Here is a 60948-nt window from a genome sequence, read left to right as displayed (position 1 = left end):
TCCTCCTCCCACTCTACAACTCAGTAGAAGCTGACACTCCTTCTCCACCCCCATTAAAGCTGACACTCTTCCCACGCCACTCCCAAAGCACTGCTCCTGAATTCTAGCCAAGCCAAATCTGCGGCCCCTGCCAGGGGCAGCAAGCCATGTGAAATAGGCAGCTTGCCTATTACAAGCCAAAGAGCTCAGCCTCCCCTTCCCCGTCCAACTGGAACAAGGAGCTGCCCGTCAATGCCTCCAAGTCCCAGTGGCGGAGAGCAGAGGCTCAGCTTGGGGCAGGTTCTAATGGTGGTGGAGAGGGGAGGGAAATGTTCTTGGTGCCCAGGGCCCCCAGAAATCTTAATTCTCTTCTGTTCAGTAGAGAGGGCAGAACCACTTCCAAAAAATGCTGATGAGCCAAAGGAGATAGAAGATGGTGGGGGGTGGTGACCAAAACATTGATCAAAGGCAAAGGTGAAGGTACAGGTGGAGGGGGTTTACGGAGTGTGGCTACTGACATCTAGACCTCTTCCCTCACAAGCATGCTGGATGATTATTTAATTTGAAACCTCTCCCAGCCCCCAGCCTATAGTCTATGGGGTTGGCAGTGTCATCTGTGGCACACTCGCCTCCGAGTCAGAAGGTTGTGGGTTCAAGTCCCACTCCAGGGACTTGAGCACATAAAGCTAGGCTGACACTCCAGTGCAGTGCTGAGTGAGTGCTGCACTGTCAGAGGTGCCGTCTTTTGGATGAGACGTTAAACTGAGGCCCCGTCTGCTCTCTCAGGTGAACGTAAAAGATCCCGCGGCATTATTTTGAAGAGCAGGGGAGTTATCCCCGATGTCCTGGCCAATATTTATCCCTCAACCAACATCACTAAAACAGATTATCTGGTCATTATCAAATTGCTGTTTGTGGGAGCTTGCTGTGCGCAAATTGGCTGCCGCATTTCCCACATTACAACAGTAACTACACTTCAAAAGTACTTCATTGGCTATGAAGCGCTTTGAGACATCCTGAGGTCGTGAAAGGCGCTATAGAAATGCAAGTCTTTCTTTCACAAATACAGGCCTGCGCCACAAGCGGCGCCCGATCCTGTTGGTCGACCATGAGGCGGGGTTGCCATAGCAGCGGGCCTGCCAGCGCTGCGCATGCTCGGTGCAGCGCCTTGCGAGCGGGCTGAAGGATGACAAGATGGCGACCGCGATGTACCTGGAGCATTACCTGGACAGTGAGTGCGGCGGGCCGCCGGGCCCAGCACCGGGCCATCGCAGCAGTCACCGAGGCTCAGCCAGCCGGTTGGCTCGGTCCCCGGGGAGCGGGCCTTGGCAAGCTGCGTGCTGCGGCGGCCTTACTCGAGCGAGGGAGGGGTGGTGGCAGGCAAGCGACAGTGCCGCGGCTCCGCTGGGCGAGCGTGCGGACCGGCGCTCAGCACCGGCACCTCGGGACTGGCTCCTCTGTGCTTCCTGCACAAACCGGCGCTTCTGCCTGGCCAAGTGGCAAGGCTTTACTTTTAAGTTTCGAGAAGGTTCAGGAGATTCCGGCCGCCCTAGGCCCGCACTACGCATGCGCAAAAGATTGCCCTGCTCCCGCCTCTCTTTCCCCCCCGCAAAAAGAGGCTGCAAGTATGTAAACACCTGGGAGTCTGCAACAGTGCTGGCTGGGTGGGGTAACGGGCAATGATGTGCAACAGGGGGAGGGGGTAACGGGCAATGATGTGTAACGGGGAGGGGGGGGTAACGGGCAATGATGTGTAACGGGGAGGGGGGGGTAACGGGCAATGATGTGTAACGGGCAATGATGTGTAACGGGGAGGGGGGGGTAACGGGCAATGATGTGTAACGGGGAGGGGGGGTAACGGGCAATGATGTGCAACGGGGAGGGGGGGTAACGGACAATGATGTGCAACAGGGGGTGGTGACGGGCAATGATGTGCAGGCGGGGGGGTAACGGGCAATGATGTGCAACAGTGCGGGCAGTGGGGTAACAGGCAATGATGTGCAAGAGTGCGGGCAGGGGGGTAATAGGCGGCAATGATGTGCAAGAGTGCGGGTAGGGGGGTAATAGGCAATGATGTGCAAGAGTGCGGGCAGGGGGTAACAGGCAATGATGGGCAATAGTGCAGGTAGGGGGGTAACAGGCAATGATGGGCAACAGTGCGGGCAGGGGGGTAACAGGCAAGGATGTGCAACAGTGGGGGGGCGACAGGCAATGCTGTGCAACAGTGCAGGCAGGGGGGTTAACAGGCAATGATGTGCAACGGGGTTAACAGGAAATGCTGTGCAACAGTGCGGGCAGGGGTGGTTAACAGGCAATGATGTGCAACAGTGTGGGCAGGGGGGGTAACAGGCAATGATGTGTCGGCAGTGGGGTAACAGGCAATGATGTGCAACGGGGGGTAACAAGCAATGATCTAGAACAGTGCGGGCAGGGGTTATAAGGGGCAAGGATCCGCAATAGTATTACAGGGCGGGATAAGGGGCAAGGATCTGTAGTAGTGCGTGCAGGAGGGCATGTGGGGCAAGGATTCGCAATAGTACGGGCAGGGGTGATAATGGGCAAGGATCCGCAATAGTGCATACAGGTGTTTTAATGGGGAGTGATCCTCAACTATTCCAATGCTCTCCTGACTCCAAACCTCCACCTTCTATAAACTTTAGCTGATCCAACACTCTGCTGGCCATATTCTATCCCGCTCACTCATCACCCTTGTGCTCACTGACATCTTAACTACAGTTGCAGTAAATGGGCACATTTTTAATTGAACTCTTGATTTGCAGATTCTCCACACTGATGATTACATTTTAACTGCTTTTTCATTGAATTGGTCGTTCAGCTCACTGCTGTTTTGTGAAATCTTGCTGTGTGCAACAGGCTGCCACGTATGCTTACATAACAATTCAACACACTTCAAAATAGCTCACTGGACATGAAGTGTTTTGAGAGCTGCACGAAGGTGCTATACAAATGCAAGGTTTTTTATGTTTTGCCCCTGCTTTCAGAACTGTCAACTGGATGTGGTATTTATAACACAAAGAGCAACAGGAATAAAACCCTAAACATATTTTTATAGAGCAAAATAAATCAAAACAGACCAAAAATTAGTAATCAAAGCTAATAAATGTCAATTGGCATGCCGACACCCTGCAGATTTCGACCCATCCATCCTCCAGTGGACTTCCCATTAATACCCCCTTCCTAATAAATTCTCAATTACATTCCCCCTTACACACAAACACTCCTGCTGTATTTCTCCCATACTTTGGCAGGTTCTGTTGGATTTCCCCAGCCTGCACTTTAGTTAATGGCTCCTCCCCATTCATTTCCCCCTTTGCTCATACTTTGGCTTTCCTCCAGCCCACACTATGGCAGATTCCCTGTTGCATCTCCCCTGCCCACACTATTGTGGACTCTCTCTTCATTTTGCTTACATAACTGCACTCCAAAAGTAATTGATTGTGTGAAGCGATTTGAGACATAAGCGCAAGTCTAGTTTCTCATTCCATTCCCTCCTGCCCGCACTCTTGAGGATCCTCCTGTCTGTCAGCCCCAAAATGGACTTTTGCAGATCCTTGCAATTCCCCGACTGCACTTTTGCACATTCTTCTGTTATGTTCCCCACTGCCCACAATTTTTAGATTATGTAATCATCAGTGTGGAGAACCTACAAACCTAGGGTTCAGTTCAAAATGTACCCATTTCCTGCACCAGTCGTTAAGATGCTTAATTTGGAAATGTGCTTGCAGTGAAAATGAAAACTTAAGCCACCTCTGCTCTGACAGGTATTGAAAACCTTCCCTGTGAGCTTCAGCGGATCTTCCATCTGATGCGAGACCTGGACCAGAGAAGTGAAGGTGCGTACAACACGACTAGGGAATATGTGTCAAACCTTTGGGGGTTTGGGGTTTCATTGTGCTGTGCAGTGTAGCAGTGGATCACATCATAGTGAGCTTTCAGAGTTTGGCATGAAGGTGTGAATGTATCTAAGCTTTTAATTGGAGCCCTCAATTGGTGTTTGGTCTCTTACTAACATACATAACTTAATTTTCCAGGCAGTTCTGGAAATTATTTTCCAATATCCTTTTCAATTCAAACAGTAACCGGCAAAGCTTTTTTTTAACTTATTAAAGTAAGAAATTAAGCAGTGGGCGTTGGAGCATTTTCCAACAGAATCGTAGTCGTCCCATTGAGTCTTCTCTGGTGTTCTTCTGTACATGCCACCGAGTCTAATGCCGCTCTCCTTCCTGCTTGCTTCCCGTATCCTTTATTATTCCTCTTTCTCAAGCAACTATGCAATCCCTTTTTAAAAAGTACTCATGGAGTCTACTTAGGTGATTATCTTAAATGTATGTCCTTATTACTGTCTCTCTGACCCAATGGAAACAATCTAAAACTATTTACCCTGTCATAACCCTTAATGATCTTGAAGTCCTCTTAACAGATCTAACTGGTCTTGTACAAGTTCAACTTACCTCCTTGCTTTTGTATTCTATGCCTCTAGATACAATACCAAGGATTGCACTTGCCTTTTTATAGCCTCCTACTGCATTGCCACCTTTAACGGCCTGTGTATCTGCAAAGTGCTTCTGCTGCTGTGTGCTTTTTAACTCACCAATTATCTTATAAGATGTTGGCATTCATGTTTTACCCTTTTTTGATGTTTAATATAAATGGCCTGGTTACTTTCACTGTCCTAAAAATGGTATCCTTGTGGTTTACATTTTCAGTAATTTTCCATTGCTATGCCAGAGTAGATGATGGGCTAGCACTTACAAACAGCAAGTTCTGGCATGCTCTGTGAATACTGGCAATCAAACATTTCTAGATGTTTTAGGTATAGGTGTCTCTTCGGAGTTGTAGCCTGCCAGCTTGAGTCTCTTAGGCTAACAATGATGGGTCTAAGAACTAGCATGAAATCAAGGCTTGGGCTTCTCGTGTAGACACACGCTTCTGACAAGAAACATTGTTACAGGCATTTTCACAAAGGTAAATGGTGTTGCATAGATAAGACTAATCATTCTTGTAAGTTAAGTATTTTGTTCTTATTGTGTTAAAAACCATTTTCCATTATTAAGTACTCAACTTATTGAACAAACCAAATTGGTGACCAAAAGGACTTCCCAAAAATCTTTTGAGTGATTTGATTAGTTTCCCCTATTTTTTTAATTGTTAGGTCTTGCTGACTTCTCATTCTTGGTTTGTTGTTTTAATATACCCTTCATAGTTCCTCATTGGAAGTTTATCCATCTGATTTCCTTGAATTTGACTTGCATAGCCCTTTAGTTGTGATTTTATGCTGTTTTATAACTGAAAGATTTGAGTCGAATCAGCTGCAAGAATTTTGCATATACTAAGGTTTGCTGCACAAGAGTTGATGCACAAAGGTGCGGTGTGGTGGACAAAACATACCAGAAATGTTTTTAATAACATACTAGTGGAACCCCCATAGTGACTTGGGATAATGGTATTATGCCATTTGGTATTGTGGATTTCTAGCAGTCTTTTGAGAAATTCTGGCTGTCTTACCGTGAAAACTATAAATTGGTCTTGATGATTATTTACTATGTATTCAAATTTTATCTCTTTTAAAACCCAACAAGATGGTAGGTAAGATGTACCAAAATGGAAATATTTACCATTTGATTTAGCAGCACTGGGGGAGATGCTGCAGTTTGATACTCTGGGGATTGGTGCTAGGGTTTAACAGCACAAGGGTAGCCCCTGGGGTTTGGGAGGACTCCGCTGTGGTCCCAGGCTTGGTAGCAGTGGGTGTCCTGAGGTATTGTAGCCCTTGGTTTTGCGGCACTATGGGTGGGGGGGGGGGGGGGTGTCGGGTTTGACAGTATTGAGGTGGGGGTCCTGGGGTTTGCGAGCAGTGGTGGTGGGTCCTGCAATTTGGCAGTACTGCTGCAAGGGAACTGGGGTTGGAATCTGATTTCTGGCTTCATGAGGAAGAGGCTGGGTCTGGCTGCCCTGGGAGAGGGGAACTTGGAAATAAATTTGTAAGAGATCTACTCATAGATTGTGAGTTTTGCTTTTTGATTGGATCTTGAAAAATATTTTCAGATATCATTAGTAAATAAGCATATGGCTCTTTCTATGTTTGTGCCATGCCTTTAGTCGTATAGGCCCTATGCTCTAGAATTCCCTCGCTGAACCTCTCTTCCATTAAGGTCATCCTTAAAATCCACCTCTTTTCCAAGCTTTTATTCACCCCCTTCTAATATTTCCTTTGGCTCAGTATTCAGGAATATGTTGGGCAGTGAGGTAGTGAAACTAGTTGTGTATAATAATGCCATTGATGTACAATGATATTTTATGTATTTATGCTTATGGCTGTTGTCAGTGATTCTGTGGACAGAACATAAAGAGAAGAAATGGCAGCCTTATCTGGTCCCTCATTGGAGGGGAATGCAGAGGAAATTCAGCCTTTGGTATATACTGTGGAAGTGGGGTACAAATTGAGAGTTCTGATTTTAATGAATTCATTAATTCTTCATCAAAGGCCATTTTTTCCCCAAGCTCGGAGAAAATGCTCCATTTTATCCATTGAAGGGAACAGGATGTGGAAGCACCTAATTTACAAATGGCAGATACATTGCTGGAAAAGGAGAATTTTGTGGTTATTATCCAATTTATCTTTTAAAGGACTTATGTGGTCTTTGCTCTTTCTGTATCTATGTTGCTTAAAAGAGGAAAGTTACTGCATTTAGCATTCTTGTTCTGTACTTTATTCTGTCTGTTTTCTAGGTCTTGCTTTTTTCGCACTTGTAAGGTTAAATAGTTTGTCCACATACCTTTAAGTAGCTTTTAAAAATTCCATTATGATCTGAGCCAGCATGGTGGAAAGACATTACAGTGGGCCTTGGCATCTGGGGGGTGGGGGTGGAGGTTGCGAATCAACCAGAGTTTCTGCTCCTGGTTGCTATCCCGCAGTGACCACTGGAAGTGCGCAGGTGGAGTTTGGATATGAACAGAACTTGAACTTAGTTGTGATGCCTCACCGTGACCAATTATCCTGCCAGCATTGTCTTACTTGTAAATCATAGTCATGTGTGAGGTACTAAATAATGCCTGCTTCCTGTGGAACTGTAGCCCAGCAGGGAATCAGCATTTCATGAGAGGGGAAATTGGTGAGAAAGAAGAAAGATAATGAAGAATTCCATTGTTGCACCTTATTTTCTGATGGGCAAACGTGTGGATTTGAGAGCAGTAAAGTTACCAATGGGAGGAGAGAGAGGTATGGGGGGGTGGTAAATCGTGTAAAGTAGAGGGTGCTGTTTATGTACTTGTACCTGTCTAATTGCATTGCCCGCTGTTTGCAGATAAAAAAGTAGAGATCGACAAATTGGCAACTGAATATATCTCAAACGTGAAGAACCTGTCTCCAGATCAACGGGTTGATCATCTGAAGAAGATTCAGCTTGCCTACAATAAATGCAGAGAATACAGCGATGATAAAGTGCAGCTAGCAATGGAGACATATGAAATGGTGGGTGGTCTGTTAGTCTGCAGGGGAATCCAAGATTAATTACATTTTGGGGTTGGGGTAAAAGTGCAGCAATTTTCCTCAAGGTGTAATTAGGTGGCTTGTACATGGCCTGTGGAAGAAATGGGCTTGATGAACAATGGCTTTTTATCATTGCATGCGTAACGCTCCAATAATCTATGGAATGTTTCTGAAATACCAATGGTCTATCTATTGCCATTTTCCCAAGTCATGGTAGACATTACATTAAACTGCAAAAAAAAATGCAGCTTTCACGGGTGCAATCCTAATGAACTAAACCACACACACAAATGATGCACTAAGTTGATACAAAATTTGAAAGTATCTCAAACTGACACTATCAAACCGTCTAGTGGGAGAACAGTATCCCAAGAAGACTGGGTTATTGAGGTGGAGGAAATACTGCAAATTATGTCTAGACCGAGAGATGTTTGTACTTTGTTCTGTTGCAAAATAGACCAGCAGGTATTTAACCTTCTCCATCTTTCTGCATTTACTTCATGTGTTGTTCTCCCAGCACCGTTTTGAAATTATATCACCCTTTCAATACAGAAGACATAGTTCAGAGGCAGAAGTGACATGGAAAGATAATAAAAATGATGTTTATTATGTTCTGCATTCTGAAAGGGTGATAAAATTTCAAAACTATGCCATTTTACTCAAGCTGCTAAAGTAGCATTGATACTTTAAAGTGGAACTATATTGCTGTGTGTTCAATGATCCCTAATTTCCATTACTGGCAGTATCTTCTGATGTAGTACATCTGGGGCACATAAGTGTCAGTTGGGCCGGGAGCCTGAGTGGTAGAAAAGTGTGACATTTCTCACCTCCCTGTCCCAGATTCTTTGGACTATGGCTGCTTTTCAGTGCATATTGTCACAGTGATGCAGATCTGAATATGTGAACATTCAAATTGTCTTGCGCTGTGTTAGAAATTATTTGTGTGTTTATGGCAGGTTGATAAACACATCAGGCGGCTGGATGCTGAACTGGCCAGGTTTGAAGCTGATCTGAAGGAAAAGTTGGAATCAAGTGACTATGACAGCTCAGGAGGGAGAGGTAATAAGAGTAAGTAATGGTATTAATTGTTTTGATGCAGAAAATAATTCTGAAATGGAGAACCGTGGTATTCAGTGAAAAATTACCTGCATAGGAACAGGAGGAGGCCATTCAGCCCCTCAAGCCTTTTCCGCCATTCAATTAGATCATGGCTGATCTGTACCTTAACTGCATTGACCCGCCTTGGTTCTGTAACCCTCAAGACCCATGCCTATCAAAAATCTATCGGTCTCAGTTTTGAAATTATCAATTTATCTAGCCTCAACAGCTTTTTGGGGGATTTTTAAATTTTTTAAAAACTGGGTTTGCTAACTAACTCGGTGTTGAAAGGCCACACACTGATTTTTGAGAACGCAGGTTCCAAGCAGATGTCAAAAATATGAAGCTACCAGAGATACGTGTCTCATGCAACATCTGCCTTGTTTGTTTATCTCTTTTTCTTTGATGTTACTCTTCACTACTATATACTACTTTGATGTTACTCTTCACTACCATATATCAGCCTTGAACCATGAACTATATACACTTCACCTGACGAAGGAGCAGCGCTCCGAAAGCTTGTGATTTCAAATACACTTCACCTGACGAAGGAGCAGCGCTCCGAAAGCTTGTGATTTCAAATAAAACTGTTGGACTATAACCTGGTGTTGTGTGACTTCTTACATTTGAACCATGAAGATGAGGCTAGCTGGACTGCAGACCTCAAGTTAAGTAGCACAGAAGCGTATCCATTTATCATCTCTCTCTTAATAGGGTGCGAACTTGCTGCAACTGATTTGATAAAGATTTATTAATTGTTGTGTTATTCAAATTAATTATCCTGATGCAAACTTCTCCCAGATACTCTCTTCTACATCCCCCCTCTCATTCAGTGTTGTGTCTCATGCAATTTATTTGGACGCTTGCTTTAAAAAACAAACTATGTCCAGGGAAGAACCTTCCCTTTGCTATACATGTAAAATGGAAAAAATCCATTCTCTTAAAAGGCTAAAGAGTAAATTCAAAATCATCTCACTGGCAACAGGAGAAATAGATGGGTTGAAGCTCAAAGTGCTAAAACTGAATGACAAATAGAGCTACATATATACCGTACGATAGCAAAATACTGCGGATGTTGGAAATCCGAAATAACAACAGAAAATGCTGGAAAAACTCAGCAGGTCAGGCAACATCCGTGGACAGAATATATATACATATATACCGTACTTACCTGCACATTTCACTTGCTTCTCTCTTCCCCCTTTTTAGAAGGCAGAGGCCAGAAAGACAAGAGGGGGTCTCGGGGTCGTGGCAGACGGGCATCTGATGATGATACACCAAAGAAGAAGCAGAAAGCAGGGTATGGTGGATATTTGACTTGTTCTAAAAAGTGCAGTTGATTTTCATTTTGATATTTCTTCTCTTCCCCTCATTCCATAGCAACACAGTTCCCAGCAGGTACAAGTTCACTGTGATATATGGGGAGTATTTGAATCTAATATACCCCTCCTCCAACATGCTGTAGAAAAGGACTGGCTTGTAAGAGGGGAGAATCATCATTTTATATTCTCCACAATCCTAAGGAGTTAGTCCAGGTGTGGATTTGTTCTGGGAAGCCACGTGCTGGGTGTGTTTGCTTAATGTTTTGATGTAAGACTGGAGTTTACTCATCCTTCAGCCAGCATGTAGGAGGGGGGAAGCCCTAATCAGTATCTGCAGGACCCCCTTCTCAACCTCTCCTAAGTCTCCGCTGCCTGGCTCCCTGATGGTCACACTCTCCCCTTCCTGTACTTTCCTCTGGGGTGTGACTGTGCTCTGAATAAAGCTATCCAGAAATTCCTCCCTCTCCCTTATGTTTTGGAGTGTCTCTAACTCGCACTCCAACTCAATGACTCTGAGCCGGAGTGACTGAAGGCAGAGACATTTCCTGCATATATGGGAATCCGGGTCAGCCTCGCTGTCCACAAACTCCCACATACTGCAGTCCCAACGCATAGCCTACTGCAGTCTCGACACATAAGAACATAAATAGGAGCAGGAGTAGGCCAATCGGCCCCTCGAGTCTGCTCCGCCATTCAATAAGATCATGGCTGATCTGATCCTAACCGCCAATCTACTATCACAGAACCATCTCCTGAATCTAACAGAATTAGACACACGAAATAGGAGCAGGATCAGGCTACACGGCCCCTGGGCCCGCTCCACTACCCACAGGGCCATGTCCGATCCGAACCTAGACTCATGTCCAAATTCCTGCCCGCTCCCCGTAACCCTTAACTCCCTTTACTTCTAGGAAACTGTCTATTTCTGTTTTAAATTTATGTAATGATGTAGCTTCTACAGCTTTTTGGGGCAGCATATTCCACGAACCTACCACCCTCTGAGTGAAGTAGTTCCTCCTCATCTCAGTTTTGAAAGAGCAGCCCCTTATTCTAAGACTATGCCCCCTAGTTCTAGTTTCACCCATCATCGGGAACATCCTCCCCGCATCCACCCGATCCAACCCCTTCACAATCTTATATGTTTCAATAAGATCGCCTCTCATTCTTCTGAACTCCAATGAGTAGAGTCCCAATCTACTCAACCTGTCCTCATATGCCCATCCCCTCATCCCCGGGATTAACCGAGTGAACCTTCTTTGTACTGACTCGAGAGCAAGTATGTCTTAAGTATGGACACCAAAACTGTATGCAGTATTCCAGGTGCGGTTTCACCAATACCTTGTACAACTGAAGCAATACCTCCCTATTTTTATATTCTATCCCCCTAGCAATGAAAGCCAACATTCCATTGGCCTTCTTAATCACTTGCTGCACCTGCATACTAACCTTTTGAGTTTCGTGCACCAGGACCCCCAGATCCCTTTGTACTTCAGTACTTTCCAGTTTCTTGCCATTAAGATAATAACTTGCTCTACGATTTTTCCTGCCAAAGTGCATAACCTCACACTTTCCAGTATTGTAATCCATCTGCCAAATCTCTGCCCACTTACTTAGCCTGTCTATGTCCCCTTGCAGGTTTTTTATGACCTCCTCACTCACTACTTTCCCTCCCATCTTAGTATCATCTGCAAACTTTGATATGTTACACTCGGTCCCCTCCTCCAAATCGTTAATATAGATTGTAAAGAGTTGGGGACCCAGCACTGACCCTTGCGGAACACCACTAGTTACTGATTGCCAGTCTGAGAATGAACCATTTATCCCAACTCTCTGCCTTCTGTTAGATAGCCAATCCTCTATCCATGCCAGAATATTACCCCCAATCCTGTGATTTTTTATCTTAAGCAATAATCTTTTGTGTGGCACCTTGTCAAATGCCTTTTGGAAGTCTAAATACACTACGTCCACTGGTTCCCCTTTATCCACCCTATATGTTACTTCCTCAAAGAACTCCAGCAAATTTGTCAAACATGACTTCCCCTTCATAAAACCATGCTGACTTTGTCCTATTAAATTATGATTATCCAAATGTCCTGTTACTGTCTCCTTAATAATGGACTCCAAAATTTTACATACCACAGATGTTAGTTTCCAGCCTTCTGTCTACTGCCCTTTTTAAATAAGGGTGTTACATTAGCAGTTTTCCAGTCTGCCGGGACCTTTGCTGAGTCCAGGGAGTTTTGGAAAATTATTACCAATGCATCCACAATCCCTACCGCCACTTCCCTCAAGACCCTAGGATGTAAGCCATCAGGTCCAGGTGATTTATCTGCCTTTAGTCCCATTATTTTACCGAGTAGCACTTCCTTAGTGATTTTGATCGTGTTTAGCTCCTCTCCCCCTTTAGCCCCCTGTTTGTCCAGTGTTGGGATATTCTTAGTGTCTTCTACTGTAAAGACTGATACAAAATATTCATTCAGTGTTTTTGCCATCTCCATATTTCCCACCATTAATTTCCCGGTCTCATCCTCTAAGGGACCAACATTTACTTTAGCCACCCTTTTTCTTTTTATGTAACTATAAAAACTCTTACTATCTGTTTTTATATTTTTTGCTAATTTACTTTCATAATCTATCTTCCCTTAATCAATCTTTTTGTTATTTTTTGCTGCCTTTTAAAGTTTTCCCAATCTTCTATCCTCCCACTAGATTTGGCTACCTTATATGCCCTTGTTTTTAGTCGAATACTATCCTTAATTTCTTTACTTAGCCACGGATGGCTGTCTTTTCTTTTATACCCTTTTCTTCTCAGTGGAATATATATTTTTTGGCAGTTGTAAAATAACTCCTTAAATGTACACCACTGATCATTTATCGTCTTACCCTTTAATCTATTTTCCCAATCCACGCCACTCAATTCTGCTCTCATACCTTCATAGTCTCCTTTATTCAAGCTTAGCACGCTTGTTTGAGATCCAACCTTCTCCCCCTCTAATTGAATATGGAATTCAACCATGTTATGGTCACTCATTCCAAGGGGATCCTTTACTAGGACATTTTTAATTAATCCTGTCTCGTTACACAGGACCAGATCTAAGGTTGCTTGCCCCCGGTCGGTTCAGTTACATACTGCTCAAGAAACCCATCCCTAATACACTCAATGAACTCATCCCCAAGGCAGCCCTGCCCAATTTGATTTGTCCAATTAATACGATAGTTAAAATCCCCCATAATTATAGATGTTCCCTTATTACAAGCCTCAACTATTTCCTGATTGATACTCCGTCCAACAGAGTTGCAACTGTTCGGAGGCCTATAGACTACGCCCACTAGTGTTTTTTTCCCCTTATTATTCCTTATCTCCACCCAAACTGTTTCATTATCCTGATCTTTTGACCCAATATCATTTCTCTGTATTACAGTGATTCCTTCCTTTATTAACATAGCCACCCCACCTCCCCTTCCTTCCTGCCCGTTAAATAACCTGGTATGTTTAATTCCCAGGCATTGTCACCCTGCAGCCATGTTTCTGTAATGGCCACAAGATCATACCCATATGTAGTTATTTGTGCCATTAACTCGTCTATTTTGTTACGAATGCTACGTGCATTCAGATAGAGAACTTTCAAATATGTTTTGTGACACTTAGTTCCTGCTTTTGCCCTTTTTATTACTTTACCTTTTACTCCATACCTTCTGCCCCCTCCTGACACGCTCTGGTTTTTAATTTCCCCACTGCTACCTAAGTCTATGACCTTCTCTGTTGTCATTTTTATTATTTGCTCTCTCGGAACCTCCCCCCCACTAGTTAGTTTAAAGCCCTCTCTACAGCCCTAGTTATATGATCACGTAGCCTGCCCTGCTATCTCGAGTCTTTTTTATTTATTTGTTTATCGATAGCCTGAATTAAATTTAGGTAGACTACTTTTGTTAAAAAAACAAATTACTTACTGTTTACTCACCCGATTTACACGCCCTCAGAGCTGCTCCTCCTCCATGCTCGCCGTGACGTCACTGCTGACGTCGCTATCAGAATTCCAAGAATCCTCTGGTGTTTGTGCTAGCCAGCTCCTCCCTCGGTGCTCTGCACTGACTGGCAATTCTCTCTCACTCCTTTTAAAACACGGCCGGCTCCTCCCTCGGTGCTCGATTGGAGCTAACTTCACGTTTGTGTTTCAGTGCCAACGTTTTCCTGTCCCCAAACTGATTTACAATCCTTCAGAATGTAGTATCCCCATATCTTGGAAATGTATTACTTACGGGCCCTCATCTGAACTGGCAGCCATTTTTGGTTCCCCAATGCATGTCTATTCAGTGAGGTCTCTTCAGTTGATCCTGCTTTGGCAATGGTCTCAGTTATCTCAGCCAGTGTGGATCAACCAAGCTGAAGCTCTGGCTTTCAGGTGATGGGCCTAGGAGTGCAGTGTCCTCCTCAGGAGATCCCCTACGCCATCTTCTCCCCAGCTGATAACCAGACACATCCCTCTTGGTGGGGGGCAGATCTTCAGGATGCATGGGCTCGATGTAAGTGAAATACAGCATATCTGCTTGGCATAACTGCTACTACTACAACTTGCATTTATATGGTGCCTTTAACGTAGCAAAACATCCCAAGGCACTTCACGAGCGATATCAATAAAAAATTTTGATAAGCCACAAAAGGAGATATCAGGACAGATGAGCAAAAGCTTGGTCAAAGAGGTAGGTTTTTAATAACAACCAACTGAAGTTATGGGTGTTGCAGCTGGGCCTGGAATATTTCCCGGCACTGATGTAGGGCAAATCTTTGATTATATGATGTGACAGTGGAGCTATACTGTTAGGGAATTAATGTTCTTGCTTATAAGTTTATAAGTTATTCCACATGATAATAGGGTTCAAAAGTACGCATTAGCTTTCATAGGAATTAAGCATACAATGATGACTATTATTAATAATTACACATATACTTAAGATTGCACTTCCGATAATTCACATGTTACAATTCTCGAGCTCTAGGGGATCGGCTGGCCAAGCCTTGTTGAATTCTGAAGTATCTATTCTAATAGCCCTCTTTTTATACCTTTCTTTCACTTTGACTACGTGAGAACCCGCTTGTTATCAAAGGATTACCTCATCCCGTTATTAATGAATTTCAGTTTTAACAAGTAGGCCTAACCCATAAATCTTATGAAGGCTTTATCTTGACTGAGTTGTCAATCAAGTCATTCAACTGGATGAGTTATCACTTGCCTTGCGCAGATGTGTTCTTGAAGGAGTTAATCCCAAGGAGAACAGCTAAGGTTAAGAAAGCTTGTAGCTGAATGCTTGTTAGCTAAAGTCTCTGTCCGGTCAACAAAACTGACTTTTCCAGCCTTCTAACAGAAACTTACTTAACAGGCAAAAGCTAAAAATTAAGAATTAGCTGTGTACAAACAAGGCAGTACCTATTCCCAGTCCCTCTATCAAGAATCAGTCCTGCTTGCTGTTGGTGGCTGAACAATGGGGTGATGCACTCCGCTCAGCTCAAAGCTTGGCTGGGGTAGATAGCACAGTAGCCAAACCTTTCAGCCATTTGACAGTACACCCTCATGAGTGAGGAGTACGAAACCACACGAAAAGGAGTACCTGGAGATGAAAGCTGTTTGTCTCACTGCTGGTCACCAGGTCGCATCAGTCTGCTCAAAGATAAGGGATATATTGACCACCTCTTTGACACAGGTCTCTACATAGGATATACGGCACAGAAACAGGCCATTCAGCCCAACCAGTCCTGTTTCTACTGATCCCAAAAGGTTGGAGGGAAAACAGTTGAAGTGATTTTGGTGGCACCTTACCGTTGCTGCAAGCCTCATTTCCCAGACATCCTAATGTCAAGCACTGCCCACTTTCTCTACCCGTAGATAAGATTTCTTCTCTCAACTGTCAGGCCAATTTCTGGTTGATAGCCTGACTATCGAGCAGATCAGTTGTTGGACCGAGATCCACCTTTTACAGTTGCCACCTTACTTAATTTACACAAGTTCTTTTCAAAGGGGGTATGAAGCCAAATTGAAAAAATTGTCCATTGGGGCTCTACCAAATCTGTGGGCTCCATCTCATGTAGTGTTACTCCCATCTTTGAATATCTCCATCTAGGTTAAACTGTATCTGTATTTGTGCACTTGTTGAAATTACTGTGGTCTTTCATCAAATCCATTAGGGCACACCCCTTGGTACTTTGCTTCCTGCAGGCATAGTTACACAGTAAAATGAAAAGGAAAAACTGCAAACACTGGAAGGCTGAAATAAAAACAGAAAATGCTGGAAATATACAGCAGGCCAGTCAGTAACAAGAAAATATGTTTTTGGTGTGTACTTCATCTGAATCCTTTTTCTTTACAGATACTATGTATTGACAGCATTTTCTGTTTTGGTCACTATTGGCTAACTTGGACCTCAGTTTGGTTTTCACAAGTTAATGTATTCTCTGTTCGAACCATTTTGAATGTGTGACCTTGTGTTTCCATCATGGGAACTGGTGCTGCTAATGGCTCTGATTTCTGTGCACAGGATTAGTGAACTTAAAAACTTGAGAAATTGATCAGCAATGTTTGAGATGCCATTCTGTTGGCGCAGGGAGATAAAAACAGAATTAGATTTCCTATCTTAAATTAAATTGAGAGACCACTTTAGACACAAGTCCAGGGTGCACTGTGGGTTTCTATCTAGAGTCCTCTCTGTTTCACTTAGGATCGGAAATTATAATTTTCCATTTTGATAATCTTGTGTATAAATTGAAGCTAGAGCAATGTTTTCATTATGTGGACATGCTTCGAAGTCTGTGTACTTACATAGATTTGACAAAATCCCATTGAAAGGCTAGGCAGTTGGGACAAGTCAGTGTGCAAGTAGCAGATAGTGAAATGGGTGGAGCACTGCATTCTCTACTGATCATCTCTCTGGGGGGGGGTGGGGGGGGGGAGGTCGGTGGTGGGGGAACCTAGTGGTTCAATCAAAGGCCATTCCGCCTATTCTACAGCCTCTTTCTGGGCATCACTAACTTGAGTTCTGGTCAATAACATCTGTAGTAACCCACATACATTGTCTGGTGATCATCTGGTGAAAGTCCTGTTGGTTGGGGTTTCTTGATGCTGCTTGGTTAGTCGCCTGTGGGGCATGGAGCTTATAGATGATCACCTACCTTGTGGGATTGTCTTCATTCTTTGAATGATATGCATCTTCGACACACCCCACTCTCCCCTGAGCATTCTCTCAGACCTTGAACAAATGCTTGTTTTTGGACTTGAGGATTTGGCTTGGCCTTTCTGTGGGTCAGAATGAATTAGAGCAGCAATGTATGACATGGAATTGTATAAGACACAGTAGCAGAATGCAATGTGCAATACTACCCAAAGTCTCTGCCATCAAAATACCATTGAGTAACTCTTGCAATTGGAGGATGTACATCATTCATATTAAAAAAAACACCCTATGAGGGATGTACTTTATCTTTTGAACATTTAGTTTCTCCCTGTGGGTGTCTCCTTACACAGGAGAGCTGCTTAAGTGAGCAATTCCACTGAGAAATCAGAACATTGGCACTTGGGACCAGCCTGGGTGCTGAGCTCAAGACATCTTTCTTACACTGTTGTAATGTTTGCTGCATTATGTGACTCCACTTCAAAAAGTACTTCACTGTCTGTAAAGCGCTTTGGGACATCTTGAAGTCATGAAAGGTGTTATATAAATGCAAGTCTTTCTTTATCTGAGCCAGAAAAGGTGATTGATAGCTGAGTAGACAACAGCTGAATATCTTCAACAAGGCAGCAGATTTTTATGTAAGTCCTTTCCCCATTGCATTGATGGGAGACTTCTTACATTGAACTTACTCTCCTCACATACACACCTCCCGTTAAGCTGTGTGGGTGAAGAGACAAAAAGGAAGAATTTGTGGTGGGAGTGACCATGAGCTTCAAGGTTGATTTGCTGATTTTATAATTAATCTGTGTGGTACTATTCATAAGCTTCTCAACGACAGTCGTGCATCTAATTTGAACATGCACGGATAGGACAGAATGAGTTATATGGTGAGCTACTTTATCCAACCTCTTAAGATAACCCCATGATGAACACTTTTACGGAACTGTTTCTCGTCCTCATGCATAACTCAAATAGCTGTTTTTTGCCTTATCTGTACACTATCAAGAAATTATTCCTTAGTATAGGGATACTCCATGTGTCTCTGTTGCCAGCCACCAGCCAAATTACTTTAGTGAGTTGTCATCTTGTTCTACCATGTGCCGGGTGAGAGACCTTAGAGATGGCTGTTGAAAGACGTTGAACAAGTGGTAGCCATGTCGTCTTTAAAAACAGCCAGAAATGGAAGTGCAATGCTTGGGGATAACAGGCTGAGTAAAGGTGGACACTGAGTGTCAGTGGGGCACGTAGTTGTCAGCCCTAAGTTTTAAAAAAAAAAGACTTGATCCCATAACCCGTTCCTGCCAGTGAGGACAAATAACTATTAAAAAAAAAACAATCCTGGCAATCTGAAATAAAAGTCACAAATGTGGAAAGTACTCAGCAGGCCCATTGTCCTCTCTAAAGGGAACAGTTGCATTAACAGGTTTTTACTCCTGTCAGCAAGAATTTGAGTCTGGTACCGGTTTGGTAGAGATACCAATACTTTTAATGAGGAATGGGATGAACAGAATAATGAATGGTAGAGAGGTGTGTGTCACGTGAACAGGTGCTGTTTGTGATGGAAGCAACTTGAGGTGACGAATTGAAGTATAATATTGTCTATCACACTGTCACATTTCAAAATCTTTACCTATTTGCCTGAGAGGTTGTTTTGGGCAACTTTATATTAGTGTTGCTATGTGTTTTAATTTGGTTTACAAGGAGTTCACTCCATGAACACATTGTTCAGGATGCCAAGTAGCACCTTTACTGGTGTACTAGATGAAGTAGCTAACAGAATTGTGTATACTCAAAATACCGTATCAGTTTGAGACAATGAGTGGCGTCGTTAACACATTCCAGAGAGGTTTCCTACATTACAACAGTGACTACACTTCAAAAGTACTTGATTGGCTGTAAAGTGCTTTGGGACGTCCTGAGGTTGTGAAAGGCGCTATATAAATACAAGTCTTTCTTTCTTTCTATAATGTTGGATTGATTTAATTCATTGAGAACAGCAGGAAGCTGGGGGTGGAGTTCCTTATTTGAGCTAGTAGTTTTGATTAGCAGCTCAGTAAGCCAATCCACAAGCTGAGGAAGAACCAGACATTAGGCTGTTGGCTTCCCCTCTCTGTAGGAGGACTAAAGCAGTCTGCAGGAGGTTTGTGTCTGGAATAGTTAGAGAGAGGCACAGTGATCCCGCATTCTAAGACAGTGCCTGTTGTTTCAGTATTAATGTGTAAAGTGAGTTAAGCTCACGTCAAGGTTTGCATAATTTATTATTTTTGATATTAGGAGCGATAGGAAATCCATAAATCTTGCTGTTAAAGTGGCATTCTGTTCATTTATGTATTTTGCTTAAAATAAACCAGTTTTTTGGTTTACAATTAGCTTATGAATAAAGTGCTCATCAGTCCACCTGAGAAATGTACGTGGCAACATCTGTAAGATCACAGTATCCAGTACACATAATGAGGGGTCTTATTGTTACAGGTCGTGGGCCATCCGATCATTTAGCTAGATTTTGGGTAGTAACGGTACTAACCAGATTGTAGGGGATGTGGGGTTCGTTACAGGAGTGACCAATGACGCTGAACTTAAGAGACTATTTAGTCAGACCTCAAATTTGTATCAGACATATTAAGAAAAACATCAATTCAAACCAACTTATTTAACTATTTAAGACGTGTGATAATTTTGTTCCTCCTTCTTTAGGTCTGAATATTCTGACTCCATTTTGAAAATGCACCCATCTGATGTGTTGGACATGCCAGTTGACCCCAACGAACCCACCTACTGTCTGTGTCACCAGGTTTCTTACGGAGAAATGATTGGCTGTGATAACCCAGATGTAAGTACTTAGGATTTGGATTGGCCGAATTGTGGGGGAATATTTCTAGTGTTTTAGTTTTATTTTCTGTTGCCAATACTGTTTTAAATACCATTCCTATTAATAATTAGAGCTGGGTAAAGAGTGGTTGGTACTTTGTTCTTTATGCATAGAGGTTTAAATGCAGAGTAACTAACTTGCTGAACTAGAGTTTTTGGAGCATGCATTAGGCTATGAGAAATCCATGTCTGCCTGTGCGTTCAGCAACTACAAGGGTCACATACAAAGTAACTCCATATTCTGAGAACCTTTGGTGTTAGTTTGAAAAATCACTACTTGGTTTGAAAGTTCCATCATCTGCTGTTGGAGACTCTTTCTGTACAAGGTTTGGGTGGAGGGAGTGGCTGGAACCTTTGTAAATTAATGGTGTTACAGCCCAGTTTTTCTTGCAGAAACCCCTCATACCCCTTCTCCTGCCTCCATTTTTAATGCATCTATCTCCAATCAAGTGGGTGAACAAGGGATCTGGTTCTAGAGCCTTGTGCATGTGCTGCTCTCAACAGTAGATATAACCGTGTGCTGCGAGGTGATTTCCAGTCTCTCCTCTACCTGGCTGCCAAGCACCTAACCAGCTGCATCTGGTTGCTATCAATGTGCTTTAAGTAGATGCTGTGATACATTCTCAGTTAAATCCAGGATCTTAACATCTGTAACCAAACTGCAACTCAAAACTGTTACCTGTGGGTTCTGCTGTATGAGCAAGTTGAGACAGAGACTTGAAATAGTTATTCTGGTTTGTGTAGAAATATGCCAGTTGTTCTGATATTTTGTCAATGGGATTAATCTTTTTTCTGCTTTGTTACCGATAGTGCCCAATTGAGTGGTTTCACTTTGCTTGCGTGGACCTCGCAACAAAACCAAAAGGGAAATGGTAAGTACGGCTAGCCAGCACAAGTATTGTACAATTCTACTTGGGAAAAGCAAGGTCTCTGACAAAAGATTAAAATGATCAGTGGACATTGAATTTCTGGCCACAAGGAAGAATGATCCTGGAGGCAGAAGGTGCTTGGTTTGTAGCTGGTATTAGAAGTGGTGGTAGCTGTGGTCCGAGCTCTAAACGTCTACAGGTTAATTTACACTAAAGCAATAGCAAAGTGTAACTGTTCGCACTGATTCAGCTGTTGTACACCTTTAGCCACCCTTTCCTCAGGGCAGGCTTTGTAGATGTGAATGACAATAACTCAATTTAGGGGATGGGGAAGGAAGATGTTGAGGAATTCAAGGAATAACATTGCGAGGCACATGGTGAAGACTGCCTGTTTACTTCTCCGTTCTTGTTTGTGTACAGGTTCTGTCCACGATGTACCCAGGAAAGGAAAAAGAAGTGAAGCTACTCCCTGCTCACTTGCCTCCACATTGCGCTTTTTGTTCTTGTATCTTCACGTTGTTGCAATTTTATTTAACCTTCCGTAATTTGTGGCTGGGGTGGGAGGCTTTGTTTTATTTCACTCCTATGACTGGTTTAATGAAAACCAGTTGAGGATTTTGACATTTCATTTCCAGGTAAATGAACCTCTGTTGGACATTGAAGGCGTCTGCAGCTGACTAAGCTGGGATGTATCGTTCAGTCCACGATAGTTCCTGAGTCAAGAGGTTAGAGATCCATTCCAAGGTCAACTTGGTGAGGCCTGAGCATGCCATTAATAAATGGGAATGATATGTGAAAATGTACATGGGTTCTTGTTGAAGTTAGAGAACAGGGAGCCATTGTGGAAATTATCAAACCTTTTTTGAAGTCACCATATTGAAACTACAGCAATAAACATTGGCTTTAGCAACTTGATTACTCCAAATTCCTGCTCCCTTAGGCCCTAGAGATACCAGTACAGTAAAACTGGGATGCACACAGCTGCCAAAGGGAAAAAAATGTTGTAATTCACTGGATACTAAAGATAGCATTTACCATTGTAACCACTGCTGTCCCTGGTCCCAGGAAGACATCAGATTTGTGTATCAGTTGCAGTTGTGTAGAACGCACGTGGAGCGTAGCAAGTGACCACACGGTGGCAACTGTTGACTGGGATTTGGTGTTACCCGAGACCAAAACTGCTTTAAGAAAGGAAATGACAGTCTCTCTAAGGTTGGTATTAACAGGGATTTGGTGATATTAAGTGGGGTGCACAGTTTTGTGATATGCAAAATAATATATATGAATGTGATAGTAAGAAAAACCTTTATACTTTGACAAAAAATATGTTTTAAGAAAAATGGGAATGTCCATTTTATCGTGCAATATTGTGATTTATAGAAGCATTGTGATACTTTCATAAAGGACTATCCATTGAAAGGATTATAAGGCAGAGTTGTAGACTCTGGAAAATATCTCACTGAAGTTGGAGCTTGTAACTTATAGGGCCACAACTAAAGAATGGGATATTTTATTTTAAACCACTGCTGTTGGTATGTACTCTTTATACCACGTGTCTTTTTTAATATATATACATTTGAATATTTTTAAGACTGCTTCAGCCTGTTCAGTATTGAAGGAAGATTTTAAACCAAAATAAAACCTATACCAGTTTTTTTCTTGAAGAATAATATGAAGTCAGTCTTGCCATGGTGAATAAACAGGGACTCAGTGTGGCTGGCATAACCAATATTCGACCAAACTTCAAGGCTTAAACAATATGTATCTCGAATTCAGAGATCCTGAATTTGCAGGAGCACATGTTTGTAGATGTTCCAGGATTGAGCATTATAGATCCAAGTTCAGGGGTGATGCTTCACATGCCTCCTACAGTTGAATTATAAATTTGTAGGACAATTGGACATGACCTGCCACTTCTAGTGGTTTTGTTTCTGGTCAGCCGAGTGTCTTACACATGTGGAAACCTGGTAAGCTTGTCTAAGAATCTCAGAACTGAGCTCCTGAGAAACCTACACCTGTGCAATTCCTGTTTGCTTCACATGGAGTGCAAATTCTTATCCTATAGGGACACACTCTACTTGCCTAGGTTCAGAGAGCTTTGGTACAGGTTGGCAGACCTGAGGCTGTGGGACTCCCAACTGTGTGCAGGGGTACGGCTAGAATGTAACCAGCGAAAACCATGCAGCTTATCATGTAGAAGCATTGGTAAGCTCCCCACTGCTTATCTGGCTGGGACCACTCTACCCATTAAGCAATTGGTTTAATGAAGCTGAGTGGGCTGAATCTCAGTTGCCAGTGACTGGTCTATCCCTCAGATCCCAGCTGGTCAATCACTAACAGTGCACTGGAGTGCTGCAGACCTAGCCTGGTTCAGGCATCAGATTATCAAGACTGCCACAGAGGGTGGACTTGGTTTTGATCTTCTGCCGTCAGGCAGGTAAACTTGGAGCTACTTTGACTCCAAAGAGACGTGGGTGGAATTCTGAGCACTGCACAGGGTGTTCAATACAGAAAGAGTTTCTCCGAACTGGAGGTGAATGAGAAGTGAACTGGCAGTAAGTCCTGTTTACCTGACCACTTGTGCGATACAAGATCAGAAATGTATTGTGCTAGCACTGACCTGTTTAATACGGAGCCTGCAGGTTATTTGTGTAAATTAGAATGTTTTTATAGTGAATCTGTGTGGCTCAGGTCTGTCAGCTGTTGGTGATGGGCCCCAGAGCCCACTGATATCAGCCTCATGTTGCACCCACTTGCTGATAGCTCCACTCCTCAGTTTGTTTGCAATGCACCAGTCAGATCACACTGTTGTTTTCAGTTTTGGTCACCGTACCGCAAAAGATGATTTGGAACTCTACCGAGAAGAGAAAGACAACTTGATCCCAAGTATGAAGGAGCCTAGCCACAATGAGAAAGAAATAATACTTGAGGGTTAGAAAGAAAGTGGTTAATAATAGACTCTGAAGCATTTAAATACTAAATGATCTACATAAGGTACAGATTATTTAATGTATGACAATACGCCAAAGAAGTAGGAGGCCATAAATGGAAATGAGAAGTAAACAACAGGTATCGAGAAGAACTTCTACTCAAACAATGATAAATGTTTGGAATAATCTACAAGCAGGGTAATGGAAAGAAAAACATTGGAGTTATTTAAAATACAATTCGATTCCATTATGGAGTGCTAATGGCCTAGAGGAATGAGCTTGGATGGGTGAAATAGCTATTTCTCATTCCTGAATTTTTAATGTTTTTACAAGTGCTGTTTAACTGATAAGATCATCAATGCTGTGATTCTCATTTTAGATTGTTAATCGCTGCTGTAAATATTCTTGAACTGATAGACCATGTTTGAAAACTTATCACCGATAAAATCTATACAACATCCTACTTCACCGTTATCTATGGTAGAAAAATGTATGCTGGCCAGTTAAGGAGTGGCAAGACTTGTGGAGCTGAGGTGCTTTCCACGGTGAGGGAGAATGCCACAGTGAACCAATCTGACCTATTGTCTAGGCAAAACCTGGGATCAGGTTCCCTATCTAATGCCTATGGTAGATATTAGTACTGCATGCTAGGAGAGTTGTAAAGGAAAATACAGTAGCCAGCTTCAACATGGACATTAATGGGCAAAAATAGTTCTGGGAGACGGAGATATTGACACATAGTCAGCCAACATCAACCCATCTTTGCATAGAGTGACCACAATCTCAAGAAGTTTGGATGGGAACTGGTTTTGCTATGTAACTCATTGGCCACTATTATTCCAAGATTATTTTAGCCATGTATTTTCTTAGTCCTCTCGCATCTAGTGTTTGTGAATGTTGGGAAGTACGTTCTACCTCCTCATACAGATCTGTTGGTATCGCTAAGGTGTAGCTAAAAGTACAGTTTTTAAAATGAGACGGATTCAGTATCTAGTTCCTCTTGTGATGATTTGTATCCAGTCTTGGTCTAATCCAATTGAATCAAGCAAGGAGTAAGAATCCAGAAGGCACAGTATTAGGAAGACTGAATGTCCTGAGAGAAAAATTCAGAGTTTGGGTGGGGGTTGTATGGTTGTGTTTGGGATGCAGCTTTTTAAAAACATGTTGTTTTTCCCTTTATCTTCCTCCCTGTTTGGAAAGCAACTGAGCTCCCACTTCAGTAATTGCTGTTCTCCCAACCCCTACTTTCCTGCAGCACAGTTAACCTAGTGGCATGTTGAAGCTCCACTGTGTCGTTCCTTCTTTATAAAAAAGAAATATTTATGACGATTACATTTCTCTCAACATGTTTTTTTTTGTTTTCCCACCCATTAATGTAAAGTCACTGTTGGTGTAAACAGCATACCTTTCGGGGAACTGACCACATTTATAGATCCACAAATATGTGGATCTAAGCATCTGCTGTTGGTTTGATGCTGCATGTTCATGTTAAATAAACACAAATTGTACAAATGAGGACAACATACACCACCTTGCCCATTGTCCTCCTGTTTACACTCCATAGTAATTGGGCTTCCACATTACACAACAGAGACCGGCATCTGAGTTAAATTTTATAAAAGGGGGAGCAGCACAGAGAGCCCTCTCCCTAAACAGGAACAATTTTACAGGCAAGTCTAAAAGCACTTTAGTACATAAAATTTCATCTGTGAGCTGTTTATAATCTGAGTTATAGTAAGGGGCCATGTGTAGTCGTTTCAGACCTTGCTATGAAAGATATTCTGTGTGTGACAGGCTTTTAGTTAATCATTTAGTGTACATTTTTCAGAAGAAAATGCTCTGTCACCATGAACATTGGACAGTAAGGAGACAGCGGGCAGGGCGACAGATGCTGCCTGTTGTGTAGGCTTTGTTGGCGATCAGTTTTTTGCCTGGATCACCTTGTTTGAAAGGGATAACTGCAGTAATGAAGGAGCAGCTGTATTTTTGTTTTTTGGGGCTGTATTTGGAAGAAACGCAGCTGAACCAAGCCATGGGTTTATCAGACAGCTCGGACAATCTGATTCCTAACAATGCTGATCTTTCACCTTCTGTTATACAGTTGCTCATAATGCCTTTTAGTTTGGACATTGTGGATGTTCCCTTTGTAAATGAGAAAAATTATTGTGAACTTTTTAAAAAAAAAAAAGAAAATTATAGTATTGTATATCTGTATTTTTAGATGATGTAATAATGGTTATATTGTCAAAATAAAGTATTTTTGGGAACTGTATTGTCTACTAAATAAATATAATTACAGTAGTATCACCTATAAATAGTATGGTTGCACCCTCTGTTAAGCAGATCTCTTGGGTGCTGTGTTCATTCAACATGGGATTGGACACTTATTAGAGTCCTTGTGCCAACACAAGTTGCAGAAGTTCTGCTGAGACATTACAATGGCCTGGTCAAACCACACTTGGAGTACTGTGTTCAATTTTGGATATTGCACAGTGAACGGTACAGAGAATGTCAATATGACTGATCCTAACTGTAAAGGGAATGAATATGATAAAATATTAAAGACAAGCTTCACATTCTGCCGAGCAGGGTTTAAGGGTATAATGCCGTGTTGAGGTGTATAAAATATTGTAGAACAAACTCAGATTATTACAGTACTTCAAATTACACCAGAAAGTAGACGAAAGGACGTAAATTTTCAGGAGAACTTGTTCATTGAAAGTGTGCCAAATCTTTGGAATAATTTCCCAGGTGGAAAGTACAATTGAAATGCTACATTGCAAGAGTTACATAGGAACAGGACTAGGCCATTCAGCCCCTTAATCCTATTCTACCATTCAATTAGATTGTGGCTGATCTGTAGCTCAACTCCAATCGGGGCTGGATTTTCCTCTGGGCAAGTTCGCTGTGGGAGGTGGGGTGGAGTTCATTGAACATACAGGGCAGGCTCCCAGTGGTATCTCTGCTGCATAGAGGGATCCCACCACTGCCAGCAAAGAGAATACAGCAATGCTGCAGTGGGCCACTCAGCTGTGCCCGAAAGGGGAGGAGCCATGATTAAAGGAGGCAGACTGCCCTGAAGACCCACAAATCAGCCCATGCCATTTTTCCTGGCTTGACGACAGAAGAGTGGGAAAGGTGGACATGAGCAGATCCTCCTTCCAGGGTAAGTGGCATTCTTCTCACTGCTGCCACATTATTCACTATCTCCAACAGTTGGTATTTAAAGTAGAGTAGTAGCAGCGGTGATTATAGGGTTAATAGGCAGGCTTCGAGAGCTGTGAATAAAAAGCTAGGAGTATAGAAGAAAGTTCAATTGGGGAACAGGAGAAAAGATGAAGTGGAAGGGCAGATGATTCAGATGAGAGCAAGCAGCGTAATGTGTACAGATGCATTAATAGAGAACAGCCGTAGGTGGGAGGAATGGGAGCAGGTGCTAGCTGAGGTTTGGGGGAAACTTGGAGAGCAAGTCCAGCTTTCACCTGATGGTACAGACTCAGCAGGAGTTTGGACCACTGGGATATCTGTAGTCATTGCCATCCTGAAGGCAGATACCCTCACATCAAAGGAACTCCCTCCACCCTATTGCTTTCCTGGTGGGCTGAATCCAACACTTCCACCGATTCTTTCCACACTCGTCACCTCTATCTCGACCCACCTCTCTCTCCTTTAAGATGCTGCTTAAAACCTAGCACTGACCAAGCATTTGGTGACCTGTCCTGATGTCTTCTCCTTTGGCTTGCTGTCTCATTTTGTTTGATGACACTCCTGTGAAATTCCTTGAGACGTGTTGCTATGTTAAAGGCACTATATAAATGGAAGTTGTTGTTGATAGTTGACCATATTCCCTGACTTACCATGTGCAATTAACACGGGAGATCGGCAAGTAATAAATTAAAATTCTTAAGATTGCCCCTTTATCACGCCTGTTTCTACTTGTCAAAATTTAGTAAATCTTTAGGCATTACCTAATGTTACAAAAGTGTAATGATCACACCTACATGTCAGCCGTGGCTCAGTTGGTAGAACCCTCGCTTCGGAGCCAGAATGGTTGTGGGTTCAAATCCCACTCCAGAGACTTGAGCACAAAAACCTAGGCTGACACTCCAGTACAGCACTGAGGGAGTGCTTTCGGATGAGATGTTAAACAGAGTCTGCTCTGTGGACGTAAAAGATCCCATGACACTATTTTGAAGAAGAGCAGAGGAATTATCTGCAGTGTCCTGTGCAATATTTATCCCTCAATCAACATCACTGAAACAGATTATCTGGTCATTATCACATTGCTGTTTGTGGGACCTTGCTGTTAGCAAATTGGCTGCCCCGTTTCCTGCATTACAACAGTGACTACACTTCAAAAAGTACTTAATTGGCTGTAAAGTGCTTTGGGACGTCCATTTGTTGTGAAAGGCGCTATATGAATGCAAGTCTTTACATATATTACATTCTGTAGATAACGGCAATGGGTAACCCCTGCAATACACACTTCCTCCAGATGTGGTGCTGTGGCACTGCTTCCATCTTCAGTTGAAACCCTGAACTTCTATTTTTCTCAGTAAGAATGTGGAGGCTAAATGTCTTTCTATCGTCACTCCTGCAGAGACTTTATGCTTCATCTTACGTTTTGGATGTAAAATTGATATTCTCCCTGCCATGCTGGAATTGTGAATAGGGCAAGAACATTCCAACAAAAGGATCAAATCAGTAGCCCTTGACTGCTGAGTTAATGCTGCATCTCTAGATTATTTTCCAGCTTAATTACATTCTCCCCACTATCAAACCTCTACAATATGTCCTTTCTAAATCACACCTTGCTCTGTTATATTATCAATCAAATATCTGATTGACCCACGTGAACAAATCAAAAATAGTAAAATGAATCAGTGAAGAATTACTGACCAGAAAAGTGAGCAATTAAATTGTTCAATTTCTTTCAAAGCAACCATCCGCCAGATCACAGGATAATAAAGGTAATTTGACCTTTTTTAGTTTGTTCGAAAGGTCCTAACGTCCTCACTTCAGCATTGTTTTTAAATGATTCCAGGGTTTTGGCCCCCATTCCTTGTGTTAATCGCTCCCTGTGAGAACTTCGTGATATCACTAAAATTACCTTTTATTAGTTTGAACCTGTGTCCCTTTGTCCCACTTAGTTTAATGTACCTTTCTGTATTTACGTTTCCCATACCATTTGCTATCTTGTATACCTCTTGCGCATCCCAGATTTTCATCACTCTCTGGCAAAACCACCAATGATCTTCTGTACAAATGCATAACTGTCTTTAACCCAATGCTACAGCATCTGTGTTTGTTGGCTGAGTGTAAATAAGCTTTCTGCAAAAGCCCTGAAACAACGTGATGATGTCATCACGTTGGTCACGTGATGCCCCGAACGGCGGGAAACGTCATGACGTCAGAGAGTGGGAGGTTGGGAGGTTCTAAGCCCAGACCTCTTGTAACAAGCTGCTGAAAAGACCTGTTTGCTGTTGCTCCTGCATGTTTTTGTTCACTTGTTTGATTAAATTCAGTTGAATTATTGAACTGACTCGACTTCAGTGCTTCAGTTAGGGATAGATCGATTCCTACATTGGTGACCCCGAAGCTTCGCAGACGATTTTCGCGGAGGAAAGTTCGAGAACAAGATGGATGTGAACGCAGCGAGTTTGCAGCTCCCTCAATTTTGGGAACGACAGGCAGCCTCCTGGTTCATGCAAGCGGAGGCTCACTTCCAACTTCCGAACATCGTGCTGGATCAGACCTGTTACCTTTACGTGGTCTCCGCACTGGACAGCTCGATGGCTTCCCGAATCATCAGCCTGCTGGAGAACCCGCCCGTGGATGACAAGTATGAAACGCTTAAGGCGCGCCTTATGCAAATATTCGGTCTCACGAAAGCGGAGTGCGCACGACGTTTGCTCGCACTCCCCTGGTTAGGCGACACTAAGCCTTCCGAGTTGATGAGCCAAATGCTCACACTCCTCGGGTCTGAGCCACAGTGTTTTCTGTTTCGGGAACTGTTCCTGAGCCAGCTTCCTGAGTAGGTACAAGCAGCACTCGCCAGGTCGGAGGCTACGGACGGCGTAGCGCTCGCGGCCAAAGCCGACACCATTCACGCGGTGATGCAACAGTACTGTGCCACTTCGAAGCGTCCCGCCTCGAGGAACCCCGCCTCGGCGCCTCCACAGACCGGCCTCTGTTACTACCACGCCCGGTTCGGACCGAAAGCCAGATACTGCCGACCCCCATGTAATTTCGTGCCACCGGCACCAAGAAAGCAGCAAAACCGTGCGCGAGAACGGAAGAATGACACCGAGGTCGGGTTCACGTCCACAATGACGGTTGGTGATTCCGGGAAATTGTTGTATATCACCGACTCCATTTCGGGCCGGCGGTTCTTGTGCGACACGGGCGCCCAGTGCAGCATCCTCCCTGCTTCGCCCCTCGACGTCGGGTCCGGGAGGCGTGGTACTCCACTACAGGCCACCAATGGCAGCGCTATCCGTACGTTTGGGATGCGGCGAATCCGGTTGTGTCTCGGCGGGCAACTCTTCCACTGGGAGTTTATAACCGCCAAAATACCACGAGCAATCCTCGGCACTGACTTTTTCTGTGCTAATAACCTACTGGTCGACGTATGTAATCGCCGCCTGATTCACGCCGCCTCATGGGCCCCCATCCCCGCGCTCGCCTGCGCCGAGTCAAAACCCGACGACTTCACCCGCCTGCTCAAGGAATTTCCGGAGCTCACTCGACCCACCTTCTCGGCGACGACCGCCAAACATGGTGTTGAGCACCACATCGCGATGACCGGCCTCCCGGTTTATGCCAGCGCTCGACGTTTGGAGGCCAGTAAACTCGAGGCCGCGAAGGCGGAATTCGCTACCATGGAGCGGTTGGGCATCGTTCGCCGGTCCGATAGCCCCTGGTCGTCTCCGCTGCATATCGTGCCAAAGCCAGGCGGTGGGTGGCGATTGTCGGCGCCTCAATGAGGTCACGACTCCGGACCGGTACCGTGCATCCAGGATTTTTCCGCTCATTTAGCAGGCAATTCGTTTTTTTCCAAGATCGACCTCGTCCAGGGGTACCACCAGGTGCCCGTCCACCCCCAGGACGTCCAGAAGACGGCGGTCATTACCCCGTTTGGACTTTTCGAATTCTTACGAATGCCTTTCGGTCTCAAAAATGCAGCGCAGGCGTTCCAACGCCTCATGGATTCGGTGCTACGGGACCTCAAATTCCTTTTCATGTACCTTGATGACATCCTCGTCGCCAGTGCTTCAAAGGAGGAGCATCTACGACACCTGCGCATCCTTTTCCGCCACCTCCAGGAGCATGGCCTTATAATTAATCCACACAAGTGTCAATTCGGACTGAGGCAGATCGATTTTCTGGGCCACCGCATCACGGCAGAAGGGGCACTGCCACTCCAGGCGAAAGTGGCAGCCATCGCTGCGTTTCCACGGCCACAATCCGTCAAGGCGCTCCAAGAATTCCTCAGCATGGTAAATTTTTACCATCGATTTGTCCCCCGGGCCGCACAGCTCATGCGGCCGCTCTACAAGGCACTTTGAGGGAAGCTGGGGAAAGAACCTGTGTCTTGGACGCCGGAGATGGACTGCGCTTTTGGGGACACGAAGGAGGCCCTCACCAACACGACCATGTTGGCGCACCCGCTGCCTGGCGCCACCATCGCGCTCACGATGGATGCGTCGGACTACGCTGTCGGCGCCGTGCAAGAGCAATGGGTCGATGGGACATGGCAACCGCTGGCGTTTTTTAGTCACCAGCTGCGTAGTAACAAACGTAGCTACAGCACGTTCGACCGGGAGCTGTTGGCGTTGTTCCTGGCCATCCGCCACTTTCGCTTTTTATTGGAAGGACGCCAATTCACCGCGTTTGGCGATCACAAGCCCCTGACGTTTGCCATGGCCAAGACGGTTGAGCCATGGTCAGCCTGGCAGCAACGACAACTCACCTTCATTTCTGAGTTTACCACCGACATCCGGCACGTGGCTGGGAAGGACAGTGTGGTTGCCGACTGCCTCTCACGTGCGACCGTCCAACTGGGGCTCGATTATTCGCTCATGGCAGCTGACCAAGCGACTGACCCGGAAACGCAAGCTTTCCGCTCTGATTCGTCCTGCCTGCAGCCAGCAGATGTGCCTTTCCATTCGGCCGGCACCTCCTTGTCCTGGCGCAGGAAAGTATTCGATGTCATTCACGGACTTGCACACCCGGGCGTGCGGGCTTCACAGAAATTGTTAAAGTCCAAATTTGTCTGGAGGGGAATGAGAAAAGATGTGCGCGACTGGGCCAAGACCTGCATTGTGTGCCAGAGGGCGAAGGTACAGCGCCACGTCAAAGCTCCTGTCGCCGTTTTCGAGGTACCGGAGCGGCGATTCGATCACGTTCATGTCGACCTCATGGGCCCACTACCGCCGTCACAAGGGTTTACGCATCTTCTGACCATCATCGACCGTACCACCAGGTGGCCGGAGGCCATTCCTTTAACGTCCACCACCTCCGCGGATGTCGCCCGAGCTTTTCTTTCATCCTGGGTTGCTCGTATCGGCGTTCCATTGGACATTTCGTCAGTCCGCGGGCCGCAGTTTTTGTCTGCTTTGTGGAACGCCGTGGCTTCAGGTTTGGGCACCAAGCTCCATCGGACCATGGCTTACCATCCGCAGGCCAACGGGTTATGCGAACGCTTTCACCGCTCTTTGAAGGCATTGCTGCGGGCCACCCTCCAAGGGACCGCATGGGTGGATAAGCTGCCATGGGTGATGCTCGGGTTGCGCACAGCGCCTAAAGAGGACCTGCAGGCATCAGCCGCTGAACTAGTTTATGGCCAGCCGCTCAGGGTGCCCAGCGACTTTCTTCCGTCACTGACGCGTCCGTGGTCAGCAGCTGAACAACTGGAGGCTCACCGGGCCGCAGCGCACTCTTTCTGGCCTATTCCGACTTCACAGCACGGACTGCCCGCGCCACATGTTCCGCTGGAGCTTATGAGAGCGAATTTTGTTTTCGTCCGATAGGATGCCCACCGTAGTCCTCTCATGCCTCCATACGCAGGTCCTTTCCAAGTACTGCAGGCGGGCGCCAAGAGTTTTCTAGTGGACGTCGGAGGTAAACCCGACCACATTTCTGTGGACCACCTCAAGGCTGCACACCTGGATCTCGAGCAGCTAGTCGAGGCAGCACAGCCACCACGTCGTGGCTGACCGCCCGCGAGCGCCGCGCCTGGCCCGTTGGCCCCGCAACCCAGCTCATCTCCTGCACCATCCATTCCTCTCTGGGAATATCAGAGTCGCTCCGACAGGATTGTCCGACCTCCTCTGCGATTGACCTTTGCGATTAAAGACACTTCTGGGGGGGCGCATGTGGCGAAACCACCAATGATCTTCTGTACAAATGCATAACTGTCTTTAACCCAACGCTACAGCATCTGTGTTTGTTGGCTGAGTGTAAATAAGCTTTCTGCAAAAGCCCTGAAACAACGTGATGACGTCATCACATTGGTCACGTGATGCCCCGAACGGCAGGAAACGTGATGACGTCATGACGTCGGAGAGTGGGGGTTTCTAAGCCCAGACCTCGTGTAACAAGCTGCTGAAAAGACCTGTTTGCTGTTGCTCCTGCATGTTTTTGTTTTGTTCACTTGTTTGATTAAATTCAGTTGAATTATTGAACTGACTCGACTTCAGTGCTTCAGTTAGGGATAGATCGATTCCTACAACTCCACCATTGGCAGCCATGCCTTCAGCTGCCAAGGCCCTAAGCTCTGGAATTCCCTCCCTAAATCTCTCCGTCTCTCTACCTCTTTTTCCTCCTCTAACACGCTCCTTAAAACCTACCTCTTTGACCATCTGACCTAATATCTCCTTATGTGGCTCGGTTTCAAATTTTGTTTGATAATGCTCCTGTGAAGTGCCTTGGGACGTTTTAGTAGGTTAAAGGCGCTATATAAATAAATACAAGTTGTCATAACTGACATCATTGACACTGGGGAGCAGTCTCGTGGCTCCTCTCTGCACTGCCTCCAGTGTTTGAATGTCTCCTTTGTGTCTCAGTGAGCAAATTGGACCCAGTATTCAAGATGCAGTCTGACCAGCGACCTGTACAGTTAGATCATGACTTCCTCTGACTCATATGCTACATTTTGGCCACATAATTCAACATTCTATTGACTTTGTTGCTATCTATTGGTTAAACATGTTCACTCTAAGACTCTGAGGTCTCTTTCAATTTTGTTCTTAGTTATTTCAACACCATTCATGGAATATATTGTGTGCCATCTACTTTTTCCTGATGTGCTGCATTTTACTCCACTAAATTCTATCTGCCCACTCACACATTATGACCAACTCATTCTGTAATTTCTGAGCTACTTCTGTAAGGGGTTTTCCTTGAGAGATGTCCCTGAGGTTTCTCTCTAGAGGCCTCTCTCTCTTGCACAGAGGCCTCTCTCTCTTGCACAGTAAAACCTTGAGTGGTTCGACCCACTCGCCCCTTAGATTCTATACTCTGGACTTTGGGGCAGGAACTACAATGTAGAGAAAACTCTTGTAGACCAAGTTTGATGAAACAAAATGAAATTTTATTGCATAAGGAAAAATATCAAATCAAATGCAAGCAGGTAAGAGAGTACATGGGAGGGAAAAACACAAACAAATCATAACGACACCATACTAACTAAGACAAATACAGGCATCTTATACTCTACAAAGATCATCATGAAATAAGGAAACACACGGAACATCGAGGGACAACAACTCATGTTAATTGTACCCTTAAGTCCACCCCCTTAAACCTATCTAGATCTGATTGTGAAGGGCCAGAAACATGCTCACCAATCCAACTAGGAAGTGCAAGGTTTTGAACCAGTCTGCGTTTGATCCTTTCAGGCGTTCCGTCTCCACGTAGATTGTGGAGCCCCAGCGAGCTGTGCCACACCTCTCTCCTGGGGCGGGGGTCGGGGCAGCTGGACACCGGCTGGTTCTGGCTGTCGGCGGGGTCAGGGATCGTTGGCTCAACCCCGGTCAGAGGAGCCTTGGGCTGGCTCCCATCGTTTCTTCAGTTCGTTTTTGTCTTTTCTGAGTTGGGTCGATGGCCTCTCATTCCGGCAACGGCCTGGGGATGGTCGATGATCTCCTGATGTGTTTCCCCGGGGCAGGACGCCGGCTTTGAACAGCCTTCCTGATGTTGGCTTAATTCTTCTTCCTCCGATGGTGGAGAGGAGTTTGCTGATCTTCTCCCGAAGCGACTCCTCTTCACCCACTGCCACTCGGTCATGTGTCTCTCTCCAAGTGTAACTCTGTCTGCAACTGTAACTCCAGTTATACCTTTTCTTCAGAGGCTTCCACTTCCCGCCCAAAATCAGGTTAGTCTTTGTTTAACTTTTGGCGGGCTGGGAGCACAGCGGGGTAGTTATTATATTTTAAAATGTTTTCGATGGCCAGTAAAGGCCCATCTCTGGTCTGGAATGACCTTCATTGTTTTTAATGTCCTGCTGATCTCGTTATCTAGTCCTTGGTGTTGTTCTCATGAATATGAAATTGTCCCCTTTTGTCTGGGTCAACATTTAGATGGCCTCTGTCTCCAGGCTGATCTTGACTGGATCTGCATCTAATCCATATGTATATGTGTGGGTCTGGTTTCGTTCTCTCAGAAACGGCTTCCAGAACTTACTGTGGGTTGAATCCACAAAGCTGTTTGAGGATTCGCAGGAACCATTTTAAAATGTCCCAATAAGCCAGTCACATGGTATGGCAGCCATTTTGTATGCCCCTCTTTCTGTGCTTATTTTAAAACCGTCTTTAAAGTCACGGCCTCTTCTGCCATTTGACCCTTATTAATACACAGTCCAATTTTGCGAATCCTACACTCCCCCCGGATGATACTGTAACTTGCTTGAAGTATCATATTCTGGGTGAGCAAAATTTTCTGACTTTCCACAATCAAACCATCCCCAGTATTTACCTAGCCATGACCCCATGACACATGCATTTCTCATTTCAGAAAAATCTAGTGTACATTAAGCATCTATAGATGGCAATACCTTGGAGTTAAAAATCTAACAACTTACTTCCAGGCGTGGAGGGGGTCCTTATACCCCTACATCACCTAGTGCATACACATTACCTTCTAATAATAACATCACATCTAATAAGACTTCAATAATAAAATAAAATACACACGAAAAATTCAAACATGCACATGAATACATATCAAAAATAATACAGAGGAGGGAGGGAAAAACTTTAACTTTATACAAAACAGCAAAAATCTAAACGGGTGTCTCTTCTACCCACACATAATGCTCCCTCCATTCCCCTCTATTCTCATACCTTTGCGAATGTTTGACCTTTTTACAGTGTACAAACAGCAAATAAACTACAATGACAACCTGGCACACTACAAGAATGTGGGAGGCTATCCTAATCCAGGAAAGGACTTCTATATTAGTGAACAGGTCCCACCACGGTGGGGTCACTATGTCCAATATGTCTGCCCCTATCTTTAAAGTCTTCTGCTCCAGTGTGTAGGAGTGTTTCTGTGAAACAACAACGGCTTTTAATATCTTGGTGAGGTGTTCAGGGAGAGGGGGAATGATATATCCAAAATGTGCAACGAATCGCTACAGATCGGTGAAATTCTCTTTAACAGTGATGTGAACAGTGGAAGGTTCAGGAATGGGGACAATTCGCTCTTGGGCCACTTGAACTTCTGCCCTGGGCTTGAAACAGAAGCTGCTGTCACTAACTGGACACCAACCGTGCTGTCCATGTTGGTAGTGGGGCGCTGCAGTGGTGACACAGTATGTCCCACCTATATATGCCACCTGCGGGGGCACATGGCCTTGTGCCATTGCCTGCATGGTGCAATTTATAGGCTTCGTGCCAGCAGTTCTGAACCCGCACTGTGGTTTTGAATGGGTATTCAAGTGCTGGGGACACAGGATGATGTGTGCTCCCCGGCTCCAGCACCCCGAGAGGTCGGTACCTGTCATTGCATGCTCCCATCGAATGACGTAAGATGGGACCCCTGTGTAGCGAATGTGCGCACCCCCCTGAATGACTCCAATGTTCTCCACCCTATATACCGGGGCGGGTTTCGCTGTCTCCCATCACCGGCATTCTTACCACTATACCCATAATGGTGTGATTAGACCGTCCACAGTCCACTGGGACTGGGTAGGTCTCTGAGGCTAGTCTGAGCTGGCATGGACTCAATGTATTCTCAAAAGGGTGGAGGGCTGCGAGGTGCTTATAGCTGATCCAGGAGGGGACTGAACCTTGCTTTAAATCCTCCAGATTTCTGCGGCCCTCGCCCAGTAACCACGCCCCGTATAGCACACAAGCTTCGTTCTGCGCAGCCTGATCGGACGCGTTCCGATCCTCCCTGATGAGAGCATTTACCGTTCTGGCGTGTTTCTCCAGCTCGGCTATTATCTCTTTTAAGTGTAGTGTCATGGCCTGGTCCTCATGTAACTCAGAACCCACTACCTTATTCTCATCAGTCAGTATCTTTCTTAACTGTGTTTTCAAACCATTGATCTGGGTTTGCAGCTCCACATCATCCAGTGTGTTGATGATGGAAGTTCCTGTGTTAAAAGCTGTGAAAATATCATTTACTGCACCCCTTCTTTGTCTCCCTACCCTGTCCAAGACCTCATGTGGTGTGGTGTACAATTCGGCTCTGTCAACATCGGCAAAGTCGAATTCGTAAAACTGTTTAAACATGTTTGTTAACAGGACCTGGTATAATTGCTCCGTTTCCCTGGGGCACCACTCTGGCAATCGTACCTCGGTGAGGTTTAAAATCACCGAAGCCACCGCGCAGTGTACCCCTTGGTACAGCACCTGACCTGTGGGTACCAATACCAATCCATTCCTGGGTCCCTTTGTCGTGGTGGGGCACCCTTCCTTGAGGGCTTTAGCTACCGGAACTGTGGGCAGGGGCTTGCGGGGTCGGGTGATGAGCTCCGTGGCGTTTACTTGGATTTGAGAGTATGGGACTCTGCACGCCCGTGTGCTGACGTCCCACCTCATTCCTTGTCCAGCATCCTGCCACTGTCTTTGGAAAAAGATGGAGACGCCTGTGGGGCAAGCGCGTTCTGAACCCCACAGACAGATGTCGATCCCCTCATCTGGTTCCCACCATTTGTCCCAACAGACACTCAACCCCCCATGAGTTCCCGTAATCATCCAGATGGTGTTGTTACCCAGTCTCTCCCACTCCACAGTGGAGTTCTTCATGGTGCTGCTCAACTTGCACAGCCACCACACGATCCAAAGGTACATGTCCGTGGCAAACAAGGCAAATCTTCTTGCCCACGGTGACGCTGATCCTGGGTGCAATGATCCATACCCTGGGGCACATCAGAGACGTTTCTCTGTATGCGAACCCCGTCTGGCTGGAGTATTCAGTAGAGCTTGACCCCAGCCAGCCTGGCCACCTTCCTTCATGGAAGTAGACAGCAGTCTCTTCAGCGTCCCATGGGCCGGTTCCATCAGTCGCGATGGGGCCTCTGTTGCCAGAGCACCCGTAGATGGTAGAGTCCTTAGTGCGGCCCCGATAGGCCCAGCTCCACCCGATCGTCATGAACGCGACGAGGATCCCTCTCATCTTTTCTGGCTCCTGTAACACATTAAACAATGCCGCCAGGCTCCCGAGAGATTCTGGCTTAGGTGAAGGCACGACCGGATCTTTCGACCTTGGTCCAAAACAACACACACACTGAGCAGATTTAAAACTACTTAAACTCTAATCCCCTTAATATTTACACACCTTAAACTTAAACCTAAACTTATGTACAGCACCGCCCGTCCCCGGGCGGCTTGCCTAATCCCTGATTGGACTGCAGCTCGCCGCTCCCTGTGGCGGGGCTGCAGTGACCTGTGGCTTGGGTTCCCCACAGCCTTTTGCTGTTAATCGGGGACTGTGTTTTTTCATGGATTTCTGAAGTTGGCGTTTACTGAGAACGGGGGACTCGGGCCAAGGTTTTACTGGCTGAGGCGTACGAGTCGACCTGCGAAAAGCTGCTTTGGGCGTGGCTCCCTTAGCGAGTGGACCTTCGGGTGGGACCTTAGCTCTCACAGTCCGTGGCTCTTCCACGACTGTGGGTTTCGGCTCCCTCCCCTCAGGCTCCGTACACTTCGGGAATTGGGTCTGTGGCAGATGGTTCCTCCTCACCTGTCCCTACAGGTGGAGAATCTCTGCCCCCAATTTCTACCTCCCCCACGCTTGAGTCGAGGGCGGGACCTCCGTCATCCAACTCCACCTCCTCCAGAATCGTGTCGAGGGCGGGACCTTGTTGTTCGGGCCCCTCCTCGTCCGAGTCCCAGGCCATCGGGGAAACCTCCCCCCAGGTGGGCGGGACAGCTTCTCCTTCCAAGCAGGCTACAACACCAGCTTGTGTGGTCTGTGACTCATCACGCGCCTCAGGCCGAGGATCTTTATCCTCAGACCTGGCTTCGGTTGCTGATGCTCTTGCACCCGGCTTAAACAGTTTGCACTGATTGATGTGAAACCATTTACAAGCCCTTAGCTGACCCTCTAAACTGCCAGCCCTCGCTGTTAACCTAGCGTTCTCCTCCCTTAAAGCCTGCTCAACTAACTTAGCCTCCTCAACCTGGCACCGCAGGTATTCCTCCATTTTACAGGAGGTCTCTTTCTGTGCATGTCTTTCTAGAGGACACAGGTCGACAGGCTGCGCTGGCTCTAGTCATTTGGGCACAGCGGTCGGGGTTTCGGGAGCGACAAGACCAGTGGTGGCGGCTATTTTCCCCTGCAAAATCATTAGAGACCGCATTGTCTCTATGATTGATTCAATCGCAGCGGGATCCATAACTGCACCAGCTCCTTGTGCTGGGGCAGGAGCTACGGCTTGGGTTTGGGCTGGTGCTGGGGCGGCGGTCTGGGCTTGGGCTTGGGTTGCGGGAAATTTCCCTTTATTATCCTTCCACGGATTTCTAGTGGTAACTAGTGGTGTTCCCCAGGGGTTGGTACTAGGACCACTGCTTTTCTTGATATATATTAATGACTTGGACTTGGGTGTACAGGGCACAGTTTCAAAATTTGCAGATGACACAAAACTTGGAAGTATAGTGAACAGTGAGGAGGATAGTGATAGACTTCAAGAAGACATAGACAGGCTGGTGAAATGTCCGACCCATGGCAGATGAAATTTGACGCAGAAAAGTGCGAATTGATACATTTTTGTAGGAAGAACGAGGAAAGACAATATAAACTAAATGGTACAATCCTAAAGGGGGTGTATGAGCAGAGACCTGTGGGTATATGGGCACAAATCGTTGAAGGTGGCAGGGCAGGTTGAGAAAGCAGTTGAAAAAGCATACGGGATCCTGGGCTTCATAAATAGAGGCATAGAGTACAAAAGCAAGGAAGTTCTAATGAACCTGTATAATACACTGGTTCGGCCTCAACTGGAGTATTTTTCGGGTCTCTACGGGTGAGTACACATGGGGTACTCACCCATAAGCCCAATGGAAGTGCCAGTTTCCTGCATGCACTGCGCATGCGCGGGAAACCGGCACTTCCATTCCCCTGAAAGAAGGGGTTTAGAGGTCGAACGTGTGCGCAGGAGCAGCTGCGCGTGCACATCGAACTTACGTTTTTTTTGCAGGTTTTCCCGGGAGGGTAAGTCTCCAGAAGTTACGCATATAAAAAGCAGTTGCAACGCCAGCTTTTTACAAGGTAAGTGGTGAATTAATGAAAATCAAAACATTTTTCCCACAGGTTTATTATTTTTAAATACTTTAAAGAAAGGTAAGTTTATTTTTAGCCCTGTTGGAAAATAAAATTATTTTTTTCAAAAATTTGAATTATTGTTTAAAACAGTTATTTCATGTAATTTATAGTTTATTTAAAAATGTGATTTAAAAAAAAAATTATTTCAAGATTTAGCGATGTTTTGGGGCTTATAGTATTTATAAGTTTGACAGCCCTTTCTGTCAAACTTATGTAAGGGGTTTTCTCTCTCTAGAGATTCGCAGATCGCAGAGCTTTCTCTCTCTCAGAGGCCTCTCTCTCTCTCTCTCACTTTTGCACAGTAAAACCTTGAGTGGTTCGACCCACTCGCCCCTTAGATTCTAGACACTGGACTTAGGTGCAGGAACTACAATGTAGAGAATACTCTTATAGACCAGGTTTAATGAAAACAAAATGATATTTTATTGCATAAGGAAAAACAAATCAAATGCAAGCAAGTAAGAGGGTACATGGGAGGGAAAAACAAATCATAACAATACAGTACTAGCTACAATGGATACAGGCATTTTATACTTTACAAGAGTCATCAAGAAATGGGGAAACACACGGAACATCGAGGGACAACAACTCATGTTAATTATACCCAAAATGCCGACCCCCTTAATCCTATCTAGATCTGATTGTGAAGGGCCAGAAACATGCTCACCAGCCCAATTGGAAACGTATAGAGTTTTGAAGTCTTGCGTTTTGATCCTTTCAGGCGTCCTGTCTCCACGTGGTTCATGGAACCCCAGCGAGCTGCGCCACACCTCTCTCCTGAGGTGGAGGTCGGGGACGGCTGGACGCCGGCTGGCCTGGATGTCGGCGGGGTCGGGGATCGTCTGCTCGACCCCGGTTAGAGGAGCCTCGGGCTGGCCCCCATTTCAAAGGTTTCTTCTGTAGGTTTTTATTGTCTCTTCAATGGTCCGGGGTTGGTCGATGACCTCCCGATGATTACCCCGGGCCAGGATCCGGACTACCTTCTTGATGGCTGCCTTGTTTTCTTCTTCTTCCTCTCCGATGATGGAGCCACGCTGATCTCTTCAAAGCAGCACCTCTCTGTCAAGTTCAAGAAGCTACGTGTCTTCTTTCTTCCTTTCCTCCTTTTTTTCTCTACCCCGGGTGTCTCCCAGTTATACTTCTCAATCGAGACCTTATCTCCCGCTAAATCAGGTTAGTCTTTTGTTTTAATTTTGGCGGGCTGGTTGCACAACGGGGTAGTTAATATATTTAAAGTACATTCGGGATGGCTGGTAAAGGGCCATCTCTGGTCTGGAATGACCTTCATTGTTTTTAATGTCCTGTTGATGTCCTTAACGGGTCCTTGATGCTCTTCTCATGAATATGTAGCTGTTTTCCTTTGTCTGGGTAAACATTTAGATGGCCTTTATCTACAGGCCGATCTGGTTGGATCTGCATCCAATCTATATGTATAATGTGTTCATGTCTGGTTTCGTTTTCTCAGAAACGGCTTCCAGAACTTACTGTGGGTTGAATCCACAAAGCTGTCTGAGGACTGCAGGAACCATTTAAAAAATGTCCCAATAAGTTGGTCACGGGGTCTGGTGGCCATTTTGAATGCCCCTTTTTCTGGGCTTCTTTTAAAACAGTCTTTAAAATCATGGCCTCTTCTGCCATTCGAACCTTATAATACAATATTCAATTTTGCGAATCTTACACTTATGAATGAAGCATTCCCTGCTACCATTGGCTCTCTATGGCCCACGTGATCCCAGGGGACGCATCGAACTAACTGCGCCCCGGGATACGCCAGCACTACGTGCCGGCAGTTGGAGGAGGCCCAGGATCGGAATTCCATGGGGGCCCACAGCTCAACGGCCGGCGTGCAAGGTAAGTGCAGGTCGGGGGCTTACACCTGCGGGAAGCCCCCGACCTGAATTTCTGGGCCATTGTGTCCAATTCTGGGCACCACAATTTAGGAAGGATGTGAAGGCCTTAGAGAGGGTGCAGAAAAGATTTGCAAGAATGATTCCAGGGATGAGGGACTTCAGTTGCGTGGCTAGACTGGAATAGCTGGGGTTGTTTTCCTTAGAGCAGAGAAGGTTGAGAGGAGATTTGATAGAGTTGCTCAAAATCATGAGGGGTCGAGACAGAGTAGATAGAGAGAAACTGTTCCCATTGGCAGAAGGGTTGAGAACCAGAGGACATGGTGATTGGCAGAAGTACCAAAGGTGACATGAGGAAAAACTTTTTTACAGCAAGTGGTTAGGATCTGGAATGTACTGCCTGAGAGGGTGGTGGAGGCAGACTCAGTCGTGGCTTTCAAAGGGGAATTGGATAAGTACCTGAAGGAAAACAATTTGCAGGACTACAGGGAAAGGGTAGGGCATGGAACTAACTGACATGCTCTTGCAGAGAGCCAGCACAGGCTCGACAGGCCGAATGGCTCCTTCTGTGCTGTAACCATTCTATGATTCTCCGCATTCTCTTAGCCCACTGGGATTAAAACCATCTATCCCTGTGGATTTACTCAATAACCAACAAGTACTATATAACTAACTAATCAAATTGCAGCAATATTTTCTTCACAGTTTTCAGCTGCCACTTCCCTTCCTCATTTAGGTTATATATACTTATTTCAAACTGTCATAACACACACAAAAAGTTACACAATTCTGAAAAAAATTGTGTAATGAGGGTGGGTGGAGTTGGGGGGCTTGGGGTTGGAGAGGTGGGGTTGGGGGGTGGGGGGGGGATAGAAATGAACAGGTTTGATCTAATAACCATAACGGAGATGTGGTTGCAAAGTGGTCAAGGTTGGGCGGCGGGGGGGGGGGGCGTGGTGGTAGTGTGGGGGTTCGGTGGTGGAGAGATTGGGGGTGGGGAGGTTGGGGGTTGTGGGTTGGGGGTGGGGAGGTTGTGGGGTGGGGTTGGGGGGGATAGAAATTAATAGGTTTTATCTAATAACCATAATGGAGAAGTGGTTGCAAAGTGGCCAAGGTTGGGGGGGGGGGAGCGGGCTGGGGAGATAGAAATTAACAAGTTTCACCTAATAGCCATAATGGAGACATGGTTGCAAAGTGGCCAAGATGGGGGGGGGGGGGGAGATAGAAATTAATAGGTTTGATCTAATAGCCATAACCGAGACGTGGTTGTAAAGAGGCCAAGGTTGGGAACTAAATATTCCAGGATACATAACTTTTAGAAGATATAGGCAAAATGGAAAAGGAGGAGGGGTAGCCCTGATAATAAAGGATGGGATAAAGACAGTAGAGAGAAAGGATCTTAGCTCCGAAAATCAAGAAGTAGAATCAGTTTGGGTGGAGCTAAGAAACAGCAAGGGGCAGAAAACATTGGTGTGAGTTGTTTATAGGCCCCCAAACAGTAGTCGTAATGTAGGGCAGAGTATAAATCAGGAAATTAGAGGCGCATGTAACAAGGGTAATACAATAACCATGGGGTTTTTAATTTACATATAGACTGGGCAAACCAAATTTGCAGTACGAATGTGTAGGATGAATTCATGGAATGTATGCAAAATAGATTTCTAGATCAGTATGTTGAGGAACCAACTAGGGAACAGGCTATTTTAGATCTAGTATTGTGCAATGAGAAAGGGTTAATTAATAACCTTGTAGTAAAGGGGCCTTTAGGGAAGAGTGACCATAATATGATAGAATTTTATATTGAGTTTGAAAGTGACTTAGTTAAATCTGAAACTAGGGTCTTAAATCTAAACAAAGCAAACTATGTAGGTATGAGGGGTGAGTTGGCTAAGGTAGATTGGGAAACTACATTAAAAGGTATGACAGTGGACGAGCAATGGCTAGCATTTAAAGAATTAATACATAATTTACAATAAATATGCATTCCTTTAAGGCACAAAAACCCCACAGGAAAAGTGTTCCAACCGTTGCTAACAAGAGAAGTTAAAGATAGTATTAGATCAAAGGAAGAGGCTTATAATGCTGCCAAAAAGAGTAGTAAGCCAGAGAATTGGGAGGATTTTAGAATTCAGCAAAGGAGGACCAAGAAATTGATAAAGAAAGGGAAAATAGAATGAGAGTAAACTAGCGAGAGACATAAAAACAGACTAAAAGCTTCTATAGGTATGTAAAAAGGAAAAGATTAGCAAAAGTAAATGTGGGTCCCTTACAGGCTGAGCCATGAGAAATTATAATGGGGAATAAGGAAATGGCAAAGAAATTAAACAAATACTTTGTGTCTGTCTTCATGGAAGATACAAAAAACTTCCCGGAAATAGTGGAGAACCAAGAGACTAGCGAGAATGAGGAACTGAAAGAAATTAGTATTAGTAAAAAAGTAGTACTGGAGAAATTAATGGGACTGAAAGCCGATAAATCCCCATGACCTGATGGCCTACATCCTAGGGTTTTGAAAGAGTTGGCTATAGGGATAGTGGATGCATTGGTTGTCATTTTCCAAAGTTCCATGGATTCTAGAAGGTAGTAAATGTAACCCCACTATTTAAGAAAGGAGGGAGAGAGAAAACAGGGAACTGCAGACCAGTTAGCCTGATATCAGTAGTAGGGAAAATGCTAGAATCTATTATTAAGGACGTGGTAACAGGACACTTCGAAAATAATAATAGGATTGGGCAGAGTCAACACGGATTTATGAAAGGGAAATCGTGTTTGACAAATCTGTTAAGAGTATTTTCAAACTGTAACTAGCAGAATAGATAAGGGGGAACCAGTGGATGTGGTCTATTTGGATTTTCAGAAGGCATTCGATAAGGTGCCACACAAGAGGTTATTAAACAAAATTAGGGCTCATGGGATTGAGGGTAATACACTAGCATGGATTGAAGATTGGTTAACACAGAAAACAGAGAGTAGGAATAAACAGGTCATTTTCGGGTTGGCAGGCTGTAACTAGGGGGTACCGCAAGGATCAGTGCTTGGGCCTCAGCTATTCACAATCTGCATCAATGATTTGGATGAGGAGACCAAATGTAATATATCTAAGTTTGCTGATGATACAAAGCTGGGTGGGAATGTAAGTTGTAAAGAGGCTTCAAGGGGATATAAACAGGCTAAGTGAGTGGGCAAGAACATGGCAAATGGAATATAATGTGGAGAAATGTGAAGTTATCCACTTTGGTAGGAAAAATAGAAAAGCAGAGTATTTTTTAAATGGTGAGAGATTGGGAAATGTTAGTGTTCAGAGGGACCTGGGTGTCCTTGTACAGAAATCACTGAAAGTTAACATGCAGGTACAGCAAGTAATTAGGAAAGCAAATGGTATGTTGGCTTTTATTACAAGAGGATTTGAGTATGAGTAAAGATGTCTTACTGCAATTATATAGGGCCCTGGTGAGACCATACCTGGAGTATTATGTACATTTTTAGTCTCCTTACCTAAGGAAGGATATACTTACCATAGAGGGAGTGCAACAAAGGTTCACCAGACTGCTTCCTGGGATGGGGGGAATTACCCTATGAGGAGAGATTGAGTAGACTAGGCCTATATTCTCTGGAGTTTAGAAGAATGAGAGGTGATCTCATTGAAACAAACAAAATTCTTACAGGGCTTGACAGGGTAGATGCAGGGAGGATGTCTCCCCTGGCTGGGGAGTCTAGAACCAGGGGTCACAGTCTCAGAATAAGGTGTCGGCCATTTAGGACTGAGATGAGGAGAAATTTCTTCACTCATGGGGATAGTGCAGGAAAGTGGAGCTGAGGTTGTTTACCAGCCATGATCTTATTGAATGGCAGAGTAGGCTTGAAGGGCCAAATAGCCTACTCCTGCTCCTATTTCTTATGTTCTTATGAGAAGGTTGTGGGTTCAAGTCTCACTCTAGAGACAAGAACACAAAATCTAGGCTGACACTCCAGTGCAGCACTGTCGGAAGTTCCGTCTTTGGGATGAGATGTTAAACCGAGGCCCTGTCTGCTCTCTCAGGTGGATGTAAAAGATGCTGTGGCACTATTCAAGTAAGAGCTGGGGAGTTGTCACAGTGTGCATGGCAACATTTATCCCTGAACCAACATCTGAAAAACAGATTCGTTTAGAAATCAGGATTGCCAACTCTGTTTGGAGGCATTCCTGGAGGTTTGACCACATGACATCTGATGTCTGATCACATGACGTCTACAAATGTTACTGCATTCACCTTACAAAGATTGGGTCCCCTGTAGTTGAGTATCTTTGCTTGTGGTTTCTACCAGTGGAAACAATCTTTCACTATTTACCCACAGTGAGGTCCCCAGGTTTCATTCGCCCCTTTATTGGCAGCTCCTCTCAGCACTGCCCCCACTCACCACCTTGCTGCTGCAGCTGGCTCTGCAGTGAATACAGGGCCCCTCACCACACCCCACACTTCGCACACAACCCTCTCCACATCACCCCTCCCCCCTCACCCCATCTCCCCCTCTCCCCATCCCCCCTCACCCCATCTCCCCCTCACCCCATCTCCCCCCACCCCATCTCCCCTTCACCCCATCTCCCCCTCACCCCATCTCCCCCTCACCCCATCTCCCCTCACCCCATCTCCCCCTCACCCCATCTCCCCCTCACCCCATCTCCCACTCTCTCCCTCAATCCATCACCCCTCTCCCTCTTCCCCTCACCCCATCTCCCCCCTCTCCCTCTCCCACTCACCCCATCTCCCCTCACCCCATCACCCCTCTTCCCCTCCCCCTCACCACATCTCCCATATCCCTCACCCCATCTCCCCTCTCCCCCTCACCCCATCTCCCCTCTCTCCCTCACCCCATTCCCCCTCACCCCATTCCCCCTCACCCCATTCCCCCTCACCCCATTCCCCCTCACCCCATCCCCCTCACCCATCCCCTCAACCCCTCACCCCATCTCCCCCTCACCCCATCTCCCCCCTCACCCCATCTCCCCCTCACCCCATCTCCCCCTCACCCCATCTCCCACTCTCTCCTCAATCCATCACCCCTCTCCCTCTTCCCCTCACCCCATCTCCCCCCTCTCCCTCTCCCACTCACCCCATCTCCCCTCACCCCATCACCCCTCTTCCCCTCCCCCTCACCACATCTCCCATATCCCTCACCCCATCTCCCCTCTCCCCCTCACCCCATCTCCCCTCTCTCCCTCACCCCATTCCCCCTCACCCCATTCCCCCTCACCCCATTCCCCCTCACCCCATTCCCCCTCACCCCATCCCCCCTCACCCCATCCCCCTCAACCCATCTCACCTCTCTCCCTCACCCCATCACCCCTCTCCCCACCTCCCATCTCCCTCACCCCATCTCCCATATCCCTCACCCCATCTCGCCCTCACCCCATCTCCCCTCTCTCCCTCACCCCATCTCCCCCTCCCCATCACCCCTCTCCCCCTCTCCCTCACCCCATCTCCCTCACCCCATCTCACCTCGCTCCCTCACCCCATCACCCATTTCCCCCTCCCCATCTCCCTCACCCCATCTCCCATTACCCTCACCCCCTCACCCCATCCCCCCTCACCCCATACCCCATCTCCCCCTCACCCCATCTCCCCATCTCCCCTCACCCCATCTCCCCCTCACCCCATCTCCCCATCCCCCCTCACCCCATGTCCCTCACCCCAACGCACCTCTCTCCCTCACCCGATCACCCTCTCCCCCTCACACCATCACCCATCTACCCCTCCCCCTCACCCCATCTCTCTCACCCCATCTCCCCCTCCCCCTCCCCCTCACCCCATCTCCCCTCTTCCCTCACACCATCACCCCTCTCCCGCTCCCCCTCACCACATCTCCCCTCTCTCCCTCACCCCCTCACCACATCTCCCCTCTCTCCCTCACCCCTCTCCCGCTCCCCCTCACCCCATCTCCCCTCTCCCTCACCCCATCTCCCCCTCGTCCCATCTCCCCCTCAACCCATCTCCCCTCTCCTCCTCACCCCATCTCCCCTCTCTCCCTTCTCCCCCTCACCCCATCTCCACACTCTCCCCCTCCACTTCACCCAATCTCCCCTCTCCCGCACCCCATCTCAACATCACCCCATCTCCCCTCTCTCCCTCACCCCATCGCCTTCACCCATCTCCCTTCTCCCCCTCACCTTAATTTCAATTCAATTCAATTCAATTCAAATCGCTTTATTGGCATGACAAGGTACATCTTATGTTGCCAAAGCATCGAAAAACATTCATGGTTGAACACATAAATATAGATCTATCCATACAGTGTATAAACAGATATATCCCTGAGTGTATAAATATACATTCATATAATTTGTATATACTCTTTTCTTATATTTAGTGGTTGTCCCTCTGTTTATGGTAAGCTGTAACATAGTGTGCCGCTAAGGTTACACAATTTCTTTCTTCCCCTAGTAGGTATGGGAGTTTTTGGTCGTCATTCAAATTTCTGAATTCCGGGCATATTTTTGTGAATTTTCGGTAGAAATTCTCCCTTATGCCCTGATATTTTCTACAAGCTGTGAGGAAGTGCATCTCTGTCTCCACCACTCCCTGACTGCAGTGAGAGCATATTCTGTCCTCTCTTGGTAGCCGGGTCTGCCTGTGTCTACCTTTTTCGATCGCCAGGCTATGTTCACTAAGTCGGTACATTGTCAAGGTTTTTCTCAGTTTGCTATCCTTTACCATGGTCAGGTAATCAGCCATGTTGTATTGTCTGTTTAGGGCCAAGTAGCAATTGAGTTTGTTTTGGGTTTTTGTTGTTTCTGCCCAATATGACAGATATTTTTCCTTTTGCTTAGTGACGATTGTGTTGGGTCGAATTCTTTGTGTTACGCTGTCACTGTCCTGGGGCTGGTTATTGTTAGTAGTGTTAGTAGTTACTTCACTGAGTCCCAGGACTAGTTGATTGAGGGTATTCTTCTTTATGGTCCTCTCTTGGCATTTCAAGGCTTCGTAATGATAGCAGTGGGGGTTGCTCATTTTTAGGTGTTTCCAAAATTTGGTGGCTCTTTTTTGGATAGTGATTATTAATGGATATTGGCCTAGTTCTGCCCTGCATGCATTGTTTACAGTTTTCCTTTGAGTCCGGAGGATACTTTTACAGAATTCTGCATGTAGGATCTCAATTGGGTGTTTGTCCCATTTTGCAAATTCTTGTTGTGTTAGCGGTCCTCACACCTCACTGCCACAGAGTGCAATTGGTTCAATTACTGATTAAAACATTTTGAGCCAAATGCTAATTGGGATTTCTATTTGGATTGATTTTTTAATGGCATAGAAAGCCCTTCTTGCTTTCTCTTTCAGTTCATTCACAGCCAGATGAAAATTTCCCGTACAACTGATTTTTAAGCCCAAGTATGTGTAGTTAGTGGTTTGTTCAATTTTGGTTGTTCCTAGTGTGAAATTTATTTTGGGTCCCTGATGTCTGGATCTTTGCTGGAACACAAGGACTTTGGTTTTTTGGGGATTTATTGTCAGGGCCCAGGTCTGGCAGAACGACTCCAGCAGATCCAGGTTCTGCTGTAGACACTCCTTAGTTGGTGACAGCAGAACCAGGTCATCTGCATAGAGGAGGAATTTAACCTTGGATTCATATAGGGTGAGGCCGGGTGCTGTAGATTGTTCAAGTAGTTTTGCCAATTCATTTATGTAAATATTAAAGAGTGTTGGTGAGATGGGCGAGCCCTGTGTCACCCCCCGCCCCTGTGGGAAGTATTTTGTTTGTTTGTCTCCAATTTTAACTGCACATTTATTGTTTGTATACATTGATTTAATTACATCATATGTTTTTCCCCCTACCCCGCTTTCGATAAGTTTCAGGAATAGACCGTCGTGCCAGATGGAATCGAAAGCCTTCTGGAAATCTATAAAGCATGCGTAGATTTTGCTTTTGTTTTGATGAACATGTTTGTCAATTAGGGTCTGCAGGGTGAAGATATGATCTGATGTTCTATAGTTTGGTAGGAATGCAATTTGGCTTTTACTCAAGACATTGTGCTCCTCAAGGAAGTTTATAAGTCTTTTGTTTATGATACTACAGAATACCTTCCCCAGGTTACTGTTTACACAGATGCCTCGATAGTTATTTGGGTCGACTTTGTCCCCACTTTTGTATATGGGCGTTATGAGTCCTTTGTTCCAGATATCAGGGAAGTAACCGACACTCAGAACCAAGTTGAAGAGTTTTAGGATAGCCAGTTTCATTTTATCGTCTGTGTGTTTAATCATCTTGCTTAGTATGCCGTCTGCACCGCAAGCTTTTCCTGGTCGCAGGTCCTTGAGTTTTTCAAATAGTTCTTTTTCTGTTGTTATGGAGTCTAGCGTTCACTCCATCTCCCGTCACCTTCACCCCATCTCCCCTCTCCCCCTCACCCCGTCTCCCCTCTCCCCCTCACCCCGTCTCCCCTCTCCCCCTCACCCCGTCTCTCCGCTCCCCCTCACCCCGTCTCCCCTCGCTCCCTCACATCGTCTCCCCTCTCTCCCTCACCCCATCTCCCCGCTCCCCCTCACGCCGTCTCCCCTCTCCCCCTCACCCCGTCGCCCCTCTCTCCCTCACCCCGTCTCCCCTCTCTCCCTCACCCCGTCTCCCCTCTCTCCCTCACCCCGTCTCCCCTCTCTCCCTCACCCCGTCTCCCCTCTCTCCCTCACCCCGTCTCCCCTCTCTCCCTCACCCCATCTCCCCTCTCTCCCTCACCCCGTCTCCCCTCTCTCCCTCACCCCGTCTCCCCTCTCTCCCTCACCCTGTCTCCCCTCTCTCCCTCACCCCGTCTCCCCCGTCTCCCACATCCCGTCTCCCCTCTCCCCATCTCCCCTCACTCTCAGCCCATCTCCCCTCTCTCCCTCAGCCCATATCCCCTCTCTCACTCACCTCATCTCTCCTCTCTCCCTCACCTAATCACCCCTCTCTCCCTATCACCTCTCTCTCCCTCACCCCATCTCGCCCTCACCCCATCTCCCCTCCCCCTCACCCCATCTCCCCATCACCCCATCTCCACTCTCTCCCTCACCCCATCTCCGCTCTCTCCCTCACCCCATCTCTCCGCTCTCCCTCACCCCATCTCCGCTCTCTCCCTCACCCCATCACCCCTCTCCCCCTCAGCCCATCTCCCCTCTCCCCCTCACCCCATCTCCCCTCTCCCCCTCACCCCATCTCCCCTCACCCCATCTCCCCTCTCCCCCTCACCCCATCTGCCCTCTCCCCCTCACCCCATCTCCCCTCTCCCCCTCACCCCATCTCTCTCTCCCTCACCCATCTCCCTCTCCCCCTCACCCCATCTCCCCCTCACCCAATCTCCCCTCTCCCCCTCACCCCATCTCCCCTCTCTCCCTCACCCCATCACCCCTCTCCCTCTCAGCCCATCTCCCATATCCCTCACCCCATCTCCCATCTCGCCCTCACCTCATCTCGCCCTCACCCCATCTCTCCCTCACCCCATCTCGCCCTCACCCCATCTCGCCCTCACCCCATCTCGCCCTCACCCCATCTCCCCCACTCACCCCATCTCCCTCACCCCATCACCCCTCTCCCCCTCACCCAATCTCCCATATCCTTCACCCCATCTCGCCCTCACCCCATCACCACTCTCTCCCTCACCCCATCACCCCTCTCCTCCTTACCCTATCTCCCTCCCCCTCACTCCCTTCATCTCCTCACCCATCTTCCCTCTCTCCCCCTCTCCCTCACGCCATCCCCCCTCTCCCCACTCTCGCTCACCCCGTCTCTCCTCGCTCCCTCACACCGTCTCCCCTCGCTCCCTCACACTGTCTCCCCACTCCCCCTCACGCCGTCTCCCCTCACCCCATCGCCCCTCTCTCCCTCACCCCGTCTCCCCTCTCTCCCTCACCCCGTCTCCCCTCTCTGTCCTCACCCCGTCTCCCCTCTCTCCCTCACCCCGTCTCCCCTCTCTCCCTCACCCCGTCTCCCCTCTCTCCCTCACCCCGTCTCCCCTCTCTCCCTCACCCCGTCTCCCCTCTCTCCCTCACCCCGTCTCCCCTCTCTCCCTCACCCCGTCTTCCCTCACTCTCAGCCCGTCTCCCCTCTCTCACTCACCCCATCTCCCCCACCCAATCTCCCCTCTCTCCCTCACCCCATCTCCCCCCTCACCCCATCTCACCTCTCTCCCTCACCCCATCACTCCTCTCCCCCTCAGCCCATCTCCCCTCCCCCATCTCCCCTCTCCCCCTCACCCCATCTCTCTCTCCCTCACCCCATTTCCCCCTCACCCCATCCCCCCTTTCTCCCTCACCCCATCTCCCCTCTCCCCCCCTCACCCCATCTCCCCCTCACCCCATCTCCCCCTCACCCCATCTCCCCCTCACCCCATCTCCCCCTCTCCCCTCTCTCCATCTCCCATATCCCTCACCCCATCTCCCCTCTCTCTCTCAGCCCATCTCCCCTCTCTCCCCCACCCCACCGTCCCTGTCTCCCTCAGCCCATCTCCACTCTCTCCCCCACCCTCTCTCCCCCACCCCATCTCCCCTCTCTCCCCCACCCCATCTCCCCTCTCTCCCTCACCCCATCTCCCCTCTCTCCCTCACCCCATCTCACCTCTCTCCCTCACCCCATCTCCCATCTCTCCCTCACCCCATCTCCCCTTTCTCTCTCACCCCATCTCCCCTTTCTCCCTCACTCCATCTCCCCCTCACCACATCTCCCCTCTCTCCGTCACCCCTACTCCCCTCTACCCCTCACCCCATCTCCCTCATCCCATCTCACCTCTCTCCCTCACCCCAATACCTCTCTTCCCCATCTCCCCTCTCTCCCTCACCCCAACTCCCCCTCACCCCATCGCCCCCTCACCCCATCTCCACTCTCTCCCTCACCCATCTCCCTCTCCCTCTCACCCATCTCCCTCTCCCCCTCACCCCATCTCCCTCTCCCCCTCACCCCATCTCCCTCTCCCCCTCACCCCATCTCCCCTCTCCCCCTCACCCCATCTCGCCCTCACCCCATTTCCCCTCTCCCCCTCACCCCCACACCCCATCTCCCCTCTCTCCCTTCCCCTCATCCCATCTCCCCTCTCTCCCTCCCCCTCACCCCATCTCACCTCTGTTCCTCACCCCATCACCCCTTTCAACCTCACCCCATCTCCCTCACCCCATCTCATCTCTCTCCCTCAACCCATCACCCCTCTTCCCCTCACCCCATCTCCCATATCCCGCACCCCATCTCGCCCTCACCCCATCGCCCCTCTCTCCCTCACCCCATCTCTGCTCTCTCCCTCATCCCATCACCCCACTCTACCCTCCCCCTCACCCAATCTCCCTTCTCCCCCTCACACCATCTCCCCCTCTCCCTCACCCCATCTCCCCTCTAGCCCTCACCCCATCTCCCCCTCCCCATCTCTTCTCTCTCCCTCACCCCATCTCCCCTCTCTCCCTCACCGCATCTCCCCATCTCCCCTCTCTCCCTCACCCCATCTCCCCTCTCTCCCTCACCCCATCTCCCCTCTCTCCCTCACCCCATCTCCCCATCGCCCCTCTCTCCCTCACCCCATCTGCCCTCTCCCCCTCACCCCACCTCCCCTCTCCCCCTCACCCCATCTTGTAATGTATATACCTTTAAGGGGGGAACTATCTTTTACAGCTCATGTATACTGCAGTACCGGCAGTGACCACACCTGTATATAGCACTGAATAGTAATCTGTACAGATCAGTTCCAGTGTGAGCCACGTTGAGTAAACACCTGTTGTACCATTCTCCTGCAGTTTGTGTCTTATTATACACAGACACAACATTGGTGACAAGGCAAGTTCGAACCTACCTGCAACTCTGCATCACCTCCTGGGGATTCGTTCCTGGAGATCAGTGGATTGGAGGTCAAGGCCAGAGACTCGGGCGTCGACCACGGGCAACCGCCCAGTCATCCAGCAGAGTCTCGAGAATTGTGGGGGAGGCTGTCGAGAGCCAGGCTTGGCTTTCCAGTTGAGGTGGTCCAGCGAAACGGGCTGGCAACAGGTGGTGCGCAGACACTTCCCGGACAGCGGCGGGCTAGAGCCCGACCGAGTGGCACAGCAAAGGGCCGAGCAGCGTCGACGGGGGAGAGAGAGAGAGAGGGCAGAGTGCACAGGGTGCAGCCGGTGTTCAGGGGCCGAGCAGCGTCGAAGAGAGGGAGAGAGACGCGCAGAAACCCGCGAGGCACCGCCATTGCCATGAGAACCGCCGAGAGCGGCGTTGGCAGCAGCGCAGGAGAAGCGCGCGAAACCTACAGGGTGCTGCCATTGCCACGAGAACCGCCGGGAGCGGCGTTGGCAGCAGCGGGGGAGGAAGGAAAGCGCGGGAGACGCCATTTTAAGCCATTGGGAGACGCCATTTTAAACCACACCCAAAATGCCGAAGAGTGGCAGTATCACCGCATTTGACAATGAAGTTGAAGATTGGACTACATATGTCGAACGAATAGAGGTATACTGCAAGGCAAATGAGGTGTCAGATGACAAGAAAGCGTCGGTATTGTTAAATTTAATGGGTGCAAAGACGTATGGTTTATTACGAAATCTAGTAACCCCAACGAAGCCAATGGAAAAGAGTTTTGAAGACATAGTAACGATACTACAGGAACATTTAAACCCCACACCGCTGCTGATAGCAGAAAGATTCAAGTTTTACAAACGGAACCAGCATAAGGATGAAAGCAATGCTGATTATTTAACAGAACTGCGCAAACTATCGAAACACTGCCAGTTTGGAACGGGACTGGCAGATACCTTAAGGGACAAGTTTGTGTGTGGGCTTCAAAGTGAAGGAACCCAGGAACGGCTTTTATCTGAAAAGGACCTTACGCTGGAAAAGGCTTTCAGCACTGCGGTATCATATGACGCAGCAGCACGGGGCACTGCAGAGATACAACAGAGACCGCAAGAATATGGCACAAACGAAATGTCATATAGAACAGAGAAGTGCTATCACTGCGGCAGAACAACACACGACCAGAATGATTGCTGGTTCAAAGACAAAGTGTGCAGACAGTGTGGAAAAGTAGGACACATAGCACGAGTCTGCAGGTCGGGAAAGAAAACCAGCAATAAGAAACCTACCAAAGAAAAGTACAAGAAGGTACATAAGAAGACGGAGAATAGTTCAGATGAACAAAAGAGTGATAACGACTCCGAAAGCAGGGAACTGAGTTGTCTGAAACTGCATAATGTGATCACAACGGAGGATCACCGAACCATTTGGGTCACTCTCAAGATAGCAGGAGTCCAGGTAAAGATGGAATTGGACACAGGATCAGCCCTAACAGTCATAAACCGATGGGACTACGAGCGGCTATTCTCACACATACCCTTGAGAGACACAAAAATTCTTTTGAAGACATACATGGGGCAAAAAGCCTACCCCAAAGGAAAAATAAGGGTGACCGTTATATATAACAGTAAGGAAACACCAAAACTAGACCTGTATGTATTGCAAGATGGAGGACCACCATTACTGGGATGTGAATGGATCCGGAAAATACAACTGGATTGGCATTCCATACAGGCACTGACTGTGGCTGACAAAAAGGATGATGACGTCACACCTGGGCGACTGTCAAAGATCCTAACTGTCGCGAAAGAAGTGTTCCAGCAAGGACTCAGAACACTAAAAGGCATGACAGCGATGATTAAAATTGAAGAAAACGCAAGCCCAAAATTTTTTAAGGCCAGACCGGTACCTTATGCGATCCACCCAGCCGTCAAAGCAGAGCTGGAGAGTCTGGAACGTTCAGGTGTACTGTCCAAGGTAGACTGGAGCGAGTGGGCTACACCCATCGTCCCTGTGATGAAAAAGTCGTTGAGCAGCACGCCTGGGGAACCAAGGAAGGTTCGCATCTGTGGGGACTTTAAGGTAACAGTGAACCCGATCCTTCACACCGTACAATATCCACTTCCGCGGATTGAAGATATTTTCACCTCGCTATCTGGAGGGAAACGCTTCACTGAGATTGATCTGGCCCAGGCGTATCTGCAAATGGAGGTCGAAGAAGCATCAAAAAAATACCTCACAATCAACACCCATAAAGGTCTCTACCAATACAACCAGCTGGTATTCGGGGTAGCATCAGCTCCGGCTATTTGGCAGAGGGCAATGGAGCAAGTCCTGCAAGGGATCCCAGGGACCCAGTGTTATTTGGACGACATCCTGGTCACGGGCGAAAATGACAGTGATCACCTTGCCAACCTGGAGCAGGTGCTCACTAGATTGCAGGAATATGGGTTCCGAGCTAACCGCCCCAAATGCGAGTTTTTTAGAAAACAGATCTCGTATTGTGGCCACGTTATCGATAAAGAGGGGTTACATAAGTCCCCAGAGAAGATTGAGGCAGTAGTCAAGGCTCCAGCACCGGAAAATGTGTCACAACTGAGGTCGTTCCTCGGGCTGGTAAACTACTACCATAAGTTCTTGCCAAATTTGTCTACAATACTACACCCACTGAACACCCTACTGCACACTGGGGTGCCATGGAAGTGGAGTGACGAATGTAGACGAGCTTTCCAGAAGAGCAAAACACTAATCACATCGAAAGAGGTATTGGCCCATTACAACTCGGCATTACCAATTCGGTTGGCATGTGATGCGTCACCCTACGGCATTGGAGTGGTGCTGTCGCACAAATTCTCGGACGGCTCAGAGAGGCCAATAGCCTATGCGTCACGATCACTAACCTCAGCCGAGAGTAACTACGCCCAGATTGACAGGGAGGCCCTCAGCCTAGTGTGGGGAGTGAAAAAGTTCAATCACTATCTGCACGGGCAGAAATTCACCTTGCTGACTGATCACCAGCCTCTTGTCTCCATTTTTAATCCGAAGAAGTGCGTTCCGGTGATGACTGCGCAACGACTACAAAGATGGTCACTTTTTCTAGGGGCGCACCACTATGAGATTGAATATAAGGGCACGAAACAGCATGGAAATGCTGATGGGCTATCACGCCTGCCACTGCCTACTGCGGAGGAAGCACCAGCAGTGGATCCTGTCGAAATATTCCATTCGACTATAGTTGAATACCTACCGGTAACTAACGCTTGTATCGAAAAGGAAACCCGAAATGACCTGACACTGTCTCGGGTATATGATTTGACGGTGAAGGGATGGCCAGCACATGGCGACTCACTGTTGCCAGCATTCTCGACAAGGAGAGAACAGCTGTCAGTGTGCCGGGGGACCTTGATGTGTGAATCCCGAGTGGTAATTCCACCCAAGTTAAGGGATAGAGTGCTCAATGAGCTTCATGAGGGTCATCTGGGAGGGGTAAAAATGAAAAGCCTAGCCAGGGCTTATGTGTGGTGGCCGGGAATCGATAAACAAATCGAGGACCTGACCAAGAGCTGCTCAGGATGCCAGAAAGTCCAAAATGCACCACCACAGGCCCCTCTACACCCATGGGAGTGGCCCTCATCTCCATGGCAACGGGTGCATATTGATTTTGCTGGTCCATTCATGGACTCAATGGCCTAGAAATTCAGTGGTTTGCGCCAGCCGCTAGCGCCTTATGAGGAGGAGATGTGGGGTGCTAAGCGGCTATCGCCCGGGCGCAGCGCGATCTGCGCCTCTCGCGAACTTCAGTTAAGATTTCGCGGCGGCGCAAAACCTTTGCGCGCGCTCAGCTGCGCGCGCAGATCCTGATGTCATTTCATGGTGCAATGCCCTTTGTGCGCCCCAAACCGGAAATTCAGTGGCGCCGGCCTATTGTGCGCCTGGCGCCCCTAGCGACTGGTAGAGGGGAACGGTTCCCAGTCGATGCGGGGCGCGGGGGGCGCTAATTAAAGGGCACTCCTCCTGCAGTATAAATGGCAGCCATTTTGCACCACTCCTTCTTTGTGAGAGACGGATCTTTGGAGAGGGACAAAGGTAGAGAGCTTTCTGGTTTGGCTCAACACTCGCACAGGTACTTGTGGCTTCAGGCCACAGCTTTGCACTTGTCTTTAACTTCAGAGCCATAGCATTGATTGGAAACATATAATGGGGGCTGCAATGGGTGGAAACGTTGGGCTTCTCCATTGCATTCAAAGGGCTCAGAGACGCCGTGAGAGAGTGCCAGTCACGGCCAGATGGAGAAGGGGCAACAGGCGTCGGCAAAGGAGGCCTTACCCACCCAGGGTATACCGCCAGCAGTTCTCATATCTGAACATGTCTGAAGGGCAGTGTGTTCGGAGGTTGCGATTCAAAAGGGCGGTGGTCACTGAGATCTGCCACCTGCTTTGCGGAGATCTGCAGCCACAGCTGAGGAGCAGGACGTCTCTGTCGGTGGCAGTGAAGGTGATGGTGGCTCTCAACTTCTTTGCCACTGGCTCCTTCCAATCCGTTACTGGGGACATTTCCAACATCTCCCAGTTTGCGGTACATTGCTGCATCCGCCAGGTGACCAATGCCCTTTTCAGAAGGAGACGTCAGTTCATCTCCTTCTCCATGACCGTTGACAAGCAGCAACAGCGTGCAATGGGCTTTGCAGCATTAGCGAGCTTCCCCATGGTGCAGGGCGCCATTGACTGCACGCATGTGGCTTTGCGGGCACCTCTAGAGAATGCCGAGGATTACCGCAACCAGAAGGGCTACCATTCGCTCAACGTGCAGTTGGTGTGTGACCACAGGCAGCTCGTCCTAGCTGTCAATGCCCGCTTTCCAGGCAGCAGCCACGATGCCTTCATCCTGCGCCAGACTTCTGTGGCAGACATGTTCGAGGCCCAGCCTCACCCACGAGGATGGCTTCTCGGGGACAAAGGCTATCCTTTGTGCACCTGGCTGATGACCCCGCTCCGTGCGCCCAGCACCCCTGCTGAAGAGGGATACAATGACAGCCATCAAGCAACCAGGAACATCATTGAGCAAACAATCTGCGTGCTGAAGCAACGGTTCCGCTGTCTGGATCGTTCCGGAGGAGCCCTACAGTACTCGCCTGAGCGAGTCTCCCATTTCGTTGTCGTGTGCTGCATGCTGCACAACCTGGTTATCCGTAGGACTCGGCCACTGCCAGCAGACATTGGAGGACCACCAGAGGAGGAGGAGGAGGAGGAGGAGGAGGAGGACCAGCACAGGAGGGAGGCAGAAAGTGCAAGGGCCGCCCGTCGGCGGCTTATTGCAAGTCGGTTCTAGGCCCCCTCTCAGGGAATGGCTTGTTGTGCCAATGGCAGAAGATGAATGTAGCCGCTCCACAAGCCCTCAGCCGAGCAGGGCAACCAGGACTTCCAAAAGAAAGCATGGACAGTGCCATTTAAGACATTTTTTTTACTATGATACCTCTGTGCCCTTCCCACATAACAAACTAATGGAGAGAAACCCCCCCCAAAAACACAAATACACCAGTCTCGGCCTTTACAAGTAAAACAAATACACCAGTCTCGGCCTTTACAAGTAAAACAAAACATTTGGCCACACCTTCTAATTTTTCCTCTGCGAGGGTGATGCGTTTCGCATCCGTGACTGGCCCCTACCCACCCTGCAGCTCCTCCTCAATGGGACCCCTGTGGCTGCAGCAAGGCTGGGGGAAAGCTGCTGAGGGTCAGATGGTGAGACGGCAGATGCCCTTGGGGGTCGGCCTGGACCAGCTCTGGGCCTGGAGGGGCCGGTTGCTGACTGCTCCAACTGTGCTTGGGCAGCAGCAGTCTGTCCAACGGCTGGTGGCAGCTGCAATGGAGGAGTGACAGTTTTGGCTGCAGGAATGCTGCCAACCTGACAGATCACAGGTACTCCGTGGTCGGCTGATACATTGGCACTCGCACGGGCCAGCACTGCAGCATGCGCAGCAATCTGCTGAAGCACAGACTGCTGGGCTGCTGCGGCGCGGCGAGTGCCCTGGCGATGCCTGGCCGATCCAGCGAGGGTGGCAGCAGTTAGTGCCCGTGTGGCCCTGGTCTGTGTCTGCATGACACCAGCCAGTGAATGCACGGCACGACTGAGCACTTGGCTAGAAGCCGCCTGTGATGCAGCGAAGTCCTGCTGACTCCTAGCCTGTGCTGCCGCGAAGTCCTGCAGACTCCTGGCCTGTGCTGCACTGAATTGTCACAGACTCCTGGCCTGTGCTGCCCCGAATTCCTGCACACTCCTTGACAGTGACTCTATGGAGTCAGGCATCCTTGCCACTGCAGCCATGAGCTCAGTGTGCCTGCGCTCAGCCTGGGCGCCCATTTCCGCTAGGATCCACACCTCCTCTGCGCTCACCGTAGCAGGACTGGAGGCCGCACTCACCCTCCGGGGAGAAGGCCGCCGAGCTTCCCCACCCCTCCCGCGTTGCTGCAGCGCGCTGGTCCCCGGAGCTTCACTATCCTCCGAACCTTCCCCCCTGCTCCCCTCCAGGGAAGACGTGTCACCATCATGGCCATGGGCTGCCTCGGCTGAGGGTGTCCCTGATGGTCTGGCTTCCTCTTCCTCCTCCTCTATGTCTGACTTGGACACAGTGCCAGCTTGAGGGGCCGCCTCCTCACCTGGCGAGTCACCATCTGAAAGCAGGGAGGCAGAAGAGTTGCTTTAGAGCGAGGACAGGGCGGCAGCGAGGGAGGCATGAGTGCTGCTATGCACTGCATTGGTCCGACAGTGGCAAAGGATGCTGGTGTGAGGCGCAAGTGGAAAGAGAGATGTCAAAAAGGTGATGCCCTTACCATTGGGGCC

The 60948-nt window shown here is 47.4% G+C and overlaps 1 protein-coding gene across 7 annotated transcripts; it reads left to right on the top strand.

Annotated features, from left to right (window-relative positions):
• The first annotated feature begins 1087 nt into the window (after positions 1 to 1087).
• On the top strand, positions 1088 to 26007 carry ing5a (inhibitor of growth family, member 5a). Of its 7 annotated transcripts, XR_015078745.1 has the most exons (10): positions 1088 to 1210; positions 3762 to 3833; positions 7305 to 7471; positions 8446 to 8557; positions 9797 to 9887; positions 19765 to 19900; positions 20749 to 20810; positions 21873 to 22019; positions 24117 to 24282; positions 25566 to 26007. XR_015078745.1 is itself a non-coding variant. In XM_085990818.1 (9 exons), the coding sequence occupies exons 1-9, from the start codon at positions 1174 to 1176 to the stop codon at positions 25600 to 25602; spliced, it is 861 nt and encodes a 286-aa protein (XP_085846944.1). In that variant the 5' UTR covers positions 1088 to 1173; the 3' UTR covers positions 25603 to 26007. The 7 variants fall into 7 exon arrangements, 6 of the variants coding, with proteins under 6 accessions (XP_085846944.1, XP_085846942.1, XP_085846947.1 ...); XM_085990818.1 differs by lacking the exon at positions 24117 to 24282; XM_085990816.1 differs by having other exon boundaries at positions 24117 to 26007.
• The last annotated feature ends 34941 nt before the right edge of the window (positions 26008 to 60948 follow it).

The sequence above is a fragment of the Somniosus microcephalus genome, chromosome 6 (genome assembly GCF_052327205.1).
Source record: "Somniosus microcephalus isolate GS21.2 chromosome 6, FLI_Smic_1.0, whole genome shotgun sequence".
Taxonomy (NCBI): Eukaryota; Metazoa; Chordata; class Chondrichthyes; order Squaliformes; family Somniosidae; genus Somniosus; species Somniosus microcephalus.
Note: the sequence above shows the minus strand (reverse complement) of the source record. Positions and strands in the feature narration are given on the sequence as shown.

Excerpts from the sequence above, each read along its gene's own strand:
- ing5a (XM_085990816.1), top strand. The coding sequence starts at position 1,174 with ATGGCGACCGCGATGTACCTGGAGCATTACCTGGACA. Across the intron at positions 9,888-19,764 it reads AAGAAGAAGCAGAAAGCAGG|GTCTGAATATTCTGACTCCA; the intron begins GTATGGTGGATA and ends CTCCTTCTTTAG. Across the intron at positions 19,901-20,748 it reads TTGGCTGTGATAACCCAGAT|TGCCCAATTGAGTGGTTTCA; the intron begins GTAAGTACTTAG and ends TGTTACCGATAG.